General features: G+C 42.8%; 3 protein-coding genes across 3 annotated transcripts; 1 reads left to right on the top strand and 2 right to left on the bottom strand.

Moving 5' to 3' along the window:
• Nucleotides 1–13,184: 13,184 nt before the first annotated feature.
• LOC134454257 (tapasin-related protein-like) lies at nucleotides 13,185–23,955 on the bottom strand. The gene is made up of 7 exons (XM_063205152.1): nucleotides 23,689–23,955; nucleotides 20,199–20,504; nucleotides 18,421–18,578; nucleotides 17,652–17,829; nucleotides 15,944–16,027; nucleotides 15,610–15,626; nucleotides 13,185–15,495 (listed from the first exon to the last, which is right to left on the bottom strand). Exons 1-7 carry the CDS (start codon nucleotides 23,942–23,944, stop codon nucleotides 15,481–15,483), a joined length of 1,014 nt encoding a protein of 337 aa, XP_063061222.1. The 5' UTR covers nucleotides 23,945–23,955; the 3' UTR covers nucleotides 13,185–15,480.
• Nucleotides 23,956–26,478: 2,523 nt separating this feature from the next.
• On the bottom strand, nucleotides 26,479–34,536 carry LOC134454256 (tapasin-like). The gene is made up of 9 exons (XM_063205151.1): nucleotides 34,300–34,536; nucleotides 33,853–34,035; nucleotides 33,118–33,387; nucleotides 31,979–32,308; nucleotides 30,687–30,844; nucleotides 29,635–29,812; nucleotides 28,155–28,247; nucleotides 27,796–27,812; nucleotides 26,479–27,690 (listed from the first exon to the last, which is right to left on the bottom strand). Exons 1-9 carry the CDS (start codon nucleotides 34,337–34,339, stop codon nucleotides 27,676–27,678), a joined length of 1,284 nt encoding a protein of 427 aa, XP_063061221.1. The 5' UTR covers nucleotides 34,340–34,536; the 3' UTR covers nucleotides 26,479–27,675.
• A 192-nt stretch (nucleotides 34,537–34,728) lies between these two features.
• Nucleotides 34,729–39,971, top strand: gemin4 (gem (nuclear organelle) associated protein 4). The gene is made up of 2 exons (XM_063204352.1): nucleotides 34,729–34,955; nucleotides 36,625–39,971. The coding sequence occupies exons 1-2, from the start codon at nucleotides 34,946–34,948 to the stop codon at nucleotides 39,849–39,851; spliced, it is 3,237 nt and encodes a 1,078-aa protein (XP_063060422.1). The 5' UTR covers nucleotides 34,729–34,945; the 3' UTR covers nucleotides 39,852–39,971.
• The last annotated feature ends 20,397 nt before the right edge of the window (nucleotides 39,972–60,368 follow it).

Consider the following 60,368-nt stretch of genomic DNA (forward strand, 5'->3'; position numbering starts at 1 on the left):
TCTATACAGGAGGTTGTCAGAAGAGGTGTTTTGATATGGTAAATTCACAGTCTGTAACAATGGCAAAAAATACTGCAATATTTTTATGTGAATGTATCATTTGAAAGCCACTTCTGAAATGTTGGGCTTCTTGCGGGCAGAGCCTCTATGACGTATATGGAGGGAGTCCAACTAGGTTCTGGTCCAGCTCTTGCTTGTGGATGTAGGCTTACGAACAGTTTTGGTTGTAGTAGCCTATATCTTTCCTATGCTGTATAGCCTGGCCTTTAAGAGTAGCATCCCATTTTGAGCAAAAACATTTTAATAAGGAATTTCTTCCTCTTCTACTAGCCTGTGTCAAAGCCGATATCACCTATACACATTCTGTTAGCCCTATCATTCACCTAGCAGGCAAGGAAGTCTATTTTGTTCCTACAGAAGTACAATATACAAACATGGCTGCGTTTTTTTCTTTCTGTATTAAGTGCCTGTAAGTGAACGTCTCCGCACATGGCAGGTTCATCTGGCCTCTCCTACCCTGAGCAACAGCAGCATGTTCACAAGATCACTTATCAGCTCACAATAGAGTGGGGTGTACGTAGCCTACGTAGTGAACAGGTGAACATTTCAAATTCGACACAGAATATTTCAAATTTGACACGGATGTGACCTTTAGGGGAACAGGAATGAACACATGCACGCACGCACGCACGCACGCACGCACGCACGCACGCACCTAAGCACAAATGAACAAACACACACACACACACACACACACACACACACACACACACACACACACACACACACACACACACACACACACACACACACACACACACACACACACACACACACACACACACACACACACACACACACACACTTCCTTTATGAATAGCCTGGCCTTTAAGAGTAACATCCCATTTTGAGCAAAAACATTTTAACCCCTTAAGACACGGCATTATAAATTAGCTGTTACCCTGATGGCAATGACCAAGTCGTAATGTATTGCTAAAGGCCCCATAGTAGTGTAGTACTATAGTAGTTAACTTTCAATGTCTTATTACAGCATGCCACAGGAGGTACGACATGTATTAAGGGGAAACCACAAAACTTGGAGTGCTGTCCTGCTCTTTATTTTATTCCTCTTTTAATAGCCTGTGCCAAAGCCGATGTCACTTATCCACATTCTGTACCGTTTCTTTTCTATTATTTCACTGCTATATATTTGCCTGTCACCCAGCAAGCAAGGAAGTCTAGTATGTTGTTCCTACTAAAGTGAAATATGCAAACATGGCTGTGTTTTTTTCTTTCTGTATTGAATGCCTTCAAGTGAACTTCTCCCGACAGCTGGCACCTGGTCTCCCCCACCCTGAGTAACAGCGCACAACAGTGCATGTTCACAAGTTCACTAATCAGTGCACGATAGAGTGAGGTGTACATGTGAGCAGGTGAACATTTCAAATTCGACACGGATGTCCACGGGGATGTCCACGGGGAACAGGAATACACGCACGCACGCACGCACGCACGCACGCACGCACGCGCGCACGCGCGCACGCACACACGCACGCACGCACGCACGCACACACGTACTCATTCACCTAGCAAGCAAGGAAGTCTAATATTTTGTTCCTACAGGGCAATATGCAAACATGGTTGTGTTTTTTTCTTTCTTTATCAAATGCCTTCAAGTGAACCTCTCCCCCCATGGCAGGTCCAGCTGCAGGTCTCTCCCACCCTGAGTACCAGCTGCATGTTCACAAGTTCACTAATCAGAGCACCATAGAGTGGGGTGTATGTAGTGAACAGGTGAACATTTCAAATTCGACACAGAACATTTCAAATTCGACACGGATGTGACCTTCAGTCGAACAGGAATACATGCATGCACGCACGCACACACACATGAACGCATGCACACAGGCACGCACATACGCACAAACGAACGAACGCACACACACACACACACACACACACACACACACACACACACACACACACACACACACACACACACACACACACACACACACACACACACACACACACACACACACACACACTAATAAAGATTTTCTTCCTCTTTTAATAGCCTGTGTCAAAGCCGATGTCACTTATCCACATTCTCTATCATTTCTTCTCTATTGTTTCACTGATTTTATCCATTCTTTGCCCTGTCATTCACCTAGCAGGCAAGGAAGTTTACTATTTTGTTCCTACAGAAGTGCAATATGCAAACATGGCTGTTTTTTTACTTTCTGCAATAACCCATTGAGGCCTATAACACCTGCAAAAACGGCTGCTGAATACCTACTGTAAACCTTTTTGGGAAAAGTTGCCCTTAGCATATAAAACCTAAATATTTCAGCCTCTGAAGCACATAAAAGCATGAAATAAGTTGCATTTAAACACTAAGACCCTCATCCTGCATTAGAATGTGTACATCAGCTCTAACATACTAACATTTTCATCAAAAATATCTCAAATATCATGAGCCTGAATGCTGCGTCATGCAGCTCCAGGTGCTAAAGGTCATTGTTGTGTAACCCAACATCCAGCATCAAAGGTCAAAGGTCAAACATCCAGCATCAATGGGTTAATTAAAAGAAATAGCCCTGGCTCTCAAAGGAGGAAATCCACACATCCAAAGGAGTGTGCTCACACCCAGGGCAGCCAACAGGGGGGTACAAGCAGGTATGTTGTCCCAGGCCCAGGGAGAGAGGGGGGCAGAATTGGGTCCTCATTACATTGTATGTAGCCTATTGTGTGGGGGTCCCTTCCAGATGACTTTGTCCCGGGCCCGGCCAATACTGTCAGCGGCCCTGCTCACACCTACCACACCTGCTGAAGTAGTAGACACGTGAATGCAAACACACGGACCTCGTGGCCTGGTGGGGGGGCCGGGGTTTCACTGAGCCATGAAATGGGTGGTTGGCCCGCTGGGGGAGTTCGGGAGCATATTACACTCAAAGGCTGACTTTCCATTAGGCAAACCTAGGCAACTGCCTAGGGCCCGACCAAATCTGACTTCCATAATGGTCAGCACACAAAAACATGGGCTTGATCTTAATCTGTCACTTATGTAAGGTAATCCAAGATACTTTATATGAAACAACACTAAAATAACACCAAAACACTGAATTTTACATAGGCCCTATATGATGACTTTTTGAGGGACCCAAATTTGTATTTCACCTAGGTCCCCAAAATAGCTTGATCCGCCCCTGATTACACTGTGTGGGGCTCTGTGAGGAGCCACAAAGCAAATGTCTGAAGGGTTAGTCTAAGTTACAGCTAAAGCCGTCTGTCACACATGAACTGCAAAAAAATGTGGGCTACCTCAGGGGCCTCAGGAGATGCAGTGTGTGTGTGTGTGTGTGTGTGTGTGTGTGTGTGTGTGTGTGTGTGCGCGCGTGTGTGTGTGTGAGAGAGAGAGAGAGAGAGAGAAAGAAAGAGAGAGAGCCTGTGTGTGTGTGTGTGTGTGTGTGTGGTGTGTGCATGTGCGTGTGTGTGTGTGTGTGCGCGCACGCACATGTCTGTGTGTGTGCGAGTGTATGTGTGTGCATATAAGTGTTTGTGAGCTGTTGGAGCCATAGAGTTGTCACAGCAGATCCCCCATATCAGATCATGAGTAATTGTGAGGCCCCTGGCTGGCTGTTGCAGACTGCTGCTGCTGCCCCTGGCTGGCTGTTGCAGACTGCTGCTGCTGCTGCTGCCGCTTATCACTACCGGGACACTGGATGGGTCCCGGACGACTTCTCACCAGTGTTTTCAGATTGGGCGGTTACTCGCCCAATTGGGCTGCTTGGGATGACTGTCTGCAGGTAAAAACGGGAAAAATCGGCCATTTGGTGTTTTTTTCTGCAATTTCATGCCCATAGAAATCAATGCAATTTGTTGAAATGGGGCGGAATTTAGTGCATTCTGGCGGTTTTTGAGAACCTTTAGGGCGGGATTTGATCAGACACATCTGCCAACACTGCGTCTCACTTGTCAAAGACCCCCCCTGGCCACCATGTTGGCCTCCCTCCCCACAGAGACGGTGCAGCAGAGGACACACACGCTGCTCATTACACTTGGTTGAGGTGAGGCGAGGCGAGCCCCCCAGTTGTATAGCATGCACGGTTTCCGTTGCTCCCGCTGTCATGCCGGTCCACAGGAGGATATGAGGTTTCATAGACACGCGGAGTAACTGGCGGCTGGGGTCGTCCCAGAACTCTCCTCTCTCTCTCTGAGGAGGAGGAGGAGGAGGATATGAGGTTTCATGAACACACTGGAGTAACTGGCGGCTGGGGTCGTCTCAGAACTCCCCCCTCTGAGGAGGAGGAGGAGGAAGAGGAGGAGGTGGAGGTGGATATGAGGTTTCATGAACATGCTGGAGTAACGGGCGGCTGGGGTCGTCCCAGAACTCCCGTCTCTGAGGAGGTGGTGGAGGTGGAGGTGGAGGTGAAGGAGGAGGAGGTGGAGGAGGAGTGTGGGGGGGAGCTGGGCCAGCTCTGGCTCTTGTCAGGGTGAATTGGCCCCGGCTGACACACAACCTGACCCCCCTGCTCAGCCTGATTTATGGAGACTCCAATTGAAATGGAATGGAGAGCCACAGTCCACTCCAGAGAGACAAGTGAAGAGGGAGGACAGAGGGAGAGTGGAGATGGACAGAGGGAGAGTGGAGATGGACAGAGGGAGGGATGGAGAGCTACTGCTAAGGTTTTGGAAGCCCTAAGCATAACTGGTCATGAGGCCCCGCTCCTAATTAATAGTAAGAATAATAATAATTATAATAATAATAATGATAATAATAATGATGATAACTGATAATAATTGATAATAATCTAAATAACAAATGTATGTTTTGTAATGTAATTTAGTAATTTTTTTTCATCACGTTTGTCAGTCAATCTCAATTTTAGAGGCCCCAATTCTGGGGGCAAAGTGGTTGGTGCCCCAAGCTCTAAGCTCTCTGCATGTCTAGCTATGCCTAGCAACGGCCCAGGAGGGAGGGAGGGAGGGAGGGAGGGAGGGAAGGGGGGATGGAGGGAGGGAGGGAGGGAGGGAGTGAAGGAGGGAGCTTGATGCGGAGGGAAGCGAAGAGGACAGGAAAGGACATTATTTTGTATGGTGTATATTTGGAGTTCGTGTTCCATTATCTCATGGGTAAGAAGGCACGGCGATAGCACGAGGGAGGCAGACACAAAAGGCAGAGAAAATGGAAGAGAGTGAGTGGGAGACAGCAGGAGGAAAGGAAATAGAGAGACAGACGAGGAGAGAGAGAGAGAAAGAGAGAAAGACGGAGAGAGACAGAGAGAGGAGAGAAAGAGAGAGACAAAGAGACGAGAGGGAGACAGAGAGAGAGAGAAAGACACAGAGAAAGATAGTGACTGAGAGAAAGAGACAGAGAGAAAGACAGAGAGACAGAGAGAGGAGAGAGCCCTTGGAGAGAGAGAGAGAGAGAGAGAGAGAGAGAGAGAGAGAGAGAGAGAGAGAGAGAAAGAGAGAAAGTGAGGGAGACGTGGGTCTGATTTACTGGCTCCTTGCAGGCCTGATAAAACATTGTGCAGATGATCTCACCTCCTGGACGGCTGGGGAGGCCTGAGGGCAGACGGGGAGAGACAGTAACCTGGGGAGGGGGCGCAGCGACTGGGGGAGGGAGGGCCGGGAGGGCAGGGAGGAGGCCAGACCCTCATCCAGGGCTGGACTGGGGCAGAATTATAGGGCCCAGGCACTTTTGGCTTAAAGGGGCCCCTCATAATTAGCGGCACAGAACTGACTCACCGGTGGGCCCCGCACCCTTGTGGGCCTCTATTTTTTCCACAAGGGTGTGGGGGCCACTGGGAAATGCCCGCTATGCCAGATGGCCAGTCCAGCCATGATATCTTCCATCCTGATGGAGAGGTTTACTGGCTAGGAATCTGACCTCACCACCTCTCCCGTGTAGCGCCTCAGGGCAGGAGGGGGGGTGGCATCTCGACCTGTGACCCCTCATCTCGTCCTGGGTAAATAAGATGGACGCTAATGTGTCTCATCAGCCTCACACGTTTAACATTCCGAAGCTATTGCACTGAATTTACAGTTTTTTTCCCCCACGGTTGTTTACACACCTTTTTTGGTAGGCCTACTTGACACTCAATTCTGAAAACATGCCACTGTCATGTCAAAGACAATTCCTTCTTTACATTCAAATTTCAGTTCTTTTTCCAAACAATTCTCTGGATCTGACACAATGTTCATGAAGAAAAGTCCTGGTTTTCTCATGAAATACAGTGTCGTTCAAAATACTAAAATCAGTTGCCATACTAAAGTATGTGCACTTCCTCATCACACAGAAACATTTCGGGACTCTAGCCCATCATCAGTGTGCCCGATTTGGGAACGCTGATGATGGGCTACAGTCCTGAAACATTTGTATCCCACACGATCTTCGGCTTTTATCTTTATTTTCAGCCTTTCAATGCAGTTTCTCCTGAATCGCATCCAGTTTGTGTGTATGCGAGTCCTTTCTCCTCCTTGTGTTTTTCATTCGACAACACAATTGCCTTTTCAGAAGAGAGTACATCATTTTGAGACGAGACAATCATTTTGCAGAAGTGAGGGGTTTTGCCCGTTGCATGTGAGTTTTTGGATGTGTGTGTAGAGTTTTGAGAGTTCAAGACACGATTCTGCAATTTGTGTGTAAACAATCGAGAAAAACTTCAACACATACTAGATAGTTATTTCTACCCACAGGTTGTAGTTATTTCTACCCACAGGTTGTAGGCACATACTGTACATTGCAATAGTAGCAATATTATAGCATATTATGTTTGTCATTGTCTATAGCACTGGCTTTGTAGGAAAAAACAAAGTTCTCAGACAAGGTGGAATACGCCTTGTTTGTTACTTTTTTTTTAACATATGATATATGGTGTGAGAATGGCAATTAATATAGGCCGCATACTGTGTCATACTGTTTGCTACTGCTATGTCGCAGAAGCAAGGAAACAGAAAAAAAAGAAATAATAAACCTTCCCCCACAGTCTATTTCTTACAGTAAGAGCCATTTCAGCATTTTGCTGGGGGGAAAAGTGGCTTAGATAGAAGACAGAATTTTAGTGGCTGTGTATACAGATTGTTACATAGAAATTTCTGATAAACTTTCATGAAATAGATGGTTGTTTTCACCTAAAACGTCCCTTCTGATAATCTCTATGGTGTATGCAACAGATTTCCGGTAAATGACTGGAGACCTGATGCATAAATGAATGGGGCGAGGGAGGGAAGGGGGGGTTATGGGAAGGTGAGTTGCATTGTTGCTGATGTCCAGATTGCTCGCACATTTTTTCCAGTATGAATCTGGTATGAATCAGCATGTGCAGGTAATCTTACTGAAACCTCATTTCTAGGAGCTGTAGAATAACAATGCTATAATATACTGTAATAGCCTGTGTGTGTGTGTGTGTGTGTGTGTATTTGTGTGTGTGTGTGTGTGTGTGTGTGTGTGTGTGTGTGTGTGTGTGTGTGTGTGTGTGTGTGTGTGTGTGTGTGTGTGTGTGTGTGTGTGTTTGTGTGTGTGTGTGTGTGTGTGTGTGTGTGTGTGTGTGTGTGTGTGTGTGTGTGTGTGTGTGTGTGTGTGTCTGTTTGAATGTGTGTGTATTTACAGACCTGTATAAATCCTGTAGACGTCTGAGAAGCCCTCTTTTCCTTCAACTTCTCCTCCTTCGAGAAAATATCTGGAATAAGCCCTTGCCAACGCCTTGGGTCAGCACACCCCCTGCTGTTCTCCCTTTTGAGAAAATAACAGAGAAGAAGAAAAGCATCTCAAATTTGGTAACTTAAATCTCAGATAGGTGTGTGTGTGACACGCGTGTGTGTGTGTGTGCGTGCGTGCGTGCGTGCGTGGGTGCGTGCGCGCATGTGTGTTTGTGTGTGAGGCCTTCCCTGCAGTAAGTATCCAGTCAGCTTGGAGCCTTGAAGACTACAGCAGTGATTCTCAAAGTGTGGTCCAGGGACCCCTGGGGGGGACCATGCTGCATTGCCAGGGGCTCAGTGAAAAAAACTTGTTATAATTCAATGTACAAAATTGCTACAGTACGCGGCCACATTTGTTTAAAAAAAAATCCTACACGGACCCTACTTTTGCATTAAAAAGGCCAGCGAAAACTATTGTGGTTACTGTAATTTGGGGGTTGATTATCAGGGGGTTCTTGGCAAAAGTTCTGCTCCCTGGCACTAAATAGGTTTGAGAAGCCCCTGGACTACAGCGCAAGGTCACAGAGCAGTGCAGTGCCTGGGTGCAGAAACCCATTATTTGCAGGTCCAATATCAGGCAATGCTCAGCTTTCAGATGATGGCTCTCGCCCTTAATGCAGACAGCATGTGGGAAGAAGAGAGAGAGAGAGAGAGAGAGAGAGAGAGAGAGAGAGAGAGAGAGAGAGAGAGAGAGAGAGAGAGAGAGAGACCCAGAAATTGTCAGGCCAGAAAAATCGTCTCTGGGCAGATGACTCAGAGACAATCATCACACTGTGCTCTGAGTGGGGGGTGAATGCCAGGCCATAACTCAGGGCCCATTATGTGAGCGTGCTGAAACAATATGGGTGACACAAGAAATGTGCCATGGGGACATACTACACTTTCACTTAAGGAGAGAGAGAGAGAGAGAGAGAGAGAGAGAGAGAGAGAGAGAGAGAGAGAGAGAGAGAGAAGAGAAGAAACAGACAAATAAACAGACAAATCTGAGTGGTGGGGGTCTATGCCAGGCCGTAACTCGGGGCCCATTATGAAAGTGTGCTGAAAAATAATATGGGTGACACAAGAGATGCGTCAAGGGGACATAGCCGAGAGAGAGAGAGAGAGAGAGAGAGAGAGAGAGAGAGAGAGAGAGAGAGAGAGAGGAAACAGATAAATAGAGAGGGTGGCGTAGGGACGCGTCACACTTGGATGTTTTTCTTCGTGGAGTCTGATATGCCACAGATGGTCTGATTTGTTCCACCTCCACTCAAAGAGAAAAACAAAACACATTCAGCTTCTTTCATTGGTCGCTTGCATTTGTTTTTACAGACCCCTGAATTATTTAATGTCTGACCCGTTTCTTTCCTTTTAAAACCAAAAATGTGTTGGCAACCACAAGAAGGAAATTTATCAGATGTTGTTTAGCATCTTTAAGATGTCTATTAATGAGCATCGTAAAAAAAAAAACCTACCCTTTTGTGTTTCTACAATAGTGCTCATAATAAGACGAGACAGTTTCCTTTCGTGTGGGTCTTTCTTTCATGCAGTTCAGCATCCTCCAGAAACCCTCATAAATTTCCTACAGTATAAATTACCCTTCCAATTACAGTTTGGAGTAGATAAAAGTTCCCTGAAGAACCAAGCGGCAAAAGCGATTGACTTCGGTCGCTCTCCCTGATCAAACGGATTCTGCAGCTTTTTAGTTCTTTTAACATGCCAGGTAGGGTTCCCCCACAGTAGCAAACCGAAGAACTCAAAAAAGGTTCTTTCAGGAACCTTTCGACTGCCAATGCGGAAGAACCCCTGTGGGGAACTTTGGGGTTCTTTCAAGAACTTTGAGGTTTGTAGGAAAACATTCGGGGTTCCTCGGGGACCTTTTGGGTTCCCCCACAAACCAAGGCTCTTTTAGAAACCCTGATATTTTTTTTGCAGTGCAGTTCAGTTCTGTGTCCCTCTGCGACCCCCTCCACTCATAAATATCCCATAGCCAGATCACAGGAAGAGATTGTATCTCTATGAGGTCATACTTTGGATTCCAACTGGGCCACTGTTGCTGCTGCTGCTGCTTGCTCTTGTACAGACACATTTAAATGACAACACTGTAAATAAATTCCTATCTCCTCTCTCTAAAAACTGGTGGCGGAATTACCCGGCTAAATATGAGATCATCTCTCTGGATACACAAGCCATCGGGTTGAGCAATGCAAAACCGCTGCTTTGCTTTCTGAATAACGCCATTGTTTTCTCTTTACTGTCATCAGTCATTGTTCAATAGCCCAAAAAAAAGAACAAAGAAAGAGTGAATGGAATGGAAATGATGTTTTCTTTTTTTAAATAGAGATCCTAACAACATGGGCATGACGATGTGTCAATAATATAGAAACAAATTGTATGATTTACTGTTTATCTAAGTGATTAATTAAGAGTATTGAACTTAATGTACCATTATGTTCACCTCCTTTATATATAACTCCACAATTACAGCAACACTGTAGTTTCTCTGTGGCACACATTGAATATTTTGTTGTGCTTCAATGCAGTGCCATTTTGTGACACAGAATTTTTAACAGCAACCACAATCTGCAAAAGACATTTGAGTTGAAGTCCAGACTGACGAGAGCAGTAGAACCAAGCATGTCACGAGACTAGAATTTAAAGATGGGGGAGCAGCCGCAGACAGATTAACAAAGTCAGACAGATAGAGTATAGAGCGCGAAGGAAGGCACACAAACACACACACACTCAAGAGTCTTTTTCCATAGTCTCAAAATGCTCCGTCCTTGGCCACAAATGAATTAGCTCTCTGAGCATGTAGACAGACGTTCTGTGACCTGCGTTAAAAAACCCCCCAAAAGATCCACTTCTGACAACATAAGGGGCACATCTGGAGAGAGAGAGAGAGAGAGAGAGAGAGAGAGAGAGAGAGAGAGAGAGAGAGAGAGAGAGAGAGAAAGCTGTGTGTGTGTGTGTGTGTGTGAGAGAGAGAGAGTGTGTGTGTGTGTGTGTGTGTGGGGGGTGGGGGGGGGTTGGTTGTGGCTGGGGGCTTACACCTCTTGTGTTGGGGCTGAGCTGATATTGCTGCTAAGGTTTGGTCACTTGACGTGGTATAATTTCAAAAAAAGGATCTTACTACCAGTGAGGTCCAACCTGATTTCTTTAGTTACAATCCGGTGCCACTAGGGCTGCAACTAACGATTATTTTAATAGTCGACTTGCGATAGCTCTAGTCAAGATTAGTCACGATTAATCGTGAGAAAAAAATCTTGCTCCAACCTCCGCCAACCCTTCCCGGCCTCTAGCGGAGAGAAGTGAAAAAAATCTTACAGCTCACAATGACCTTTAAATCCTGATAGTAGCTTATCCAAGTGATAAAGAAAAAAAACACACTTTGCCTGATGAAGACCTGAAAGTTGGAACGTTGCGCTCTATTAAATAATTCACAGTAGACAAGCAATGTTGCGGACTTTATTTCTTTTTCACTTGGAATTGGAATCTACTCATCACTGAGAACGAGCTCAATTGATGTAGCCCTGTTGTAAGGAATGCCAACTAGCAGAGGTCAGCGGTACAATGATAGTGAACCTCCTAGCCTGATTATCATCGACTTTGAAATCTCTTCGAGACTTGGTCTGACCAAGAGCATAACAATTAACATTTCCCAAACTGCATTGTTGACCCGCCTTCCTTGGTTTACTAATGGTTGTTTGCCTCCCGACAAAGTGGGAGGAGTTCGGCTCAGAAACATTTGTATTGCTCTTGGCCTGACTATGAACCTCCCTCCCAAAGCCTTGTACCAGGGCTGGATTATCCATTAGGGCCAGTGGTACAGTGCCCAGGGGCCACCAATCATTTACAGTCAGATGGGGGGCACCACATGATACGTACTTTATAATATTCTTCATAAAGGGGGCACCTGCGAGGTTTAGTGCCCAAGGGCACCAGAGACTTAATACACTCCTGCTTATACAGATGCGGTAGTGCTGAGATATCAGCCCTAGACCAGCTCAGTGTTGAACCATGTCGAACTGTTGCTGTCGGAGGTCACGGGTTCGAGGCCCAAGTGGCAAACTAGCCCGAATACCATCACTCTACATCTGGGTCAGTCAATAAACTAGGTAGTCTAGTTGGAAAAGCCCCTACCACCCTACACCCCAGCCCAGCCTTCGATGAATTCTTGACACATCCAGCATGTGGATTTTCCAAGTGCTTCTCCTCCTGGTAGATACCCACAGCCTAACAGGTATGCCATGACACTGAGGGGCAGGCCAGGGACCAATAAAAAAAAGTCCCTTATAAGTCATTCCCAAACTTTTTTTCTGATGGGACGCCTACACCCATACTAAAGCACCAAACAATTTTAGGCCCTTACTATTGTTCAATTTCAAAGTGACATTCGCCTGAAAAACAAATACACAGGGGCGCTGTGGCACAATGCGCTAAGCCCCCCCCACATTTGAGCTTGCATGACCATGGGGACCCATGTTTGAGTCCGACCTTGGTCGTTTCCCAGCCCTACTCCATCTCTCTTTCACACATGTTTCCTGTCTTCTCTCACACTGTCCTGTCATAATAAAGGCATAAAACATTTTTAAAAAAAGAAAACCAAATACACATCAAGATATACAGTACAGTGAACAGTTTTATGCAACTGCAATTCAAGGTTTTATGTGAACAGTCTCTTCTCTCCGCAACTGTCTGCAGAACCTCACCCCCCTATGGGACACGGCCCCCAGGTTGGAAACCTCAACACATCCACATGAAACAGGATCACATCACAAACAAATGTGAAAAGAGCTATAGATATCACTGGGGTAATAGAGCATAAGGGAGCATGAGGCTGTAAAAAGATATAAACAGAGTTTCCAGCAAATGAAGAGGCATGTGTTTGAAAACAAACAAACCAGTGTGTGTGTGTGTGTGTGTGTGTGTGTGTGTGTGTGTGTGTGTGTGTGTGTGTGTGTGTGTGTGTGTGTGTGTGTGTGTGTGCAGGGCCGCTGACAGCTTTTGCTGGGTCCAGGACAAAGTCATCTGAATGGGCCCCCTATCCAATAAATACAATGTAATGGAAACCCAATTGTGGGCCCCCTCTCTAACTGGGCCCGGGACAAATGTTCCCTTTGTCCCCCCCTGTCAGCTCCCCTGTTTGTGTGTGTGTAATATGGAAGGAGGGTGGGTGTCAAGGAGTTAGGTGCAGCCGAATTGATTGTAGTGTCATGGGTGGTGCGACAGCTGTCATTCCTGAGCGAAAGGTTTACAGTCTGTTTAACTATGCAGAGACACACTGGGAGCCACAGGGGGAGGCATGGAAGAGGACAAGGTGGGACTTTACAGATGACAAATCACCTTGATTTGTGTCCCATGTACATGGCTTTGAATAAAGGGTAAAGCCAGGTACGTAAATTATCCAGATGTCAGAACCTTACATTTAAGACAAATACAATGTTCTAATGTAACATTTCCAATAACAATATCCAACAATTAGACAAGGAGTAGGGTTTTATGCTTGAGATGTATTGGAGCAGTACTGTTCTTGCATAAAATGCAACATTAATTGCTATCTTGCCATAAGATCTTTTTTGGCCTTCTTCTACACATTGTCAGTGTTTTCACATTCTCAGTGCATTGTGTTGTGCACCAAAATCACATGTCACATGCACTTGCACAACAGTCACTCACAATATGATTTTGCGTCTCATGTTCAATTTCTTACATTCATACATGTCCACTCAAAAGCTGTTAACATAATTAACTTCAGGCATCTAAGTACATCCCATCTTTAACAACAGTCATTACCTTTCTGTCATAGGCTATAAAAATACATTTGTTATTAGGCCTACAGTTTTTCTCGATTGCTTACACACACTTTTCGGAATCAGTTCTCGAATTCTCAAAACTCTACACACAAATCTCCAAACCTCACACACAACAGGCAAAACTCCTCACTACCTCTGAAAAATGCACGTCTTGTCTCAAAACAATTTCAACAACAACTTCAGGCATGTAAGTACATCCCATCTTTAACAACAGTCATTACCTTTCTGTCATATAAAAATACATTTGTTATTAATATCTTGTTTTGCAGAGGACAATACTGCCTCCATGTGGCACAAGAAAGTATTGTAATCATCAAGTATTGTGGCATCAGCTACTGTTATAATGGACATCATGCATACCAAACAATTTCATTTTTTCACTTCTTGTTCCAACAAAACAGTCACTGCAGACAGAAAGTAAAACAATAATTTTAACTGCATCAGGCAACGTGTCATGAGTGCTAGATTACTCAAACACTGCACAATCAGTCAAGGGGGTGGACTGAAAAAGGGGGATGTTGAAGTTTCTGTTGCAGACAGTTTGAATATTACTGAACAAAGCTGGAGAGATTTATATGGATCGAGTATTCATGAATTCTGGTATGTATTCATGAAATAATGTTTATAGTGATTATTGTTTAGTGTTTAGCAGGTTTATTGACAGTGGCAGGCAGAGGTGGAAAGTAACTAATTACTTTACTCGCGTTACTGTAATTGAGTAGCTTTTTTGTGTACTTGTACATTTTAAACTACTTTTTAAAATTTGTAATTTTACTTTTACTTAAGTACATTTTCTTCCGAGTAATGTACTTCGGTACATTTTACAGCACAAGCGTTACAGAGTAAAAAAAACAAACAAACAAACAAAAAAACTCTAGAATTCTAGCCTAGTTTATAAAGAGTTGGCGCGTGCGACCTGTCTCTCACTCAAACGATGTTGGCTGACATGGAGGCTGACGATGGAGATTCACTTAACTCAGAGGAGATCAACATTAGCTGTTCTTCCTCTAACCCAGTGCACCCCTTGCACATCAAGAGGCATAAAACGCTAATTGTTAAAAAGTAACTTTTTACTTTTACTCAAAATACATTTTAAATTATTTACTTTTTACTTTTACTTGAGTAGATGTTTTGACTGGTAAATTTACTCGTACTTGAGTACATTTTCAACAGAGTAACAGTACTTGTACTTGAGTACAATATTTTAGTACTCTTTCCACCTCTGGTGGCAGGCCAACATTAAGTCACCCAAGTAGGAACACAAATGTGGCACTCTTTTAGTAGGTCAAACGCATTCCTTCTCTGATTTCATATTTATTTAAATAATTTGTGCATAAACAGAGAACAAAAAAGTGCAATTATCTGTGACTCCCGTTGCACAGATTTCAAGATAAAACAACCTTCATAACCCTACCACCACCCAATAACCCAATAAAATACCCACCCACCACCTCATAAAATGAAATCAAACATCTGATCTGACATAATGTCTTGCTTTAAGCAAGCAGGACGCAAAAGTAGCCAGTTTATCTGTTAATTTAGATTTTTTTTCAAGAATCCAAAATTAATAAATAGTCACACCATAAAAGCATACATTAAAACACATTTTTCTTGAAAACCTGAGAGTCCCAGTCACATACTTGCTCTCCGTCTGCTATCATGGCACAACATGAACTTCCAAGCAAGTGTGCAGCTCCAACTCCCAGCATGCTAGAGGAAGCTTCCTGTAGACTGGTGTGAGTAGATCCCCTTCAGCAGCATTAAGGCCCGTTCACATCTACAACAGTAACTATGAAGATAACTAGGACTGTAAAGATTCCTGTTCCCACCAGCCAACGATAATGCCTGTTATACCGATTTTTACAAAGTAAAAGTTGTAGTCATCTTTATAATTGTAGATGTGAACAGGCTTTTAGCCAGATCACTTCTGACTCTACTGGAGGCATCAAGCTGAAGGTGGCTTATTCCTCTTCAGCTGCATTCAATAAGGCTTCCTCTGTTTAACACATACAATTATTTCATTGAGATACAGGCATGTCATAAGCAATTCATGTAAAATTGTGGGTATGAGTTTATGGCAAGAATTCAGGGGAGGGGTGTAGGGTCTTACCTTTTGTGCCTCTCGCACTGCAACAAACAAAAGATTTGAAACTGTTTACAATATTAAACTCAACCACAACTGTAATAAATTGCAATGTTCAACAAAACCTGTCCACAAAAAAGGTTTGCGTCCCGTGGCTCACTCATACATCACTTTGTTTCATCTTCTGGTGTGTTCGTAGTGGGGGTCCCACACTCACTCTGATTAACGGGACATTTGAAGGGGTTTTAAGCAGTTCCCCACAGTATCGGGGGACGAACACCACAATTAAACGAACACCCTCAAGCAATTGTTAGGGGTGTAGAAATGTAGAGAGTTCGAAATAAAATGGAAGTTCACTTACTTGCATTTAGCTTTTTGAGCAGTAGCACCAGTATTACGATCACGATTACGATAGAGACAGCGTACCACAGTAGTGAATCACTTTCTGCAACATAAGAAAAAAAGAACCACTTTCTGTCATGATTTTCAGAAATCATAATCCATCTCAACCGATCAACAACAAATACAACACATGCGTACAACTTATAAACTAAATTTAAAGCTTTCCTTACAAGTATGAGTGCTGTGAATCTACACACAGTACATTTTCCATCTGTTAGCTCAACACTATTTCGAATGGGACAACACATAGAATGCTCTAGGACAGTGCTATATTCAACTCTTTAAGTGTTGTATTAACAATATAAAACTGAATTGATTAATAGTCAAAGAGTGGAACTCAGCACTATATGGAATGGGACTTTATGCTCAGAATGGTGTTGAATTGACACAACAACATAGATAATCGGTTGAAGTTTTACTTATCAGTCCATGAAGGTAAATCATTCTATCATAATCTATTTAGTCATTTATTATTACTAACACCACACAAACAGCAACAAACTAACAAATTAACGCTTTTAGAAAAAAGAGAGAGATCAATCAGAACATTTTTACTGTACTAAGGCATACTCCACACATAAAAGAGGTCAAAACCAATACTTTTTCAAAAACTATCCATTTACAGTATTTCCTTAATTTTCCTTGAGATCAATAAATTATACTCTACTCTACTATATGGCCCTACCGTGGCGCTACCGGTAGGGCACTCGTCCACTATGCCGCCGGGTCCTTTGCTAGCCCTTCCCCATCTCTCTCTCTCAACTCACTTCCTGTCTCTCCTCCACTGTCCTGTCTGATATTAAACAATAAAGGCTTGAATAGCCCTAAAAAATACATAAAAAACTATCCTTAAACATGTAAACAGCTTCTTACGGCCCATCCCCACACAGCAACATTATGCTCCGCTCTCATTGACTTTGAATGGGGGCGATATCGCGCTTTACGCCGCGGAGGCGAAGCGATCCAGTCGCGGGATGCGATTTGATATAGGCGAATTCTCTATATCATGCAAATTAGATGGTCCAATAACCAATCAGTTGGGCGTATAGGTAGCAAGGGCGGGAGTTAATTTTTTTTTTTTTTAGAAAAACATGGCGGCAATTTCTGTGACTTCCAATATCAAGTTTTTGCTTAATTTAAAGACCCTGAATGCTTATTAATGTCATGACTACCACGGATTGATGTGAAAATGCACCACAAACTTATTCAACAGAAATAGGTTACCCCACATTGTCATTTGATCACTCGATGTTTTAAGCTAACCAGGTAAGCTAACGTTAGCATTTTACCAGAACCAGGCAGCTACAAGCGTATATTAGACTACTTCTTGTACTTCTACAACGATATAACATGGCTTAAATGTTATCTAGGACCAAAACACAATCGTGTTTAAGCCATGTAGACACTGTGTTGTCATATTGGATGAGTAATGTGTGCAAACGATCGTTCGCCGTTAGCTATCTCACTGGGTCTGCCCGCTGTCTGCTGCAAGATGCTTACCGGGCCACGAGGTTCGAAAGGCGGGTAGGAACTAGGAAGCGCCGCTAGCCCCGGGGAGAATCTGATGGAAGTATCAGTGACCACGCCCCCAACGCGATATATCGCTCGGCAAAAAAGCCTGGCAATTTGCTGTGTGGGGACTAGACCCTGAAGGTGGGTGTGCTCACCAGTGACTGTGAGGGTGAAGCTCTTGCGTATAGGGTACTGGAGGGAGGCGTGCTCCACCCGGCAGGTGTAGCGGTAGCCTGAGTCCTGCAGCGAAGGCTTGAGGAGGAAGAAGGCCGAGAGGGAGTAGGTGTCATGCAGGTGGCGGCGGTGGCTGGAGAGCTGGACCTGCTTCAACACCTGCCTCAGTCACACAGGAGAGTTAGTGCAACGAGGAGTTATAACATGTTTGAAATAATAGATTGCACAACGAGGAGTTATAACATGTTTCAAATTAGAGATTGCACAATGAGGAGTTATAACATGTTTCAAATAAGAGATTGGACAATGAGGAGTTATAACATGTTTCAACACATTATTCAAAAAAGAGTTTGCACAACGAGGAGGTATAAAGAGTTTCAAATAAGAGTTTGCACAACGATGACTTATAAAATGTTTCATTTCCTTAACAAATTAGAGTTTGCACATCGAGGTGTTGTAAAATGTTTCAATACATTATTCAAATAAGCGCTTGTGCAATAATGAAATTACAAAATGTCTCATTACACTATTCAAAAGCTTCCTTTGGGTTGCAAAACATGTTTATTTTGTCTGTGTATTTTATAAAATTTCAAACTATTCTTTAAACAAAAGGAAAGACTTGTTGCCCCTGAACAGGTGAAATGGTGCACAGACACCTAGATGTGAAATATACCCTACACTACTTTATAATAGCAGTCTGAATGCTTAGTATTTCTGCTATTAGCTATTTGTTTTTAACCGTTTCAGTACCTCTGGCATGCGGCTAGCGCCCGGCACTGTTGACTCCTTCAGCCACTCCATGCGCACGTCGAGGGGGTAGTAGGTCGCCGCCTCGCACACCACCTTCTGCTCCTCGCCCACAGCCAATGACAGCTCTGCACTCACAGTCAGGGACACATGTGGCGGCTCTGAAAGGCATTGGGATGGTGGTGATGAGTAGGACTGAAGAGCCTTGGCTCAGGGGCAGTGATGGGCCAAATGGAAATGGATCCATTAGTTACTACAATCCATTACCACATATTCCAAATGACTTGGCTTTACCGGTGCAATTTTGCCAGGTGATTACCTGGTTGGATGATCACTTGGGCAGTCATGGGTGAGCGGCTAGGGCGTCAGACTTGCATCCCAGAGGTTGCCGGTTCGACTCCCGACCCGCCAGGTTGGTGGGGGGAGTAATCAACCAGTGCTCTCCCCCATCCTCCTCCATGACTGAGGTACCCTGAGCATGGTACCGTCCCACCGCACTGCTCCCCATGGGGCGCCACTGAGGGCTGCCCCCTTGCACGGGTGAGGCATAAATGCAATTTCGTTGTGTGCAGTGTGCAGTGTTCACTTGTGTGCTGTGGAGTGCTGTGTCACAATGACAATGGGAGTTGGAGTTTCCCAATGGGCTTTCAATTTCACTTTCACTTTTTTCACTTGTTTGAATCGGTAATTTGGAATGTGTGGCCCTTGATTGTAACTAATGAATCCATTTTGTGGACTTCTACTCTTTCTAAGTGCTATCAGATATCACTAAATCATCAGGAAAACAGGTGAGCTTGGAACAAAGCGTCCACCACTCATCTTCACTATCATTAAATAAAAAGTAAACTAATGGGATCATGCTACGTCCTACTAACTGAAATGCATTGAAACGGATGCAGAAGCGGAATGCTCCAAGTCGTGAACTGGTGCCACAACGAAGTACGCAGACTTCCTCAAATTGAAAATTGTGACGTCAAAATAACAATGGCAGCACACAGTGATAAGAATATTTTATTTAACACATTTCGCAGAAATGACTAGTCTGTGGAAAAAATTGAGTTGAATTTGATAGGTTACCGGTTGTAAAACAGCTCATGAAGCTTTGTGTTGTTGATAATAGGCCTATTGCTTTGACGTGGGAATTAGCAGACTCTGAGTGTCATACTGGGAAGTTCTACAACTTGGAAACGCAGAGTAAGCATATATCTTGACATTTACAGCCTTGAATTTGACCCATGCAGTTTCAAGAAGAGTCAGCATACAGGTATAACATAATGGTCGCAAAATGGACCTCAGAATTAAGATCAAAAAGTTACTTTCTCAGACTGATTTCTTTCTAAAATTGTCTGATTGATTTGGGAAAATCTAGAGTATGACTTGTTGACAGAGGGTGGTTGTCTCTTCAGTTTGGGTCGCGCCCTTCTTCTTCCATCATGACTGTCCATCAGTGCACAAAGCAAGGCCCATAAAGACATGGGTCTATTTAAGAGTAGGACTACGAGCATGACTTTGATAGAGGGTGTTTGTCTCTAGCCAGGCCATGCCCTCCTAGTGACGCAACACCTTCGGCGTTACATCCAGTCAGGCTAAGAGCAATGCCGTTTCTGATCGGCGGAAAAATCGGAAACTCCTCCCACTTTGTTGGAAACCAGTCAACCAGTTGCAAACCTAGGGAGGCAGGTCAACCAAGCCCTTTGGGAACCGTTAATTGTTATGCACTTGGTCAGACCAAGTCTCGAAGCGATTTGAAAATCGATGATAATCATGCTAGTTTGTCTCACCCATGATTTGCAGGGCGATGCCGAGGCTGCCGTAGAGTGGAGGCACGTACACCGAGCAGATATACGTGCCCTCGCTGGCCCGCTTGGTCAAGGGGATCTTAAAGGAGGCGTCCCCACTGCCGATGACCTTATTCGTGTGGCCCGAATAGCTGAGGAGCTTGGTAGTAGGCTCCCCTGTGCGCTGAAGCCGCCACTCCACGGTGATGTGGGGCGACTTGTGGTCCACGGCGAACTCGCAGTTCAACATCTGCTCTTTCACCAGGCCAACGTTTACAGTGGGGGTGCTGCTCGATATGATCATCACAGCTGGAGATAACAAACAAAGCAATAGGAATAAAAACTAAAAACTCATGACTTCATGTAGGCCTACATCTCGTTTCAGGAATGGTCTTAATGTCGTTGTTACTGTTGCCTGTTTACTGCCTCGCTTTATATTGCGCAAGCAAGGTCTGTTACAAACTTTCTAATAACAGTAACACTAGTGATTGTAATAACAATACACATTCTAACAGTACTGTTCTACACCTTTCGTTCCACACATGAATGATTAGAGTAGGAGCACTATGATAATGTTAGGACGACAGAATTGGCCAGGACAATGTTAATACAATTGAGGGTAGTGGGTCCCTGGGGTGTCCAAAATGTCATCCTTTCTTTTATGGGCCCCAACATTAGATTAGATTAGATTAGCTAACTTTATTGGTACCCAAGGGTAGATTTGATTTGCAGTAAAGTGAGCTTCGCTTATGCAAAAAAATCAGAACATATAGGACACACATAACATACAAGCAACCCACAAACATGTAGACAGTACCAAAAGTAACCTCGTGCATCCTATCAAAGAGACGGTAACACTTTATTTTAGGGACACATCTATTAGCACTAATACATACAATATTAATGCCTGTGTAAGTAACTTGTAAGGCATGTACTAAGCAAAATAAGACAGTTGTTAAGCATGTATTCACAAATGTCTTGTTCATGCCCAATTAGGGATTTATTACTAATATAACCTTAGTAAGGACCAGTAAGCCTATATTTCTATTTATTAGTAAGTAGTAAGTGGCAGAATACAATGTGTATAAGCTCCCGACACACTGTGTGAACAAACCCTGAACAGTGTGAAAACAGATGCAGAATAAGGGTCCCTATTCTAAAGTGATGCATTGGTCAGCCCAGTGGGCTCAGGGCCTCTGCACTACCAAAGTCCTAGGGCCCCCACACCACCCAGGCCTACACTACCTAGCCCCCCCGATCTACAAAGTGTAAGGGTATATCAAATAATTAATATTTACCCAGCTGAGTCATCTAGTTTTCTCTTGTTCATATCAATGAGAGGGAGGTAACAAGAGCCTATATATAGCAAGGATTGAACGTACACTTGTCAATGGCGGTGGGTTGGTGAGATGTAATTTTTTTTCATGTACCACTGAGTTTTAATTGTAAAAAAACCCAAAATAAATGCAGAACATTAGAATAATAGTTTTGAAGCAAAACTAAACTACTCTTTTGTGATAATTAAGTGAATGTTTGAGAACATTAGCTTCAAGAAGTGCAGTGCATGATGGGTACGCAATCTAGACCAACAGACAACCTACCCAGCTCCAGGGGCTGTTCACTCACGGAACTTCCTGTTAGCCACAATTGGCTAACCCTAACCACGGGACAGTGCAAAATGAATGGGTGTCAATGGAGTTTTTTACCATTATCATTTTTGTGATTTTTTATAATTTTTTGTCCTGAAATATTAATATTAAGTTCGAAGCTAGAAATAATAAGACCCCATTTGAGTACCGTTTCGATTATTTTGCGCCACTAGATTATTATATACTGGGTCACAAAGCTCAATTTTTATGGGGCCAAACCCATAAACATTAGCGCGATGCTAGCAAGTACAGGTTGAAATCTTCTAACCTGCTGTAAAACTACACACCTGTGCGATTTGTCAATACAGCCTATTGTTAAACAACAGTCATAGTGCTTACCAGGAATGTTTTGTTGATGATATTTGTGACTGGAAATCGCAGTAGCAATGTATTTAGCATGGGTTCCCCTTTCCATTCCATACATTTTCCCACATGAAGGACTGGCCCACGCTCGTTACTGCATTATGCATGCAAAGCTAACTGGCTACAATGGGAACCAATGAGACTGAGCCTTCTCCCTGTTAGAGGTTCTCTGCCAGCTCTGAGCCTACGTCCTTAGCTCCTCCCCTCACTTGTGAAATTTAGTTGCTATCCAAACAATTTGCCATGTACGTAACAACAGAAATATTATCATTGCTGCATTGGCCATGCATTGCATTTCTGACTAAGGGCGTAGCCTACCCATCATGCACTGCACTTCTTGTAGCTAAGTTTTCTCAAACATTAACTTATTTATCAGAAAGGAATAGCTTAGTTTCGCTTCCAAACTATTACTCATCGTTATATTCTGCATTTATTGTAGGGTTTTTACCATTAAAACTAATTGGTGTATGAAAAAATGACATCTCACCACCCACCGTCATTGATAACTTTACGTCCAATCCTTGCTATATAATGCTTCCAATTACTCATTGATATAATGAGTGGAATAAGTGAGATCTTCATACCTACTGAGACTAATGTAGACTCTGAAATGTTCTTACACTTTGCTTCCCGGGGGGGGGGCGTAGAGTGGGGGCCCTAGGTAGTGCGGGGGCCCTAAGCCATCTGGGCTGAGCAATGTATCACTTTAGAATAGGGACCCTTATTCCACATCTGTTTTCACACTGTTCAGGGTTTGTTCACACAGTGTACCAGGAGCTTATACACATTGTATTCTGGCCCTTACTGCTTACACATAAATAGAAATCTAGGTCTACTAGGTCCTTACTAAGGTTATATTGGTAATAAATCCCTTATTGTGCATGAACAAGACATTTGTGAATACATGCTTAACAACTGTCTAATTTTGCTTAGTACATGCCTTACAAGTTACTTACACATGCATTAATATTTTATGTATTAGTGCTAATAGATGTGTCCCTAAAATAAAGTGTTACCAAAGAGACATGATGTCACATGAAGTGACAAGGGTACTAAATAAGAGTAGATTGATTAATATATGATAAAAGGAAGAATATAGAATACATGATAAGAAGTAACTTGTACTCTACCTAGTAAAACAAGACTGTCTAGGAAATTAAAAACAGTAAAAACAGTGAAAACAATAAATAACATGATCAGATAGGCCTACAGAGAATCATAGCCTGTGTTTGGACACTATCTCTAGATGCCTGTTGTAACAATAAAATACATCACATTACGTTACACTTAGCTGATGCTTTTAGCCAACGCGACGTATACGTAGATATTTACAGGGTATTGGTTACAGTCCCTGGAGCAATGTGGGGTTAGGTGTCTTGCTCAAGGGCACCTCAGCCATGGAGTGCAGTATGGAGAGCTAAGGGTGGGATTTGAACATGCAACATCTCCTTAACCATTAGGCCACGGCTGCCCAACAATACCTGAGGTGCTGACAGTTTCTCGATCTGCAATGGGTGCCCAGATTCCAGACTCTGGCCGTGGCGCATTGATGTCGGAAGGACTGTGTCTGAGGAAGGTAGTGGCCACGAATAGGCCTTTGCTGTGACGCAGCGTGCAGGTAAACCAGGTGTCATGCTCCTGTGCACCATGGCCAGGCCAGCGCGCCACGACACTCGTGTTGTGCCGTCGGACCTCACACAGGAGACTGTCAACTTCCCCTTCAACATGTCGCTGCATGTCCACCTTAGATCCTGAGACACACAGAAACACGGTGAAGGGCAAACTGGATTCAATCATTTACACTTCAGTGCCACATATTCCAAATGATCTGCTTTCACCTGTCCAGTACATCGAGGTGGTTGGCTGGACACTGTTGAATGGTTATGGCCTACCTGGTTGAACTGAACAGGTAAAACCAGGTTATTTGGAATATGTGGCACTGGATTATAAACTAATGATCCAGTTTGCTCATCAATGCAGGGTAGGAGGTCATTGTAAACATTTCAGGCATATTCATGAAAGAACTCAACATCTTGATGATATACTCTCACCTGTTATAAGGAAGGTTATAAATTCAGGGCGCACAGGACTGTCTCCTGGCTGACCAAACTGCAGCACAGCGTTTCGATGTTCATATCTGGCTTCTCTGTGTCCATCTGAGTCAAACTGGAAATGTTCATCTACAAACTGGCATGGTAGCCAACCGACCTCGTGTATAGACTCCAGGTGGACAACAGCTGTAGGCAGACAATTGAATGCATAATAGGCCTAGTGCAAGAACAAAAAATGAATATGAAAAATAAACTGATGCATTCCCTTGTGGAACAACACAGCAAAACTACAGTCATAATAGCCTACAACACAGTTTTTCATAAAGAATAGCTTAAGAATAAAGGTCTACACTGTAGACAAACCATATCACGCCAACGTGAAACAGAGCTATAATTGCATACGAAGATGTAGGCTATAGCCTACACCAAACTTGGTTAACCTACCTGAGGAAAACAGCACAAGAAGAAGAACACCAAAAAACATGTTTTAAGTTACTCCAAAACAGAGCAGTGGTTCTGCCATAGAATTAGCCTAGGCTACATTACATAAACGTTCTAGAATCTCGTTTCGCTTGGAAAACTTTCACTTTCATTTCAGCGTTGTCACCTGCACAGGCGGGACTTAGGTAGGCCTATACAATAGATTTCTGTGTGTTGCGACTCGCGAGTGTACAAAGGCGTGTGTGAGAACCCGTTTCTCTCTCCCTTCTCACTTGGGCTTCGATGTGTTGAACAGCGTTTACAACAGCAAGCAGGAAAATGGAACACTCGGACTCCCCCAACATTCGCTCACGCACACTCGGATTCCAGACGGCTGCGTTATGAAGATAAGCTTGTGTCGGGTTTGGTCGGGGGACATACGTCGTGCCGAAAGCGAGTCCCTGCCAGAACACGAGTGCCCTCATTGAAACCAATGGAAACCAATGACCAATTTTTCAGATATTTTTTACCCATTTTTGCAGACAAATCCGACATAATTTAAGATGGAAAGCTTATCAATAAAGCCTCTACATTCCCTCTGGAAGTAGGCCTATTACAAAGAGCTGGTTACAATTTCAGAATTATTTCCATAAAAGAATCGAAGAATTGTCACAACAAATGTTACGGTTTCATTCAAATAGCTCATATTAAGTGGAGGACGAGTAATGTTTCATAAGCATATTTTTAGTTAATAAATTATGTAATTAATTCTGAAAAAAATAGTATAATTTCATATAAAAAATGACATTGGTTTCAATGAGGGCACTCGTGTTCTGGCAGAGACTCATGGAAGATGACAGTGTGAGATCTACAGATGACAAATCAGCTTGATTTGTTTACCGTGTACATGGCTTTGAATAAAGCGTAAAGTCAGGCCTACATAGGCCTAAATTATCCAGATGTCACAACCTTAAATTTTAGACAAATATGTCAGTCAATCAAGAGAGTCAACTTATACAATGTACTTATGTAACATTGTCAATAACAATATCCAACAATTAGACTAGGGTTAGGGGTTTTATGCTTGAAGTTTATTGGAGCAGTAATGGCAAAGATGTTTTTTCCCTGCAGAAAATGCAACATTGATTTCTATATTGACATGAGATCTGTTTGGCCTTCTTCTACACATTGTACGTGTTTTCAACATTCTCAGTGCATATTGTTGTGCACCAAAATTTTGCCACAATTCCCTGTCATATGCACCTGCACAACAGTCATTCACAATATGATTTTGCGTTTCATGTTCAATTTCTTACATTCATACATGTCCACTCAAAAGCTGTTAACATAATTAACTTCAGGCATCTAAGTACATCCCATCTTTAACAACAGTCATTACCTTTCTGTCATATAAAAATACATTTGTTATTAATATCTTGTTTTGCAGAGGACAATACTGCCTCTATGTGGCACGAGAAAGTATTGCTAGAGGGCATCAGCTACTGTTATCATGGACATCATGCATATGATGCATACCAAACAATTTCACCTCTTCACTTCCTGTTCCAACAAAACAGTCACTGCAGACATAAAGTAAAACAATTAATATTGAATATACAATTGGATATTACTGATCAAAGCTGGAGAGATTTATATAGATAGAGTATTCATGAATTCTGGTTCTGGTGTGTATTCATGAAATTGAGAGCAGGTTTATTGACAGTGGCTGATCAGGCTAACATCAAGTCACCCAAGTAGGAACACTCATGTGGCACTCTTATAATAGGTCAAACGCATTCCTTCTTTGATTTCATATTTATTTAAATAATTTGTGCATTAACAGAGCAAAAAATAGTGCAATTATCTGTGACTCCCGGATGATGCACAGATTTCGAGATAAAACAACTTCCATAACCCTACCACCACCCAATAACCCAATAAAATACCCACCCACCAGCCGATAAAATTAAATCATACATACAGATCTTACATAATTTCTTGCTTAAAGCAACCAGGACGCACAAGTAGCCAGTTTATCAGTTTGTTTTTTAAGAATCCAAAATGAATCAATATTCACACCATAAAATCATACATACAAACACATTTTTCTTGAAAATCATAGAGTCCCAGTCACATAGGCCTACTTGTTCTACGTCTACTATCATGGCATAACATGGACTACCAAACAAGTGTTCAGCTCCAAGTCCTGGTGTGAATAGATCCCCTTCTGATCAGCAGCATTAAGGCCCGTTCACATCTACAACAGTAACTATTAAGATAACTAGGACTGTAAAGATACAGTCATAGGGCAGTTTTGTAACAAAGAGGGAGACACATCCAGATTGTTTTGTTAATCTGATCTGCAACTACAGGAAACATCTGGTTAAGGTTATTGCGACCAACTGAGGGTTAAAACCTATTAAATGCAAGGGTGTACTTACTTGTGCCCTGCTGTCCTGTGAATGTTTATATCTTATGGTCAATACAAATATGATAACATGTAAAGGTTTGGGTGGAATTAGTTAAAGCAGACTCTGATTCTTCCTTCTTGTGATTTCCGGGAAGATCAGACCTATCAGATCTATATGACCAATTTTGACAGAAATGTAAGACATTTCCAAGGGTGTACAAACTTTTTCCTATGAATGTATTTCCTTTTCCCACTGACCAATGATAACGCCTGTTTCTCATCAACATCCACAAGCACAAGCAGAGGGCATGACGCCAATACATTCTAAACAACTGTGAGTGATACTACTTTATAGTTCCGAAAAATCCCTCTGAATGTGATACCAGTGATAATTCAGCATGTTGTTGTCATTACAGTTCATACGTGAACAGCACCATTTACTAGTTACACCGATTTTTACAAAGTAAAAGTTGTAGTTATCTTTATAGTTGTAGTTGTAGATGTGAACAGGCTTGTTTTTAGCCAGATCACCCCTGGTTCTACTGAAGGCATCAAGCTGAAGCTGACTTATTCATCTTCCGCTGCATTCAATAAGGCTTCCTCTGTTAAAGACATAGAATTATTTAATTGAGATACAGGCATGTCATGCACAATTCATATTAAATTGTGGGTATCGGTTTCTTGAAGAGAGGAGTGTAAGGTCTTACCTTTTGCGCCTCTCGCACTACAAAAAAAGCAAAAGATTTGAAACCGTTAAAATATTGAACACAACTGTCATTGTAATTAATTAATTGCAATGTTCAACAAATCCCATCCACCAAAAAAAATGTTTGTGTTGCGTCTCTTTTCCCCTCACTCATTCTTCACTTTGTCTCATCTTCCGTTGTGTTCGTACTGGGGGTCCCACCCTGACTCTCATTAACAGGACATTTAAAGGGGTTTTAAGCAGTTCCCCTCGCTCTCCACAGTATTGGGGGACACACACTACACTTTAACGAAAACCCGCAAGCAATTGTTAGGGGTGTAGTAATGTAGAGAATTCGAAACAGAATTAACGTTCACTTACTTGCATTTAGCTTGGAGAGCAGCAGCACCAGTATTCCGAATAGAACCACAATAACAACAACAGGGAGAGCGTACCACAGTAGTGAATCATTTTCTGCAATATCATGAAGAAGAATCAGAATCCATCTCAATCATGTATCAACAATAAACACAACACATACACTACGTACAGCTTAAAAACTAAACCTAAAAGTTTCCTTACAAGTATGAGTGCTGTAAATATACACATACAGTACATTTTGCTGTATTTAGCTCCACTACTTTTAATGGGACAGCATATAGCATGCTGAAGGACAGGGTGAGTGTTGAAGTGTTGACTCAACAATACAAAAGGGAACTGATTAATTACACATCCAAAGAGTTTAATTTAACACTGACTCTATATGCTCAGAATGGTTTTGAATTAACAGCACAAAATACATACTCAGTTGAAGTTTTACATATCACTCTCAGTCCATTAAGGTTAATCATTCTCTCAATAATATACAGTATTTGCTCATTAACCATTACTAAACAGAACACGAAAAAAAAGAGAGAGATCAATCTGAACATTTTTACATTCCACTGTATTGGCAGCACACTTTACACGTAAACATGTGGCCCAAACTAATGCTTTTTCAAAAACTATGCACAGCCAGATTCCAGGTGCTGGTGAAGTGCTGTCATCAGTAATCCAAGGAAACAAGAAGGATCACCGCACACTGGTGGACTTGGCTGACAAAGGGCAAAGCGAAACACATTGTTCACCTAATAATAAAAAAGCAGTAAAATCAAGTCCACCAGTGTGTGGTGACCCTTCTTGTTTCCTTAGCTTCTTACAGCGTTTTCACACCTGGTCCCTTTCAGCCGCCTAAGAGTAGTGACTCAGCATTTTTGCCGCATATGTGAACGCTCCAAAGCGTACCCAGACCCCTCGGAAGCGAACCGTACTGAGACCTTGGTTGACGTGGTCTCAGTTCGGTTCGCTTATGAGTTCTGACAAGTTACACTTGTGACTAGCTGTAATCACTTAAGGAGGGCTCTAGAGCAGTGTTTCCCAACCTTTTTTGTCTTGTGTACCCCCAAGCCTTTTTCGCTGTGCCATGAGTACCCCCTAAGTCAAGTTCTATATCGCTTTCTCAATTCCAATGTAACTAAGCTCCATAGATTTGGTAAAATTTCATTTTTCCAAGTACCCCCAGTGTGCTCGCGTACCCCTAGTGGTACACGTACCCCTGGTTGGGAAACACTGCTCTACAGGACTGAGACTGATAAAAAAGAAGAGTGACACATCATAAAAGCCTAACAGGACCAGAAAGATCAGCAAGTTCTTCATTTAATACACTCACAATATGAACAAAAACAGAACTGAGTCCTTTTGTTGTCGGCTCGCTTTTTGGTCCACTTAAAGAGTACTGAGTTTGGTTCACTTAAAGGGGACCAGGCGTGAAAACCGTATTAGACACCTCTCTCTCTTAGACCTTGAAAGTGGGCGTGCTCACCAGTGACGGTGAGGGTGAAGCTCTTGCGTATGGGGTACTGGAGCGAGGCGTGCTCCACCCGGCAGGTGTAGCGGTAGCCTGAGTCCTGCAGCGAGGGCTTGAGCAGGAAGAAGGCGGAGAGGGAGTAGGTGCCATCCAGGTGGTGACGGTGGCTGGAGAACAGGACCTGCTTCAACACCTGCCACAGTCACACAGTCACACAGGAGAGTCAGCACAACAAGGAGGTATAACATGTGTCAATACAATATTCAAATAAGAGTTTGCACAACAAGGAGTTATAAAATGTTTCAAATAAGGGTACAACGATGACTTATGAAATGTTTCAACACATTGTTCAAAAATAATTTGCACAATGAGGAGGTATAAAGAGTTTCAAATAAGAGTTTGCACAACGATGACTTATAAAATGTTTCATTTCCTTATTCAAATGAGAGTTTGCACAACGAGGCATTGTAAAATGTTTCAATACATTATTCAAATAAGAGTTTGCGCAATAATGAATTACAAAATCTCTCATTACACTATACAAAAGCTTACTTCAGGTTGCAAAAAGTGTTTATTTTGTCTGTGTATTTCATGCAATTTCAAACTTTGAGCTTTTTAACATTTTTTTTTAAAAAGCAAAACAAAATGAGGCTGGTTGCCTCTGAAAAGGTGCACAGACAACAGGTGAAGTATACCCTTCACTATATACTATATGAAGTGAAGTGAAAACCCAACTGGGAAACGCCAACTCCCATTGTCATTGTGACACAGCACTCCACAGCACACAAGTGTTCACTGCAGCAGACTGCACACAACGAAATTGCATTTATGCCTCACCCGTGCAAGGGGGTAGCATCCAATGGCGCCCCAGGGGAGCAGTGTGGGACAGTACCATGCTCAGGATACCTCAGTCATGGAGGAGGATGACTCCCCCCACCAACATGGCAGGTCGGGAGTTGAACCGGCAACCTGACGCCCTAACTGCTAACCCATGACTGCCCGTTAATATAATTGTAGTCTGAGTGCTGGTTATTTCTATTATAATTTATTTTAAACCGTTTCAGTACCTCTGGCATGCGGCTTGCTCCCGGCACCGTTGACTCCTTCAGCCACTCCATGCGCACGTCGAGAGGGTAGTAGGTCGCCGCCTCGCACAACACCTTCTGCTCCTCACCCACAGCCAATGACAGCTCTGCACTCACAGTCAGGGACACACGTGGCGGCTCTGAAAGACAGTGGGATAGAGTAGTAGTAGAGTAGTAAAGTAGAGTAGAGTAGAGTATCATGTTGATTAGTTGACAACAGTTGGGCTTCCAGAGAAGCAAATTACTAGTGGAAACTAGGCTATTTGTGACCTACTAACTGAAATGCACAGTACACAGTAATGGGATATTTTATTTAACACATTTCTCAGAAATTACTATTATGTGGACAAAATAGAGTTGAATTTGGTAGGTTACTGGTTGTAAAACAGATCATGACCTTTGCCAGTGTAAAGTTGTGTTGATAATATTGCTTCAGAATGTCATACTGGGAAGTTCTACCACTTAAAAAGCAGAATAAGCATTATCTTGACATTCACGGTCTTGGATTTGACCCAGTCTCAAGAAGAGTCAGCATATCACATAATTAACGCAAAATGTACCTTAGAATGCTAAAAGTGCAAAAAGTGACTTTCCCAGACTGTTTTTTTTCTAAATTGTCTAAAGGACCCTATCTCAATGCCTAGTGTTCAAGCCTTGGTAGGACATGAAACGCCCAGTGATTGAATACTCTTTGGTGAACTCCGCCGAGTATCCAATCACTGGGCGTTTCACATCCTAGCCAAGCTAGAACACTGGGCATTGAGAAAGAGTCATTGATTAGGGAGAATCTAAGAGTATGACTTGTTGACAGAGTGTGTTTGTCTCTTCAGTTTGGAGTGTGCGCCCCTTCCTCTTCCAACATGATTGTGCACCAGTGCACAAAGCAAGGCCCATGAAGATATGGATCTACTGGCTAACGCTTTACGTGGCGTGCTGCTGCATAACACATACATAACAGCTATTATACACTTTGCATGAAGGATTTATGACTGTTTCGTAAGACATTCATAGCAAACCTTTCATAAACATAGAAGACAAAAGGACAGCCACTTGTCAAAATAAAAGCTTCATCCAACCCCCTCATCTAACCGGCAATGCTGCTTTGTTTATCTTTTATTTTGACAAGTTGCTGTCCTTTCATCTTCCATATTCATGAAAGTTTTGGCATGAATGTCAAATGTCTAATGTCTAAAAGCTGTTATGAAAGTGTTACCATCTATTGTATCTAAGAGTAGGACTAAGAGTATAACTTTGACAGAGAATGTTTATCTCACCCATGATGTGCAGGGCGATGTCGTGGCTGCCGTAGAGTGGCGGAACGTACACCGAGCAGATGTACGTGCCCTCGCTGGCGTGCTTGGTCAGGGGGATCTTGAGGGAGGCGTCCCCCCTGCCGATGGCCTTCACGGCGACCCCGCTGCCCTCCACCTGGCCAGTGTGGCCCGAGTAGCTGAACAGCTTGGTGCGTTCCCCCCTGCGCTGAAGCCGCCACTCCACGGTGATGCGGGGCGACTTGTGGTCCACGGCGAACTCGCAGTTCAACATCTGCTCTTTCACCAGGCCAACGTTCACAGTGGGGGTGCTGCTCGATACGACCATCACAGCTGAATATGACAAACAGAAAGATTTTATTGCATTCTTTCATACTCTTACCGTTAATCCATATTTTGTATTTATTTGTGATTTATTTTGTGAATTCTGTGTATTGGTCCAAGTCTCATGTCCTTGTGCTGTGTTGACCCCAGGTACCTGTCTTTATGTCGTTTTTATTAGCCTTCGTTTTTATTAGTTTGTTGTCTGTCCTTTTAAATACCTGCTACAAACAAAATTTCCCCTTGGGGTCAAAATAAACTGAACCTGAACAAAGCAAATGTAAAAAAACTAAACAATTTAAAGAAAATAAAGAGAATGCTGCATAAGTGGCGTATCGGCCGTCTGACCTTCTTCAAACTGTATGCACAAGAAGCCAGCACCTCAAGAAAGAATTTGTTGGTGTGCGATACCTCTTTTTCTTTCTAATAAAAACTAAAAACTCTTTATGCACATTTCGTTTCAGGGATGGTCTTAATGTCTTTGTTACTGTTGCCTGTTTCCTGCCTTGTTTTATATTGTGTGAGCAAGGTCTGTTACAAACGTTCTAATAACAATAATACCAGAGAGACTGGATAAGATAATACTCCTACAATCTCTGATAATACTAGTGGTTATAACAATGATATACATTCTATTAATAGGACTCTTCTACACCTTTTGTTCCACACATGGTGGCAAAAATGAGTGATTCTGCAGAGTAGGAGTGCTATGATAAAATTAAGGAATTGCCCAGCCATGGAGTGTGGTATGGAGAGCTAAGGGTGGAATTTGAACATGCAACATCTCCTTAACCATTAAGGCCACGGCTGCCGAAGAATACCTGAGGTGATGACAGTTTCTCGATCTGCAATGGTTGCCCAGATTCCAGACTCTGGCCGTGGCGCATTGATGTCGGAAGGACTGTGTCTGAGGAAGGTAGTGGCCACGTATAGGCCTTCGTTGTGACGCAGAGTGCAGGTAAACCAGGTGTCATGCTCCTGTGCACCATGGCCAGGCCAGCGCGCCACGACACTCGTGTTGTGCCGTCGGACCTCACACAGGAGACTGTCAACTTCTCCTTTAACATATCGCCGCATGTCCACCTTAGATCCTGAGACACACAGAAGAAAATAATGGGCAAACTGGATTCAGTCTTTTACAGTTCAGTGACACATAATGATCTGCTTTCACCTGTCCAACCAGGTAGTTAGGCTGGTAATTGTTGGCCGTTTCGCAAAGTCTAGTGTGCGTCCTTCCAAGTGTACAGCCTTCGTAATCACGCCCAGTGATTGGATACTCTTTGGTGAACTCTGCGGAGTATCCAATCACTGGGCGTGACTAATTAGGCTGACACACTTCCAAGGCTCATACACTTGACATTGGGAAATAGTGCCTGAATGATTAAGACCCACCTGGTTGAACTGGCCAGGTAAAACCAGGTTAGGCCTATTTGGAAATGTGGCACTGGATAGTGAACTAATGATCCAGTTTGCTCGTCAAGGCAGGAAGATAGGCGTCATTCGGAAACCTATGAGGCATATTCATGAAGGAGCTTAACATCTTGATATACTCTCACCTGTTATAAGGAAGGTTATAACTTCAGAATGTACAGGCCTATCCCCTTGCTGACCAAACTGCAGCACGGCATTTCGATGTTCATATCTGGCTTCTCTGTGTCCATCTGAGTCAAACTGGAAATGTTCATCTACAAACTGGCATGGCAACCAAGGGACCTCGTGAATAGACTGCAGGTGGACAGCTGTAGGCACAGTTGAATGATTTTTTAAGAATGCAGGACCAAGAATGCATGAAAAACAAACGGATGCATCTCCTTGTGGAAAAACACAGCAGTATTCATTCAAAACTACAGTCATATAATAGCCTACAACACAATTTTTCATAAGGAATAGCAGTTACATGAATAAATAGGTCTACACTAAACCACCTATCAGGCCAACGTGAGGAAACAGTGGGCAACTATAATTGCATACAAACATGCATACACCAAACATGGTTAACCTACCTGAGAAAAACAGCACATGAAGAAGTACACTAAAAATCATGTTTTAAGTTACTCCAAAACAGGGCACTGTTTCTGCCATAGAACTAGCCTACATTACTTAGAAGTTCTAGAATCTCGTTTCGCTTGGACACTTTCACTTTCATTTCAGCGTTGTCAACTGAACAGGCGGAACTTATGCAAACAGGCTGATGCAAACAGGCTACACTCACAGTGACAACGTTCCATAGCTTTTTGTTGTCTATCGAAGGGAACTATCGAATAGAACATTCGTGACCGTAAAACCAAATCTACTGTGGCAAAGAAACTTCTGCATTAAAGATACTGTCGATACTGTCACCATACTGTATGTCAAACATGAAGCAAACAAAAAATCCAGAGGGTGGCAGCACACATGCAACGTTGAACTGCGATGAACTGGAAGCTCTCTTTATGGCAGACTCGTTGATTGGAAACGTCACTTCCGAGTTTCATGCACGAGGAAGTGCGGGAGAAAACATGAAATAAGTTTAGGGGGAATTATATTCTTTCAAGAAACCCAGCAGATTCTGTGTAGCTCTGTGAAGGTCTTTTTCTAGAACTATAGCGTTTGCATTTTGGCTGTGAAGGTTTGTTGTTATAATCACCCTGCTCAAATTCACATACAGCCATGCGTGAAGGTACGATCATCGTTTACATGCTGTGTCAAAATACTGTTGGTGTTGCTTTATTTGACACACTTCTTTATGTCATGTCTTCAAATGCAATCTATGGTTGATATTTTCAGCTGATTTATTTGATCCCAGCACCCAGCTCGTGTTAGTTTATGATGCTAGTTGTATAGGTTTTGTGTAATCCTCAATTAATCCATTCCTGAAAGCATACACCCCCGGAGTTGTGTGCTCGTGGTGCTGAGCCCTATCTCACGTCTTTCGTAAAGTTTTCACGAAAAAAATGGGGAAAATTCTAGAGCAAAATCTACAAAGGACGTGGTGCATTCACGTTATTGCCCGTGTTTCGTGGTTGAGGGTTGTGGTGCTGCAGACACCACAGCAGATTACTTGGGCTAAGCTTACATTTTATGCCACTCGTAACATCTGTTACAGGGGGTAACCTAAGACCGTAGCCTGATAAACCAGCCTAATGTTCATACAGAGTCTGTTATTGGATAGTAGTTTGTGTTACAAGGCATTATTTATGATAACCATTGGAATGTTAGTTCTGCCACTGGCTGTGAGATGTGCTGCAGAGAAACTGCTATAGGGTCATTCCACGCCAAATCAACAGGAGCCCGTGCTCTTAGGTCTCAAAACATTCTGAAAATATTACTGAGTGTACCCATGGTACTTAAGAGAAACACTGTTACTTTATTTGAATGTAAGATGTATACTCTCCATGTTACAGCCAATTTCACTGGGGGAGGGGGGGTGCCCATTTTGTTCACACTCTTTTTTTTGTCAAAGTTCACAAGCCCGTAGCTCAAGAACTAAACCATGTAGGAAGCTCACATTTGGCATGCTGGTACATAGATAGGAAAGGTGTGTTGCAAAACTGTCAGTTTTGGTCTGTATGATCCTGCATCGTCATAGCATTCCCTCAAAGATGATACAAATTGTACTGGAGTTTTTGGCTGTGCTCTGTTTAGGCCTTCAGAAGACATATTTGTGCCCAACATAGCTTCTTGATTTTTTCCCCTTGTAGAGACAAGTTGGAACACTCTCATAAAAAGCTAAACCCAAAATGATTTGTCAGACTTTTGAGGTCTTCTGGTCAAACACTGATGGGGTTTCCTTTCTATTTATAGCTTTTTAAGAGAGTGTTCCTACTTGTCTCTACAGGGGGGAAAAATCAAGAAGCTATGTTGGGCACAAATATTTCTTCTGAAGGCCTAAACAGAGCACAGCCAAAAACTCCAGTACAATTTGTATCATCTTTGAGGGAATGCTATGACTATGCAGGATCATACAGACCAAAACTGACAGTTTTGCAACAAACTATTCCTATCTATGTACCAGCATGCCAAATTTGAGCTTCCTACATGGTTTAGTTCTTGAGCTACGGGCTTGTGAACTTTGACAAAAAAAAGTGTGAACAAAATGGGCACCCCCCTCCCCCAGTAAAATTGGCTGTAACACAGAGAGTATACATCTTACATTCAAATAAATGTACAGTGTTTCTCTTAAGTACCATGGGTACACTTGGTAATATTTTCAGAATTTTTTGAGACCTAAGTGCGCGGGCTCCTGTTGATTTGGCGTGGAATGACCCTATATATATTTCACTAAAACTTTGTTCAAGACCGTGGCCTACTCGTGTTATATAACCGATGCAATGTCTTTATGATTGCAGATCCCTGGCTGAAAGGGGAAATGGTGGCCATTCTTCAGGGTGGATTCTTGCTGGCAAACAAACTCTGTGAGGCGGCGTCTCTTGATGCTGCAAAAAAGGAAGAGTGGGGCACCGTCGGCCGCCCCATAATCGACTCCATCAAAGAAGTGTGTGGCCAAGGACACAGCGAGAGCGACAAACAGACCTACTGGGGGAAGAGAGTACTGTGCATCATCTGGAGCAAGCTTCTGGAGAAAGAGAGAGCAAAAGATGTCGAAACAAGCTGGAAGGAAAACGAGCTGTTCTCTGTCCTCAGCCAGCTACCGGACGTAAACCGAACAGTGCTTTTTGAGGTGATCAAGTCTATGGACTTCTGTAAACTGTACATGGAGCTGCTTTTGTGTCTTCCACCAAACGACTTGTGCGTGGAGGTGGAGCGTCTGGTTGAGTACGTCAGCAAGGACACCTCTGCTGAGGACGTGCGTCTCCTGATGGAAGTGTGGAGAGGGCTGTGGAGAGGCGACTGGGGAGGAACTGGGGAGACCTTCAGTAGCATCTTTACAGAGCAGTTCAGTGACACGCAGTCCCAACCCTCCAAAAGAACAAAGCTGGACCCAGACACTTTGTCCTCTAGCGACAGTGCCATGGCTCATTTATTTCGGGCTGTGAGGGAAATCAAAGATGTCATGAATTCCCCGGACGAATGCTGCCTCGCGCTCTCCAACTGCCTTGACTCCCTTTACTCCTCATACGTTTTACAATGTCGGGTCAAACTCTCTGCTCGAGAAAAACTGGAGAGGCTGTCGGTGGAGGTTGCGCGCAGAAAAGAGTGCAACTCCACCGAGAGGTTCGACCTGGTGAAGGCAATTTGTGAGGCTCAGAAAGACCTGGCAGCTGTCGAGACGCCGTCAAAAGTTAAGCCAGCTGGACTGACTCTCACCAAGGCTGTCGAGACCATTCTTTGCCTTCTACAGGTTTGGGAGGATAAAGGACTGCTGAAAGCCGGCGAGAACTTCGATCACTGTAGGAACACAGTGGCACTTAGCCACAGCATACACAGAGTGCTTCTGTCTTTGGAAAATTACCCGGCACAGGAAACTGAACTGAAGGAGACTATAAATAGACTCAAAAATGCCTTGAAGAAAATATCAGAGTTTTTGATTGTCAATGAGCCAACAAAAAAGTCCTCTGAAATGGCATCTATCGCTATGGCCGTCATTGACAACCGTCTGGAGGGGTTTCAGCTGTTTGCGCCGTTGTTTGTTGCTGAGTTCAGCTGGGCTCTCGATGGCAGTGAATGGATCAGTTGTCTTGAGAGAAACAAAACTGTGTTCAAACAAAGAGAACTTTTAATGAAGTTAGTTTCCATTCTCATTGCCAAATGCCAAACAGACGAAGACACCCAGCACTGCAAGCGCCTCAAAGACCTTCTCGTTGTGCTTTTCTGTGAACTGTCAATGTCAGACAAGAATGATGCTCTAGGTGACATGATTAAGCTTTCTACAAAGGGGCTGCACGGGCATCTACCACAGGCTTTAACGGCAGGATTTAGTGAGGAGCTTAATTTGGCATTCAACCGCACCATCCAGGGAGGAGCAAAGAGTAACCTTGACTCGGCCGCCTCGGCCATAGCCCGTGTCGCCTTTCAAAACCCTGAGGCCACGCTGCGTCAGTGCTGCCAGCTCGCAGTGGTGAATCTGGGAGCTCACGTCCACCTTTCCAAAATCCTGAAACGGCTCCCTGGTCTGGGTGCTCAGCAACCAATCAGCGGGGAGAGGGGGAAGTCCGGCGGTGAGAGCTTGCTATGCCGCTGCATGCAGGACATCGTCGCAGACAGACTGTCGTCTTCTCAAGAGCAAGAGCAGTTCCTCCAGTTCCTGGTGGCCCTGATGGAACCCCCTAGTGGTGACTTGGGGAAAGGCTTTGTCTCGCCCCATGAAATATTTCAGGCCTTCATCCTGCCGTGCCTCGCCCGCCCGAGATCACACCCCTTCAGCCTGGAGCTGTGCTTGAGGCTCCTCCAGTCCACTCTGCTTCTGAAACCTCCGAGTGATGGGTCCACTCATTGGATCATGGGCTGCTCACCTTTCCCTCTCCTTTACTGCCTCTGCCAGCTACTGAGCAACAGCAGCAGATGCTGGGAAAATGACGATGACGACGACACCTCAGAAGCTGCGCACGTGTCCATGGAGGCCAAAGAGGTTCTCACTTCTGTCATAGGCACATTGAGTGAAGCGGTGGGCGAGGAGGTGACGGCTTCCCCCAGCACCTGGTCCAGAGCCCTCTTCTGGCTCTACAGCAAAGTGGAGGCCCTCGAGTGGACTGTGCGTTTTCATCTGAAGGCGTTGTGGGGAGATCACTTCAAGAACGAGGTGCCCAGTGCTCTGCTGGAGGTGTGCGAGTTGCCAGAGCAAGAGTGGTCTGGCACGAAGCTGGCTCAGTACGGACAGGGAACGGGGCTTGTGGCGTGGCTGGAGTGCTGCGCTCTATCCGATCCCATTCAGAAGACGATGCTGGACCACTTGTCTCTGGACGTAGAGTCACCGGACACTGTCGGCATGTTCAGCAAAGGCCTGCTGGTGGCTCTGTCTCAGACGCTGCCCTGGTGCACTCTCGGGGAGTGGGCGAGAATCGTGCGAGCGGTGAAGCAGCTCCTGTTGTCCGGACGACTGCACGTGCCTTACTCCCTGGAGTACGTGGAGTTCCTGCCTCTGCTGGACTTGCGGGCGTTTGCCTACGAGCTGCGGATGTCTGTGCTGCTGCTGCGCGTGTTCCAGCTGCTCTGCGGCGCCAGCTGTGCCGACTGGCTTCCTCCGCCGGGCTGGGCGCACGTGGCCCGACTGTACGCCAGCACCGTCAGGGAGGCCCTGGACTCGCTCAGAACCAAAGTCCAAGCGGATGTCCCAAAGTCTGGCGGAGAGGGTGTCCAAACTGGCAACAACCAATTGGAAGCCTCGAGGCCTGGTGGAGAGGGAGGTACACAGGAGGGACTGTTTGTTCTGAGCCAGCTGTTCTGCCACGTCATGCACGTGCAGGTGATGACGCCAGGGGGTCAGACCGAGCCTCTGTTCCTGTGTGCGCTGGAGATTCTGACCATTTACGAGGCGATTCAGGGAGCAACCACACATTCCAAAATGGCCTCATCTGTTGAGAGCGAGAACACAAGGCACTTTCTCAAAACCATCACAGATAACCTACACAATGAGCACATGAAATCTGTCCTCCAGCAGAAGATTGCCCAGCTTTAATGGAATGTTTTAATGGAATGTTAATGGGTTTTTTTTTTCATTTTGGTGGGCTGTTTTATTTTCCACTGACCATTTCATTATCTGTAGAGTTTTTGCTCGGAGGGGACAAATAAACACAAATGTTTGCAAAAAGGCTTAATTATTTTTATTTTTTAAAAATACACGTACTATCATGAGCTTTGGTGGCTTGGTTCACTGTTTAAGACACAGTAGCATTAAAGTGCTAAGACAATAAATAGTAATTCGAGTTGAAAGGTTTAATGCAGGGGTGTCAAACATACGGCCCGCGGGCCGCATCCGGCCCGCCAGAGGGTTCCATCTTTCCAAAATTTTTTTTTTTTTTTCAATGAAATAACCGAAATGCGCAATTACGCCCCTCGGGACAAAATCGAGACCTGCATGACATTAACCCAATGGTCCCTCTGTTATACTGTATATGTAGTAAAGTGCACATCACACTTCTATTATAAATGGTGAATTTGTACTGTAACAGGCATTTGATAAAGCTCATATATTATAGACCTCATATATAGAGATAAAATGTTAACACTTCTTATTCGTATTGTATTGGTATTGGTTGTAATTAAATAATAAATATAATTGGATTTGTATTGGTTCCTATTAAGCTGAAACTGGAAACGGGATGTTAGAATGCGTGAAAATGCAGGAAATTACATCTAAGAAATACAAAATTTTGCTGGGGGAAACCCCCACACCCCCTGCCGAAATGAACTGTCCCATACTTAATTAATTTACGGTTGGCCATGAATGAATGAAGTCAAGAAAATTTTGCATAGGATTATCAGTATTGCATTGCTTTCTACATATTCAACACACTTAAAACGTGATAGTACTGAACACTAATCCTCTGCTTTACGTTTTTTTTTGCGATGATGTTACTAATGCGGCCCGCTTGAGGTCCACATGGGTTGTATGCGGCCCCCGGACCAAAATGAGTTTGACACCCCTGGTTTAATGGCTTATGACTTGGGAAAACCACTACCTAAGTGGCCAGTGAGCAAAAATGTTATCACACCCTGAACACCAAAAGCAGTAGAGTCGCCTGTGATGTACTTTTTAAGGTCAATGAACAATTAGTTGATTTCATGGTGTTAACATAAAAAAACAGTAATGTTTCTCCAAGACTTAAGTTAAGTTGTTGTGTTGTGTCATTCACAAAGTTTATAATGTCCAAATCTGCATACTTTTAAAGTATCATCTCAATGTGCACAGTGATTTAATAATTTGCAAAACACCCACCACGGGGAAGCACTTGGGATTTACAAAATATGAAAGCTGTCTCACAGAGGGAATTGTTATGTTGGAATGTTACACTGTGTAACTCCTAAATGGGAAAACGCATAACCACACACAGTACAATGAGAGAGATAGGAAGAGACTTGTTTAGCATGAAAGCATGCCCAGAGCATGCATGTGTTTGTGAACTCATCGTGGCTTGGACGAGCTTACAGCACCACATTGTGTTGTAAAGCAGAATAGAGTAACACAGTTTTTCTCTCTCGTTTTGGTGCATTTCCTGAATTACAATTTGCTAAAGATCAAGGCATTTCTCAAAACAGTTTGAACAACAGAGTGGTTTACCTGCGAAATGGTTCATCAGTCAGAAGCAAGTTTTTGTGTCAATGTCTCAGCACCATTAATCATTGTGTCAAAGTGTATGGACAAGATTTGAATTGTATGTACTAAACTGATTTATCCTCTTGACAATTGAATACTTATCTTCAGAGGCTTTTATGTCAAGTGTGATTTATGTTTGATGGCGATAAATATGAAGCAGAGGGGTGAGGAACCTTTTTCATTTGAAGGGCCATTTCAAATTTTATAAAATCCTCAAAGCGCTGTACTATGAAGACAAACAAGGATTACCCCCCATGCCAAAATCTAATTGTTGTCAACATGTCATCTGGAATACAACTATTCATGTGTTGGGGGAATTTATGACAGTGATGTGAAGTAGGACCAAAGGTTTCTAGCATCATTTAGAAGGTTAGATTTCCACTTAGACATAAAATGATAAAACTTGTGCAGTGTTGCCCTGTGAGGTAGGTGGATGTAATTCATCACTCAGACCAGAGTCCACCTTTCTGCTCACATGTTTTCTTTGAAATGAAGTTTCATTTAGTTAATAGTTTCATGGCAAGTGTCCAAACAGGTTTTCTTCATAACTAACGTGACACAAAAGGCCAAGATTAGGCAGGAACATTGTGTTAGTGTCTGTGTGCATGCATGGTCAGAGTCACAGTTTACTGATGCCCTTTTTATTTACTATAATAATTACTGGTAATTTAATGAACAGTTGAATTCATTGTTATACTAAAAACACAGCTAACTTCCCTTTCCAATGTTTCTCATTCTCTGTACTCATATGGCAAATGAGAGACTTCTGTGAAATCACATGACTTTTTATGCTAACTTAGATGGTGTGACATTCCTAAAGCATCGCCTCTCTTCTGTGTATTTATAAAAACCCTGTGCTTCAAGTTTGAAACCTGCTTGAACTGGATCTAAAGATCACAAGATTAACATGAGAAGGACAAGCCTATGCCAGTGACAATGCCATGTGCATTCCACACTGATAAAGCATGACTAGTTTTCTTGCTGGTAGTGATCTGAGCAAGGCAGCTGGCTATCAGTCAATCATTTGCTGTCTTTCCCCCATTAAAATTTTGTTCATATGACTCATATCGCTACTAGCAAGAAAACCTTATTCGTGCTGTCATCACCAGCGTATAATGCATGAGATTGTCATTACATTACATTACATTGCATTTGGCAGACGCTTTATAACCAAAACAACGTACAAACAAGGACATAATCATAGCCAACATCACTAGCAGATACAATGAGCACAGGAAATATAGCATACAGAACAAGTGAAGATGCAAAGAAGGGCTAGGTTTTTTTTTTTTTTTTACACACACACACACACACACACACACACACACACACACACACACACACACACACACACACACACACACACACACACACACACACACACAAACACACATTATGTCAAGAGTCTGACCTGGGGCTAGGGCAGCTCAAGCATTAGTCTAGAGTCACGAAAGATAAGAGTCTTTATGCTTCTTGAAGGCTGCAAGAGATGTGCTAGGTCTTGCTGCCTTTGGAAGACCATTCCACTTGGGAACAACAACAGAGAACAGTCTTGACTGGGAGTACTGTACCTAGAGCGAGGAGATGGCAGAGCCAGGCTGTTTGTGCTGGAGGAGCGCAGTTCTCTTCCAGCAACATAAGGCTTTAGTAAGTCCTTCAGATAAACTTGGGCCGTGCGATGGTTTTGTAGGCAAGGGTCAAGGCCTTGTGCTTGATCGGGGCGGCGATCGGCAGCCAGTGGAACTCAGTGAATAGAGGAGTAACATGGGTCCTTACCTATCTACTTATATTCTCTATTTCGTCTTCTTGCTATTCTTTCTTGTTTTTGTCTGTCTTTTCTACTTCACTTTTTATTTATTTATATATTTGTATTATTATTACTATTATTATTATTATTATTATTATTATTATTATTATTATTATTATTATCATTCTAAAGTTGATTTATTTGCTTCTAAAATATGGGTTGTTGTCCCATTTTAGCACCCATCCTCTTGTGTGCTTGGGTTGTTGTCCCATTTCAGCACCCATCCTATTGTGTGCTTTAACCCATTGTGTCCTGGAGCGACATATACGCTGCATTCAGGTTCTTGAGATTGGAGCTGTTTTATTACAAATGTGGGAAGAGCTGAATGAACACATTCGAATACAAAATAAAAGTTCTAGCTTTTAAATGCAACTTATTTCATGTTATTATGTGCTTCGTAGGGTGAGATATTTAGGTTTTAATAGGGAGAGGGCATGTTTTCTCAAAAAGGGCTTAGACTAAAATGGGTTACCTGCATGACAGACTACTTCACGTTTTTTTTTCTGTAAAATATCTCAATAAACGTCTGAGTTCATTGTTCCACTGATTATAGCAAACTGACAAGGGCCTGAGGCACCAACTTACACCCCCCCCCCCAAAAAAAAGGCCAGATTACTTTTTTTATCTTCAAGATGTTTTTTGAGTGAGAGAATTTGAGTGGAAACAGTAATACAGTATTCCCACTATACTTTTTACATCATATTGCACATGACCCCAAAATGACGTTTCAGTTCTAGGTAGTAGTTCGCTGGCAAGGCCTCTAGAGCCATCCTGAAGTTGGTTATCATATATTTGTATAAACTACATGACGGTTTGGAGTGTGTAGTATACAAATATGCTTGGAGGGTGTAGTATAAACATATCCTATTTGCATAGCAGTGGTTCGCTTGGCAAAACAGGTTTGGAGTCATTGTCATTCTGCATCCAAAATACTGCTGTGCTGTGCTGGACTGTAAATTGACTTATGCCTGGCAAATTATACTGACTATTCAGAAGACAAATATTTATTATTTCAGTAGGGGAGATTTTCATGCACACTCTGGGTACCAATTGAGGAGCGTTACAATTCCACAGTGTACTTCAGCAGTTTTGCAAGCAGTTAAATAAACTCTTACGGCAAAAGAGGATCCAGCCCAGTGCTAGCAAGGTTTATCTAATGAAGTAGCAGGTGAATGTGCATGTTGTTCATGTGTGCACTGTGCATTTTCCCTGATGAAACATAGTTTTGTCTTCGGAATGGTCTGTATACAGTGAAAGGATCAAGTCAATTTGTACAGTCACGCCAGGGCCGGCCCGCGGTATGAGCAAACTATGTGATGGCTTAGGGCCCCCACAGGGGGGGGAGCCCAGATTACATTCAGTTTAGGGCCCCATGGAGGCTTGGGCCAGCCCTGAGTCACGCCCAGCAGGTGGGATTCTAATCAGCAACGCTCTGATCAAAGGTCCATCTCCATAAACACTAGGCCATGACTGCCCCATGTGCTGTTATGTGTTGTACATGGCAGTTAAAAAAAAAAAACATAATACTGTAACATGGCTGCTATTTAAATGTATGAATGTAACTGTTGGTCCAACTCTCTACCTTGACAGTGCAGACTCAGTGACTAGTACTCAGTTTGATCTTCTGAGGGTCTGTGCTATGATGGTGTGGTATTGACATGGGTACATAGTAGCAGGGCATCAGCAAAGCCATTACATCTACTGTGACAACTGGGGTAATGGAGTACTATGCTCAGCATGGTCTCCTACTGCATTGTACTGTACTACTCTACTGTAGTCTGCTGTACTGTTCTCTACCCTACTGTACTCAACTATACTGTACTGTACAGTACTGTACCACACTATCAGGGCCGTCGTTAGGCCTATTTTAGGAGGGCTTTACACCCCCCCCCCCACATTAGTATTAGCCCCCCTTTAACGATTTTGAAAAAAAAAAAACATTTAAAAAAAAATAATTAAGTTCAAGTTAATCTGAATACAAGTTTATGGTTGCTTATTTATTGTTTAATGCCACTTAATCAATATCCACAATATCCTACTGCACAGCAATAAAAGCAGGGTGCACAGCAATATGTTATGGGGTGGGGACAGGTAGAGGATTGTGCTTTGTGACTAACAACACCTCGAGAAAAGTGTAATTACTTACACGGATGAAATCTTCAGACCCAAAGTACCAATTTTCACTCACAATACCCGTGTAATAAATTAATTTGACATTGTCTTGAAATTATAGTTGAGCTTTAATATTTGTCTGAACAGTTTGAAAACACACATGAACTGATTAAAATGGCTACTAATGGAGTAAAAATGACCAAATATCTGCCGGGGATGCGTAGTTTTCCCAGTAAGGAACCTGTATGAATGAATCGCTTCCTGACCACTGCTTCTCCTGGAGACGCGCAGTTAGTACTGTACGTAACTCCTTAAAGTTCCTAGTCCTTGTGTAAATTATGCTCTTGGCATTTTAATCTAATCATTTTAACTTCCGTACATAATATTCATCAGTTGAAACATTTTGAAATGTTTTTTTTTAGCTTACATATAAGGAATGTTCATTAAAATGTGAATTAAAAAAAACACTAACTAGTGTTTAAAAATCGGTATGGTGCTCTTAAAATAATCATTCAAGAAGACGCTTTCGCACACCTCTGTAGGTGGGCAGATGCATAGGATATTATCCCAGTGGGGTTGTCATTCAAGTGTAAAGAAATCCTGCATTCCACCAATAAACTTTAATACAACATGAAGAAGGTCGGATGACCGAAACAATGTATTAAAGTTTGTTGGTGGAATGGACAGTGTGCGGGATTTCTTTGCTCTTAAAATAATGAATTCATAGACAAAACCTTAGCAGGTGAGCTCTTCATCTGGGGCTAATCCCCCCCTGTCTCTCAAACCTAGTAACGGGCCTGCGCACTATACTGTACTGTACTGAACTGTACTCTACTGTACCGCACTGTAGGTCTACTGTACTATCCTCTACTCTACTCTTCTCTTCTCTACTGCTGCAAGCTTGGGTTTGTGGATGTGTCACACTGTACACCTGGGAAATGAGCTGCAATTGCTCAGTTGGAACACCAACACACATGAATAGCCTACAGCACATGAATGCATGCTGCTTCATCTTTGACACTGTGGTGTTATAGCAGCAGTATGAGGTTGATTACTCATGCTAGCTTTGCACTTCTCTGTTGGTATTGTCCCCCACACTTCCTTTGCAATATGTGAAGGGCTTTTACATTTATTTTTATTTTTTTTGAACTTTATTGGGCTTTTACATTTTGCTATAAATCACGATACCTTAAGGCCTCTAGTACCAGATGCAACAGAGCCCTGCTTTGTGTAGTGTGTTCAGCATATGGTGCCTGCTGAAACAACTAGCCTACCCAAGAAGACTATTCCAAGATTATCTTTAGGCTCAAGGTCTGTACTACATGTTAGACCTGGTGGTTTTCCTACAATATGGACAAGTGTGTGTGTGTGTGTGTGTGTGTGTGTGTGCGTGTGCGCGTGCGCGCACACACACTTTCTCACATGAACCCCGGACAATTGGTGTCACACGGCAGGCTCCAGAGCTGGTGTGTGAAAGCACTTTGAGCCAACTGTACAGTATAGTTGTGATATTGTGATATATATATACATAGGCCTATTACTATTGCTATTGCTATTCACAAAGGTGAAGATAGAGGTGCTGTCTGGGGACACCAGATGAATCATTATACAAAAACAAGACCTCCAAATGAAGCCATCTCAAAAGACCTGGGTACAGGATGGAGGTCATGGAGGACGATATTCAGGTAGAAGAAACATTGAATTCTCCAGAGGAACACTAAGTAAAAGTTTAAAAAGTACTTTTAATCAGGAGGCGCTTTTTTGGCGCAGCGCGCTAAGCCCCCCACATTTGGGTGATATGTCAGGCTATAAAGATGCAGTTTATGGACTTAGGAGGACTGGGAAGGCAGCAAAGACCCGTTATAGAGTGGAAGCTGACTTCCAGGCTGGTGATCCTGCCAGCGTCTGGAAGGGCCTTCGGATCATGACTGATCTAAAATCCAAGCCCAGCTCCATTGATAGCACTGAGCTCTCTTTTGCTGATGAGTTAATAGGCGAGTACATTTAGGGTTTAACCCCAAAAAAATTGATACAAAAGGTTTTTTTATGGATTCTATTACTATTGGACCTGCTAAATGACATACTAAAAATCTAGTAAAATCTGACTTTGGGAAATTAGTTTTTTTCAACATGGCTGCCATAGGCTTATTATAAGGGTCAAGAGACACTCCAGGTGAATAGGCCAAAAAATGTAGCTTGCCGATATCACCATGAAACTTAATCCGGTGATTACTCACATATTTGTGAGAAAAAAATGTATTGCAAGTTTTCTGAAATGTTATGTTTTAATATGGTAATTGGACTATATCTAATTAAATATGCATTAAATTTCAAAATGCAAAACCTCAAAATCTGAAAAAGCCAAGCTCAAAATTACTCTTTTATTTAGTTTCTAGTAAGCCAGAAGATATCTACAGAAGAGATTATGGACATCTCTTTTTGTTTTGTAGTGAATCTAAAAATCTTTGTGCAGACACACCAGCTAGCATTTTTTTTTCCAAAACATGATTATTTAACATCTCTCTTAGATAAATAATTGAGTTTTATGTGTCTCAAGTTCTTCCAGAAATTCTTTGAGTCTGGTGGTATCATTGTTAGCATGTATCAAGAGCAAGGTCAGCTGTCCTCAAATCATAGCCTCTCCACAGAGGTGTCCTAAGGGGTGGTGCTGGGACTCCTAGTTGCCATGTACACCACATCACTGGGCCATGTTATCTGTTCTCACAGCTTCTCATACTACTGTTACACCGATGAAGCACAGTTACATTGTGCCAGATGACTCCACGGTCACACACATTTCCGCTTGCCTCTCTGAACTATCCACAAGTATGAAGGAATGCAACCTTCAGTTGAGCCTCGCTCAAATGCACTGCTGGTGATCCTAGCCAAAGATTTAGGTTTCCATGATATCGAGCTCAATATGGATTCTGCTACTGTTGCCTCAAATAAGGCCACAAGAAATCTAGGTGTCATTGTTGATGACCATCTATCATTCTCTGACCACATAGCCTCAGCTTCCCAGTCATGTCCTCTTTCTCATGCCCTAATTGAATACAAGGCCCTGACCCTTGCCTATGACGCTACAACAGGCCCTACTCTGGCTTACCTGAAAGCTATGCTAAAGCCCTATGTCCTTTCAGGACATTGTCTGTCTCCAGTACCAACCGTTTCACCTTGCCCTCTACTTACACATGTAGTGGCTCCTGTCTATTCAGTTCAGCTGCTGAAAGACCCAAAATACCTAGTGACACCATGATTCATCACTGATGATGTGCCCTGACAAACAGCACATGGGTATTATCATAGCAGTAGTGTCTTTATCCACCCAAACAGCACTCCAAACAAACAGATCCTGAAAACATGTTAGTTCATGCCAATGTAATTATCATGTAGTAACCTTTATTTTTAAAAACTTTGATCTTGAAAATGACACCTTTCCTGAAGTCAGATTTTCCTAGATTTTTAGTATGTTATTAAAGACACTTAGAGGTAACAAAATCAGTTGAAAAACCTTTTGTATCAATTTTTTTGGGGTTAGGTCTTTTTTTTTGCATAGATGTACTCGCCTATAAACACTTTTTATGCACGTTTCGACCTTGGATTCGGTTGCAACTCTTGGTTTTTGTTTTTTATTTTCTTCAGTCACCGATAACCACGTGCAGGATATTTACAGTATACATTTTAAAAACAGAAAATAAACTGACTCGATGGTCAAAATAAAGAGAATGTACAAAAATGCACAGGATTTCTAAAATCCAGAAAAATGATCAATGCGAAATCAAAAATTAAAGTTAGCTAGATACAGCAATAACAAAATGACAATAGTAACTTGCAAAGCAAAAATGTCTCATACACTGAGAATAAGGCGCCTACCATACACAGGTGCTATCAGAGCAATAGAGCTCTTCAGCGTTGACGTCAACTTGTATGCGGCGTTTGGACTACCGGTTCCATGGCGATTTTTTACATTGCAAAACACCATAGAGATTCAGGTTTGGCAAAAATATAAGTTGCACGGCAACAACGAACATTAGCGTGTCCCCGCATCCCTTTCTCATTAGTGGAACGGATCGTATCATCATGTTGGTGTATTCACATGTTAAATCATGACGATTATAATTCAATATTGCTAACCCCTTTCTGATCATTAAAACTTCCGAACTACATACTTTCCTTTGGTTGCCATGGGTACAACCTTCCGCACGTACATGCCGTTAGATACAGGCGCCGCTTCTGTAGTCGCCAAAAGCTTCCGGGTTTAGCATATGGACGCAACATCGTATTTATGTCGAAGTTTGACACAAAATGATCAACCATGTCATACCTACAGCCTATTTTTAACACCCTCGACAGTTTGCGGGGGTTCGCTAAGCGCGTGCTTGCACTCGGAGCTTATTTGAAATTTACCCCTATTCATTCCCAATGGAGGCCGGAAGCCGATACGAACCAGGAAGTCCTTAAATGCTAACATGAAAGACTACAATCTACTACATGCTTCCGCTTCTTCTTCTTCTTCTTCTTATGGGATTTTAATGGCGGACTGGACGCCTACAGGCGTATTGCCGCCACCTACGGGATAATAGAGCTCACTACAGTATATCGGCCTCATATTCTGGCATAGAGGCCAGAGGATTTTAAAAACTTGAGAAGACTGGTGGTAACTTTACAGTCCTTCAGTTGTAACAGGACGGGGATAGAAACAGTAGTAACACCAAGATCGGAGAGATCACTGAAAAGTACACGCCTAAATTGTCTATACTTTACACACAGTATTAAGACATGGGAAACTGTCTCAGGTACTCTACACACGTCACACAGCCCATCTTGATGTTTATGAATCAAGTGTAAATTAGAATTCAGGGCACAATGCCCTAATCTGAGACGTGTTAACACTACCTGCTGAGACCTAACTCCAGATACTGTACAGTGGGTACTTATAGACGGCTGAATTGCATACAAATGTCTCCCCTTTACCTCTCTGTCCCACTGGAGCTGCCATGACTGGAACACTTTTCCCATCAGTCTACTCCTTAATTCGGTTCGGCCAGGCCTGACTAGCAAGGAAACCTCATTGCTCTCTAGGCTTTCTTTGGCGCAGTGGTCAACAAGCTCGTTTCCCTCGACCCCCATGTGAGCTGGAACCCACAGGAATGAAATGTAGCAGCCTCTCTTGTACAGGTCATACAGCAGAAGGAGAATATCAGAGATTAAATCAGGACGAGCATTAGAAGAGAGAACTTTAAGGCAGTGAAGAACTGATAGGGAGTCGGAGCAGATCAATACATTTTTTGATTGGTCCTCTGCTACCCATTGCAGGGCTTTTAAGATGCCCATAGCCTCTGCAGTAAATACAGACATATTATCACTTATTCTGAATCCTTTTTTATAATTAATCAATGGGATACAGAAAGCGCAACTAGCTCTACCAGAACCCGGGTCTTTGGATCCATCAGTGAAAATGTGTAGATAGGAGTTCCAGTTAAGCTGGATGTACTCCACAACAGAATCACTAGAGAATTCTACCTCTTCGTCATGTTTGAACTCATGCAACCCAAGATCGACTTGTACAGAGGGGAGGAGCCAGAGGGACTGGTCCCCAATGAGAGCTCTGGACTGGGTCCAAGTCAACTAAATTAAAGTCCTTGGCATGCTCCATACACTGTTTTACGAACGGCTGATTATGTGCCTGCTGAGGGCCAAACTCATAGCAGTCCATAAGGATACTCCTGAAGGATGAACAGAGAACCATTTTAAAGAGCCTAGGTGCTCGCGCCCCCGAGTGGACCATACCACTTTAACCATAAGTAAAGGGGGAAATAACACTTATCAACATAAATGCTCAAAATAAACTAATGCAACATAATTGGCTAACTCAAAGCACATATACTGAAACCGGAAATCAAAATACATAAACTGAAAGCGAAATGAAAACATAAACATATGTTTAAGGCAAAATAATAACAAACGGAAGAAACCAACAATCATGCACGCTCGGTGCTCGGCACCGCAAACGCGCCCCGGCAGGAAGAGAGAGTTTAAAAATGCCAAGTTGCCGGTGCATACTCTTTTAGGCGAGCGAGATGCTGTTGCTGCGTCGGTAGGTAAAATATTTTTCTAAACATACAAAACAAACACCTAGCGTTATGAAACATTCTTGATTGCTTTCCAAAACAATACACGTTTTGCCGCGAGGGCTTGTTTGAAGCAGTAGGGGAAAACTGTGGGCTTGTGTTGCGTCGCAGTGTTTGTTTGTATGTAGTGGTGCGTGGAAAGTTGTTAACAATGTCGGCGTGTGAAATGTTTGTCAGTGAGTGTAGCGAAGTGTGCACCCTTGCTAACCCCCTCACCAACATAACACACCGTCCGAAAATTCATGCTTATGCACAGTAGTCCATAAAACGTTTTTAGTTTGAGGTAATCCAAACGCGGAAGTGTAGGGGCTGGAGCGAAAGTCAAGTTCAAAAGCGTCTGGGATGACGCTGGGATGACGTGCTGGCCAGGCACGGCATCACACCGTATATGAGTGATTCTACGATTCGCCTACGATTTTGGCAAAAGCAAAATGTCAATTATCAGTATTTTTTTCAAATAAATGACCTAGATGTTTACATAGTGTATATATTTAAGTTTCCAAACAAACAAATTGCCAAGCTTAATCTTAAATCATTTGATAAATACTCTAATGAAAGCGAACATTTGCTTAATTATTTTGTCAACAGTGTTATGGACAAATACTATGTCATTTCAAACATATATAAAAATACTACAGAGTTGAAACAATGTATGTTTGAAAGTGCTTATGTCCCTTAGCAGTAATGTTGTCATTTATCTGTGCAACTGATATAGAAAATGTGATTGTTGAGCTTCATAAGTAGGATTTTATGAGTCACTGTGATACAGACTGACACATTTTTCATCATAAATCCCTGTAACGTCTGATTTGAATATAGTCACCCTCCTTACACAAGACTTCCTTCTCCAGAGATAATCCCTAGTGTATGTTCATAGGATTTTTCCAACACATAAGGGATCAATAGCGCAAAAACACTTTCAAAACAGTCAACGGTGTTACTCAACTGTGTTACGGTCAACAGTGCAGGGGAACAAGTTGGCACTTTTTTAGGAGAAAAAACAGAGCAGACAAACCCATCTCCCTAGAACACAAATTATTTTGTTTGTTTGTCTGTCAATATGGATATAAATTGGCAAAAACATACTCCTCCTCAACTGTCATCAGTGTTGCCAGATTGGGCTGGTTCCCGCCCAATTGGGCTGCTTAGGATGGCCGTGTGCGGGTAAAAATGGCATCTATCAGAAAAACCTTCCCACTGCCATATAAATTAATAGAATTGGGCGGGTTTTTAGGGCGGATTTTGATCATTTTTTGGGCTGGAAATCATCAGCCTCATCTGGCAACCCTGACTGTCATACTTAATTGTAACACCATTGACGGTAACACCGTTGACATTTCAGCCATTTTTATGGTGTTGTGCTAACTGAGGACCTCAGAAGTTCCACCACAACACCTTAATCAATTCATGTATCTGTATGCTTTATCTGTGTTTTTCTACATGTGATTTCTAATTCAGATTCTTATGAATATGTTGATAACACAGTTGACAGGCAATTTTCCCGCTATGAGAACATGAAAAAGAATGGATTAAATTATGGAAGGATGGAGTTCAAAATTTACCAAAAAGTCTCCCCGTATCCTGCCAAAGAGGTTATGACATCACGTGATGTTATTCGTATGGCCTAAGACCAAACCATTACTGATTTATGGAGGAGGTTTCAGACCGTGACACGGTTAACACAGTTTTCGTGGACACACACAAAATGGCAAATTTCATGTATAATGGAAAGGACAGTGGTCTTTCTGACAGTTTTGTCATATTGTGATGATTACTGTGAATCAACATTTGCAATCGACTTGGGCAAAACAAGTTTCTTTACATGCTAATATGAAGACTGAATCTGACATTTGGAAAACAGGACGGCATGAAAACGCCCAAAACCAGTATTAAATATTCATTCTTGCTGAGGGAAATAATGCTATGTCTACACTTTCTGTATTAATAATAAAAATAATAATAATTGTATTTGTATAGCACTGTGTCATACAAGGCATGTAACTCAAAGTGCTTTAACAAATGGGAAAAAAACATTGTTAGAGATAGATTTAAAAGGAGAGGTATAGAGGAGAGGCAGAAAAAGCAGGAAGGCAGAGGAAGAAGAGATAGACAGAGAATGTAGAGTCATAAGGTCAACGTAGGTTAGGACCAGGATTCTTAGATGTGTAAGGTCCATAGTGGCTGGGCCTATCATAAGTCATAGATAGTCACACAGAGATTGGGCGCTCAGGTGCGGCCCCTGGTGGCATCAGGGGTGAGGAAAAACTCCCTTTCGCTTGATTCATAGTTTGTAAGGGGGAAAAAAAAGCTCAGTGAGGTCTGAGAAAAAAGACCCCCTATAGTCAGGAAGAAACCTCAGGCAGAGACCAGCGGCCACCTAGGGGAGCCCCCTGCCAGGGCTGGTTGCGAGTAGTAAGGGCGCTGCGGCAGCTGGGACACTATGACGCCTTGGCAGCTAGGAGTTGGCAAGGATGAAGAGGTGGGTCTTCAGCTGCTTCTTGAAGGAGTCGACGGAGGTGGCTGATCGGATCTCGATGGGGAGGGCGTTCCATCTCTTGGGCGCATAGCAGGCAAACGCGGCGTCGCCGATCTTCTTCTGTGGGGGGGTGGGGGTCCTTAGCAGCTTGGCATCAGTGGACCTGAGAGCTCGAGCAGGGGCATAAAAAGAGAGCATGTCTGAGATATAGCTAGGGGCAAGTCCATTTAATGCTTTAAATACTGTGAGCAGAATCTTAAAGTCGATTCTGTATGAGACAGGTAACCAGTGCAGGTCTGCCAAGACAGGAGAGATGTGCTCTCTCATTCTGGTTCTTGTTAGGATTCTTGCCGCAGAATTTTGAATGAGTTGCAATTTGTCAATTAATTTTTTTGGGAGACCAGAGAAGAGAGCATTGCAGTAGTCTATCCTACTGGTGACAAAGGCATGAATAAGTTTCTCAGCGTCTTGTCGGGGGGGCCAAGCCGCGCACTTTGTTGACATTTCTAAGATGGAAAAAAGCAGATTTTGTTATCTTGTTGATGTGAGGCTCAAAGCTCAAATCCGAGTCTATGACCACACCTAGGCTCTTAACCTTATCTTTAATGTGCATGCTTAGGTCACCTAGGCTTGAGTGGAGTTTTGCACGTTTTTTCTTAGGCCCAATGAGCAACACTTCAGTTTTATCCTCATTTAATTTTAGGAAGTTACTGTTCATCCAATCTGTGATGGCAGACATGCATTTAGTCAAGTTTAGTTTAGTATTATATGAAAGATAAATGTTTTCTAATGTCCAAAACATCATTGGATGCAGTTAATAGTTAGTGGAATTGCCAAATAAAATCCACGGACTTAAAAGTGGCGAATTAGAGAATCACTCATATGCTGAGATCTTTAATTTGTCACTTGCCCAAGCCGTTGTCCCATCTTGTTTTAAACACTCAATCATAGTTCCTGTGCCCAAGAACAGCAAGCCAGCAGGCCTGAATGACTACTGCCCAGTGGCCCTTACATCAGCGGTTATGAAGTGCTTTGAGAGGCTTGTGAAAAAACATATATGTCACACCCTGCCCAGTGCTTTCGATCCTCACCAATTTGCCTATAGAGCAAACAGAAGCAGGGACGATGCCATCTCAAGCCTTCTACATACCACACTGTCCCACCTGGATGAGGGGAGGGGGAATTATGTTAGAATGCTGTTCATAGATTACAGTTCAGCATTCAACACCATAATCCCCCTGCGCCTGGCTGACAAGATGAGGGGGCTGGGACTCAACACACAGTTGTGCAATTGGGTGCTCAGCTTTCTCACTGATCGCCCTCAAGTGGTCAGAATAGGTGGAGGTGTCACTTCAAGCCAGCTGACCCTCAACATTGGCTCGCCCCAGGGTTGTGTTTTGAGCCCACTGCTCTATAACATCTACACGCATGACTGTACAACCACCAGCAGCTCAAATTCCATCTTAAAATTCGCTGACGACACCGTGGTGCTGGGTCTCATCTCAAACAACAACGAGACAGCCTACCTGAATGAGGTGGATGACCTAGCACTGTGGTGTCAGTCCAACAACCTGGCCCTGAACGTCAGCAAGACGAAAGAAATGGTAGTGGACTTCAGGAAGGTGCAGAGCAGGGCATACACGCCACTTACCATCAGCGGGGAGCCTGTGGAGAGGGTCTCAAATTACAAGTACCTGGGAGTACACCTGACTGAGGACCTCTCCTGGGGCCTCATTTATCAAGCGTTCTTAGGCACAGATCTGTGCGAAAAGCGTGCGTGCGATCATTCCTGAGCAAAGTGTGGGATTTATGAACATGTACTTCAACGTAGAAATGTGCCTAAATCTACGTCCACCTCAGACCATGCGTGCGAGTGGAAGAAACATGAAATTGCAAATAATATTGACCGTGCAAGGTAGGCTACAGTTTGCTTCGAATGACGATGGAGTATGGTAGTGTGCTGGTTTACAGTGTTTTCGTCCAGGTGTGTCTCCGTCTTTTAGCCTACTTATTTTGAAACACTGTCCTCCTCCTGTCGAAAGCACTTCCACTTCTGCCGCGGAAATGTTTCTATCTCCGCACTTCCCGCCAGTGCTTCAACTGGCGTGTGTGTCCGCGTGCGTTCATGTGTGTCCAAACAGGGTGGCGCCTTCGAATTAACATGGCATTTGAATATATTTTAATGCCATATATGGCTACTTGGAGGCGTTTCGGGATGCAAATTACCCCAAATGTGCGCGTGCACAGTGATTTGGAAGGTGTGGGGGATGCTCCATGCAGAGGTGTGCGTAGGAGCAGCCAACGCACGTTTGATAAATCCCGATTTTTCTGTACTTGCGTACATTCTAAATTTCACTCGTAAGACACAATTTAGAAGACATTCTACGAACTGATGATAAATGAGGCCCCTGGTCACTACACACTCAACACCTGATAGCAAAATCCAGACAGCGGCTGTACTTTCTCCGCCTACTGAGGAAGTTTAAGGTCTCCACTCCCATCCTGACCACCTTCTATTCATCAGCGGTGGAAAGTGTGTTAACAGGCTGTTTTACGGCCTGGTTTGGAAGCTGCACACAACAACAGAAGGACCTACAGAGACCCAAGAGTCCTCATTTATCAAGCGTTCTTAGGCACAGATCTGTGTGTAAATCGAGCCTGCGATCATTCCTGAGCAAAGTGTGGGATTAATGAACATGTAGGCCTACTTGAACGTAGAAATGTGCCTAAATCTACGCACACCTCAGACCATGCGTGCGAGTGGAAGAAACACGAAATTGCAAATAATATTGACCGTGCAAGCTAAAGTTTGCTTTGAATGGCAATGGAGTATGACAGTGTGCTATTTTACAGTGTTTTCGTTCATGTGTGTCTCCTTCTTTTACTTATTTTGAAACACGGTCCTCCTCCTGTCGAGAGCACCTCCACTTCTGCCACAGAAATGGTTCTATCTCCGCACTTCCCGCCAGTGCTTCGACTGGCGCGTGTGTCCGTGTGTGTTCATGTGTGTCCGAACAGGGTGGCGCCTTCGAATTAACATGGCATTTGAATATATTTTAATACCAATATGGTTACTTGGAGGCGTTTCGGGATGCTAATTACCCCGAATGCGCGCGTGCACAGTGATTTGGAAGGTGTGGGATTTATCATGCAGACGTGTGCGTAGGAGCAGCCAACGCACGTTTGATAAATCCCGATTTTTCTGTACTTGCGAACATTCTAAATTTCACTCCTAAGACACAATTTAGAAGACATTCTACGAACTGATGATAAATGAGGCCCCAGGACTCTTGGGTCTTTACACGAAGAGGGTGGGAGCCAGGGCTAGGAAAATTATGCAGGATGCCTCACACCCCATCACTTACATGTTTACCCTGCTAAAGTCCTGCAGACGACTCAGAATCATTCAGGCCAGAACAGAAAGAATGAGGAAAAGTTTTTACCCCCAGGCAGTGTGACTGCTGAACAGAGACCTTTTTAAATAATAATTTTCTTAGTTAACTTATTTCTCACCTTTTATTTCCTTTTTTACTTTACTTCTTTTTATTCTTAAGATGCAGAGCTGATGACCCCATCATTTCACTACAATACCATGTATGTGACAAATAAAATTACTTGAACTAGAACTTGAACTTGAACTTAGCTTGCATGCCCACCCACGGGGACCCCGGTTCGAGTCCGGCCGGGGTCATTTCCTGATCCTCTCCTGTCTCCCTGTCCCACTCACTTCCTGTCACCATCTTCGACTGTCCTGTCAAATAAAGGCAAAAAAGACCCTCAAAAATTTATATTTTTTAAAAAGTACTTTTAATCAAAGAAGTAACCTTTTAAGTTATACTTAAGACGATACATTATGTCTACAAAAAGTGAAGCGATATATACTGTATTTATTTGTCACATGTAAATGTAAATGTTTGCCTGGCAACTGTTGCTATGCCAATTGGTGCACCAAATATATAATAATGCCCATATACCTCAACAACAACCTATGATAACCAACTGCAGAATGACTCTAGAGGTCTTGCGAGTTTAGTTCTAGCAAGTGAAAATAGCCTATACAGAATTCTGGGGTCATGTATGATGTAAAAAAGTATGTTATGTTAAAGTGGAAAAAATGTAAAAAAAAAAAAAAAATTTTTTTAAAAAGTATGTAAAGTGTTATGTAAAGTGTTATGTAAAGTGCCTACTGTTACCACTGGAATTCTTATTCAGGTTTCTTAAAGATAAAAAAAAGTCATGTTGCACTTTGGAAAAGCGGTCTACAAAGCGGATTCCAAAAAAGTTGGGACACTTTGTATTTTGTGAATAAAATCAAAATGCTGGCATTTTCAAAACATTCAATATGTTAACAAGGTAGAACATTATGCACAGACAACATATCAGTTGTTAAAGTCAAGCAGAATTATTGTTTTGAGGTAATTATGTGATCATTTAAAATGTCACCCTTGCAACAAATCCCAAAAAAGTTGGGACAGGGCCAATAAAATGCTTTTTATATTGGATAAGACTAAACACAACACAAGGGATGGGACTGAACAGTTAAATACTTTGACTGATGGCATAATTTTATTCAAAAATTAGATATTTTGATGTGCGAGACATGATTTCAGCAGCTCAACTGATAGGTGTGTTCTTCAACTTGTTAACCTTTTTGTTATGCTTAATATGTGGCATATCCTGACTGCAAGAAAACTAAATTTGTGACCTGTTTACTCTAATGATGGACCAACAGTTGGAACATAGTAGAGATTGAAATTTGCCACCATTATGGGGCAATATCTAAAGGCGGTGCTCCAAAATATAATGCCATGGTAGCTATGTTTGCTGTTTAAAATCTGTATGTATCATTCAACATTCATTTTAATGCTCTACATGACTAAGAAGACCCTAACCAAGTCACCTCTGCACCCCCTTACCATCATATATGCTGTCTTTCAGACTGACCACTAAATCAAGCTGAAGTATTCATTTTCTATATAACCTGGAGGGTGCAGGACTCCATAATTTTCAAAATGGATTAAATATTTACCATTCTGTAATCAGAGGACAGTTTCATATGTCTCCTAGGTCCATAGAATGAGCTTTTCCGCTCTCAACACTGTTTAATGTCTGCATCATGTGCATTAATCAAGTGTTGTGTTTATGGTCATTTTTTCGAGAGCTGTCATTGTTGGAGTGTCATAGTTTGCTTATTGACCACGAGTATGTCATGATCTCATAACTCGTGCAATGATTACACAGAACTCTATATTGCGGAAATAGGCCTTATATGCCTGCAATTTTGATAATTCAATCTTTCTGTGTAATAGATAAGTAATTAGTCCCTCAAAATCTTCGCTGCTGAGTGCCATAGCCTCTATGTGATGGTATTTTATTTGTGCATTCATGTTGGCGGTCAATATAGTTCCTTTTAAAATATTCTTCCTTGTGTAATTTTTAGAATTATCCAACTATTACAACATGTTTTGGCCCTGTCCCAACTTTTTTGAGATTTGTTGCATGGGTCAAATTTTAAATGATCACATAATTACCTCAAAACAATAATTCTGCTCAACTTTAACAACTGATATGTTGTCTGTACATAATGCTCTACCTTATTAACATATTAGATGTTTTAAAAATGCCAGCATTTAGATTTTATTCACAAAATACAAAGTGTCCCAACTTTTTTGGAATCCGCTTGTAGATCCAGACATCATAACACAATGTAATCACAGGAACTGTATCACTGATGCTGGTTGCTAAGGAAGATGCTTCGCCTAATAACTGTATGCAAATAAGTACACCAAATACAGTATGATATCTGTATATAATACAGACTACAAGCTTTCGTAGCCCCTTAATGCGCGCCGTACCTCCAGTGGCACGGTGTAATAGTCATTGAAATGTAACTACCATAGCACTACAATACTATGGCACAACACAGGCCCTTTAGTAATGCACCATGACTTGGTCATTACCATAGGCCTACTGGTAACAAAGCCGCGTCTTAAGGGGTTAAGGTAATACTATAGGCTATTGTGAGCTATGATAACCACCATGCGAGGCCTTGGTAGTGTAGGCCTACTAGCCTACTGTAGGAATAAAATGCAGAGCATTCTGGGGTCATGGGCAATATGATGTAAAAAAAAAAGTATAGTGGGAGTGGGAGTTATTGTATGCCTACTGACATCAATCAAATTGTTATTCAGGACATCTTGAAGATTTTTAAAAAACGCATGTGATATTTTGTTGGGGGGGGGGGTTGTGGGGCATGGTAGGCTACCGTCCTCCCCGACTAGGCCTATTTGTGAGACAGGCCTAATGAACAAATGTCTATCGTCTTGCCTTGCAGTATGAGGCTAAACGCAGGA

Source organism: Engraulis encrasicolus, chromosome 8 (genome assembly GCF_034702125.1).
Source record: "Engraulis encrasicolus isolate BLACKSEA-1 chromosome 8, IST_EnEncr_1.0, whole genome shotgun sequence".
Taxonomy (NCBI): Eukaryota; Metazoa; Chordata; class Actinopteri; order Clupeiformes; family Engraulidae; genus Engraulis; species Engraulis encrasicolus.

Bases quoted from the DNA above. Each gene is read 5' to 3' on its own strand.
- LOC134454256 (XM_063205151.1), bottom strand. From the start codon at position 34,339: ATGATTTTTAGTGTACTTCTTCATGTGCTGTTTTTCTCAG. The intron at 32,309-33,117 runs GTATTCTTCGGC...TGTCATATTCAG, and splicing joins AGAAACTGTCATCACCTCAG to CTGTGATGGTCGTATCGAGC. The intron at 28,248-29,634 runs GTGAGCACGCCC...ATGATATTGCAG, and splicing joins CTTCACCCTCACCGTCACTG to AAAATGATTCACTACTGTGG.
- LOC134454257 (XM_063205152.1), bottom strand. From the start codon at position 23,944: ATGCAGCGACATGTTGAAGGGGAAGTTGACAGTCTCCTGTGTGAGGTC. The intron at 18,579-20,198 runs GTGAGACAAACT...AATGCCTTTCAG, and splicing joins CATCGCCCTGCAAATCATGG to AGCCGCCACATGTGTCCCTG. The intron at 17,830-18,420 runs GTACTGAAACGG...TGACTGAGGCAG, and splicing joins GCGCTAGCCGCATGCCAGAG to GTGTTGAAGCAGGTCCAGCT.